Here is a 72,089-nt window from a genome sequence, read left to right as displayed (position 1 = left end):
ACATTGACTCTGTACCGGTACCCCTGTATATAGCCTCCACATTGACTCTGTACCGGTACCCCCTGTATATAGTCTCCACATTGACTCTGTACCGGTACCCCCTGTATATAGCCTCCACATTGACTCTGTACTGGTACCCCCTGTATATACTAGCCAGAGTAGTGATACTATCCAGAGCAGTGACACCTGTTGTATTCAGCATTTCACTGTAAGGTCTACTACACCTGTTTTATTCAGCATTTCACTGTGAGGTCTACTACACCTGTTGTATTCAGCATTTCACTGTAAGGTCTACTACACCTGTTGTATTCAGCATTTCACTGTAAGGTCTACTACACCTGTTGTCCCCCCTTCCACCCCAGTCGACTACTTCCTCCCCCTTAAACCCCAGTCTACTACTTCCTCCCCCTTCCACCCCAGTCAACTACTTCCTCCCCCTTCCACCCCAGTCGACTACTTCCTCCCCCTTCCACCCCAGTCGACTACTTCCTCCCCCTTCCACCCCAGTCGACTACTTCCTCCCCCTTCCACCCCAGTCTACTACTTCCTCCCCCTTCCACCCCAGTCTACTACTTCCTCCCCACTTCCACCCCAGTCGACTACTTCCTCCCCCTTCCACCCCAGTCGACTACTTTCTCCCCATTCCACCCCAGTCGACTACTTCCTCCCCTTCCATCCCAGTCGACTACTTCCTCGCCCCTTCCATCCCAGTCGACTACTTCCTCCCCCTTCCACCCCAGTCGACTACTTCCTCCCCCTTCCACCCCAGTCGACTACTTCCTCCCCCTTCCACCCCAGTCGACTACTTCCTCCCACCTTCCACCCCAGTCGACTACTTCCTCCCCCTTCCACTCCAGTCGACTACTTCCTCCCCACTTCCACCCCAGTCGACTACTTCCTCCCCCCCTTCCACCCCAGTCGACTACTTCCTCCCCCTTCCACCCCAGTCGACTACTTCCTCCCCCTTCCACCCCAGTCGACTACTTCCTCCCCCTTCCATCCCAGTCGACTACTTCCTCCCCCTTCCACCCCAGTCGACTACTTCCTCCCCCTTCCACCCCAGTCTACTACTTCCTCCCCTTCCACCCCAGTCGACTACTCCCTCCCCCTTCCACCCCAGTCGACTACTTCCTCCCCCTTCCACCCCAGTCGACTACTTCCTCCCTCCTTCCACCCCAGTCGACTACTTCCTCCCACCTTCCACCCCAGTCGACTACTTCCTCTCCCTTTCCACCCCAGTCGACATGGACAATTTCCTCCCAAATACTGAGTATTACGACTCAATTAAATATGAATCCAGAGATCTTTGGGGAAATAAAAGGGATAGATGTCATAAAATCCTTAACATTACATAATGAAATGTCTTTGTCATCTTCCAAAATTATACCCTATTCCCTACATAGTAATGACCTACTTTTGTCCCGAGCCCTACGGGTAGTGCACTATGTAGGGAATAGGGTGCTATTTGGAAGGCAGAGTCGGAGTCTCTCTCTGACCTGGCTGAAGTTCCAGAGCTCTCTGATCCCTGTGTGACACTTAGTTGTTCTAGAATACAGCAGCTTCCAGGAATAGGATCAGCTGTAGAGCTGGGGCGTCTGATAGTCCGACATCTAAACACAGCATATTGAGAGATAGAGACAAAGAGAGAGAGAGAGAAAGAGAGAGAGAGAGACAGAGAGAGAGATAGAGAAGAGAAGAGAGAGAGAGAGACAAAGTGAGAGAGAAGAGAGATAGAAATAGAGAGAGAGATACAAAGTGAGAAAGAGAGAAGAGAGAGAGAAAGAGAGCGAGAGAAGAGAGACAAAGTGAGAGAGATAGACAGATAGCGAGAGAGAGAGAAATCAAATCAAATCAAATCAAATCAAATTTTATTTGTCACATACACATGGTTAGCAGATGTTAATGCGAGTGTAGCGAAATGCTTGTGCTTCTAGTTCCGACAATGCAGTAATAACGAGCAAGTAATCTAACTAACAATTCCAAAAAAACTACTGTCTTATACACAGTGTAAGGGGATAAAGAATATGTACATAAGGATATATGAATGAGTGATGGTACAGAGCAGCATAGGCAAGATACAGTAGATGATATCGAGTACAGTATATACATATGAGATGAGTATGTAAACCAAGTGGCATAGTTAAAGTGGCTAGTGATACATGTATTACATAAGGATGCAGTCGATGATATAGAGTACAGTATCAACGTATGCATATGAGATGAACAATGTAGGGTAAGTAACATTATATAAGGTAGCATTGTTTAAAGTGGCTAGTGATATATTTACATCATTTCCCATAAATTCCCATGATTAAAGTGGCTGGAGTAGAGTCAGTGTCATTGACAGTGTGTTGGCAGTAGCCACTCAATGTTAGTGGTGGCTGTTTAACAGTCTGATGGCCTTGAGATAGAAGCTGTTTTTCAGTCTCTCGGTCCCAGCTTTGATGCACCTGTACTGACCTCGCCTTCTGGATGACAGCGGGGTGAACAGGCAGTGGCTCGGGTGGTTGATGTCCTTGATGATCTTTATGGCCTCCCTGTAGCATCGGGTGGTGTAGGTGTCCTGGAGGGCAGGTAGTTTGCCCCGGTGATGCGTTGTGCAGACCTCACTACCCTCTGGAGAGCCTTACGGTTGAGGGCGGTGCAGTTGCCATACCAGGCGGTGATACAGCCCGCCAGGATGCTCTCGATTGTGCATCTGTAGAAGTTTGTGAGTGCTTTTGGTGACAAGCCGAATTTCTTCAGCCTCCTGAGGTTGAAGAGGCGCTGCTGCGCCTTCCTCACGATGCTGTCTGTGTGAGTGGACCAATTCAGTTTGTCTGTGATGTGTATGCCGAGGAACTTAAAACTTGCTACCCTCTCCACTACTGTTCCATCGATGTGGATGGGGGTGTTCCCTCTGCTGTTTCCTGAAGTCCACAATCATCTCCTTAGTTTTGTTGACGTTGAGTGTGAGGTTATTTTCCTGACACCACACTCCGAGGGCCCTCACCTCCTCCCTGTAGGCCGTCTCGTCGTTGTTGGTAATCAAGCCTACCACTGTTGTGTCGTCCGCAAACTTGATGATTGAGTTGGAGGCGTGCATGGCCACGCAGTCGTGGGTGAACAGGGAGTACAGGAGGGGGCTCAGAACGCACCCTTGTGGGGCCCCAGTGTTGAGGATCAGCGGGGAGGAGATGTTGTTGCCTACCCTCACCACCTGGGGGCGGCCCGTCAGGAAGTCCAGTACCCAGTTGCACAGGGCGGGGTCGAGACCCAGGGTCTCGAGCTTGATGACGAGCTTGGAGGGTACTATGGTGTTGAATGCCGAGCTGTAGTCGATGAACAGCATTCTCACATAGGTATTCCTCTTGTCCAGATGGGTTAGGGCAGTGTGCAGTGTGGTTGAGATTGCATCGTCTGTGGACTTATTTGGGCGGTAAGCAAATTGGAGTGGGTCAAGGGTGTCAGGTAGGGTGGAGGTGATATGGTCCTTGACTAGTCTCTCAAAGCACTTCATGATGACGGATGTGAGTGCTACGGGGCGGTAGTCGTTTAGCTCAGTTACCTTAGCTTTCTTGGGAACAGGAACAATGGTGGCCCTCTTGAAGCATGTGGGAACAGCAGACTGGTATAGGGATTGGTTGAATATGTCCGTAAACACACCGGCCAGCTGGTCTGCGCATGCTCTGAGGGCGCGGCTGGGGATGCCGTCTGGGCCTGCAGCCTTGCGAGGGTTAACACGTTTAAATGTCTTACTCACTTCGGCTGCAGTGAAGGAGAGACCGCATGATTCCGTTGCAGGCCGTGTCAGTGGCACTGTATTGTCCTCAAAGCGGGCAAAAAGTTATTTAGTCTGCCTGGGAGCAAGACATCCTGGTCCGTGACTGGGCTGGGTTTCTTCCTGTAGTCCGTGATTGACTGTAGACCCTGCCACATACCTCTTGTGTCTGAGCCGTTGAATTGAGATTCTACTTTGTCTCTGTACTGGCGCTTAGCTTGTTTGATAGCCTTGCGGAGGGAATAGCTGCACTGTTTGTATTCAGTCATGTTACCAGACACCTTGCCCTGATTAAAAGCAGTGGTTCGTGCCTTCAGTTTCACACGAATGCTGCCATCAATCCACGGTTTCTGGTTAGGGAATGTTTTAATCGTTGCTATGGGAACGACATCTTCAACGCACGTTCTAATGAACTCGCACACCGTATCAGCGTATTCGTCAATGTTGTTGTCTGACGCAATACGAAACATCTCCCAGTCCACGTGATGGAAGCGAGAGAGAGAGAGAGACAAAGTGAGAGAGAAAGCGAGAGAGAGAGAAGATTGAGAGAGAGACAGTGTGTGTGAGAGAGAGAGAGAGAGAGAGAGAACGAGAGAGAGAAAGTGTGTGTGTGTGTGAGAGAGAGAGAGAGAGAGAGATATTATTAACAAAGATTATACTGTTAAAAAAACATTTCTTCCAAAAATTGTGGTTTTATATTTATATTTGAGTTCAGCCAAAATATTTGTGGTAATATTTGTGGTAATAGTTGTTGTGTCTTTTCTGGTGGATTAAACAGAAATTGCAACCAACATTCTATGTTTTAAAAATAGGAGTTTAAATAACCGAAGGTAAGAGGTTGTAATCTGAACGAAGGGAGAAAGGACATCCTTGAACATGAGACATTCTTACTAATCTGCTAATGTATGTTATGTTGTGAATTTGAACATGAATTATGTGCCTATTTAAGATTACGCTGATGTTTTTCGTACGATGTACCCGATGATTAGTGAAAACTTGCTATGTCCTCATTGTGGTTTTCCAGAAATATTTAATACGTCTCATTTACACACTTTATTCTAATATTTATGAAACGCTTATTGTTATATTTGGTAACACTTATGTGTTTTTCCTTGGACTCCAACCCCATGTGTAGAACGGATGTGGGCGGGGCCAGGTCTACATAAGGGTGCACTTTTATATTATCACAAGAGCTCTGATGAAGGCCGTGAGGCAGATACGTAAAGCTTATTAAAGATCAGATACTATCAAGAGCAGTGATACTATCAAGAGCAGTGATACTAGCCAGAGTAGTGATACTAGCCAGAGTAGTGATACTATCAGAGTAGTGATACTATCCAGAGCAGTGATACTATCCAGAGTAGTGATACTATCAGAGCAGTGATACTATCAGAGCAGTCATACTAGCCAGAGTAGTGATACTATCAGAGTAGTGATACTATCCAGAGCAGTGATACTATCCAGAGTAGTGATACTATCCAGAGTAGTGATACTATCCAGAGTAGTGATACTATCCAGAGCAGTGATACTATCAGAGCAGTGATACTATCAGAGCAGTGATACTAGTAGTGATACTATCAGAGTAGTGATACTATCCAGGGCAGTGATACTATCAGAGCAGTGATACTATCAGAGCAGTGATACTATCAGAGCAGTGATACTAGTAGTGATACTATCCAGAGTAGTGATACTATCCAGAGCAGTGATACTATCAGAGCAGTGATACTATCCAGAGTAGTGATACTATCAGAGCAGTGATACTAGCCAGAGTAGTGATACTATCCAGGGCAGTGATACTATCAGAGCAGTGATACTATCAGAGCAGTGATACTATCAGAGTAGTGATACTAGTAGTGATACTATCTAGAGTAGTGATACTATCAAGAGCAGTGATACTATCCAGAGCACTGATACTATCCAGAGTAGTGATACTATCCAGAGCAGTGATACTATCCAGAGCAGTGATACTATCCAGAGCAGTGATACTAGTAGTGATACTATCAAGAGCAGTGATACTAGCCAGAGTAGTGATACTATCCAGAGCAGTGATACTATCAGAGCAGTGATACTATCCAGAGCAGTGATACTAGTAGTGATACTATCAAGAGCAGTGATACTAGCCAGAGTAGTGATACTATCCAGAGCAGTGATACTATCAGAGCAGTGATACTATCCAGAGCAGTGATACTAGTAGTGATACTATCAAGAGCAGTGATACTAGCCAGAGTAGTGATACTAGCCAGAGTAGTGATACTAGCCAGAGCAGTGATACTAGTAGTGATACTATCAAGAGCAGTGATACTAGCCAGAGTAGTGATACTAGCCAGAGTAGTGATACTATCCAGAGCAGTGATACTAGTAGTGATACTAGCCAGAGCAGTGATACTATCAGAGCAGTGATACTATCCAGAGCAGTGATACTATCAGAGCAGTGATACTATCCAGAGCAGTGATACTATCCAGAGTAGTGATACTATCCAGATCAGTGATACTAGTAGTGATACTAGCCAGAGCAGTGATACTATCAGAGCAGTGATACTAGCCAGAGTAGTGATACTATCCAGAGCAGTGATACTATCAAGAGTAGTGATACTATCAGAGCAGTGATACTATCAGAGCAGTGATACTATCCAGAGCAGTGATACTATCCAGAGCAGTGATACTATCCAGAGCAGTGATACTATCCAGAGTAGTGATACTATCCAGATCAGTGATACTAGTCAGAGCAGTGATACTATCAGATCAGTGATACTATCCAGAGCAGTGATACTAGCAGTGATACTAGCCAGAGCAGTGATACTATCCAGAGCAGTGATACTATCCAGAGTAGTGATACTAGCAGTGATACTATCCAGAGTAGTGATACTATCCAGAACAGTGATACTATCAGTGATACTATCCAGAGTAGTGATACTATCAGAGCAGTGATACTATCCAGAGCAGTGATACTATCAAGAGTAGTGATACTATCCAGAGCAGTGATACTATCAAGAGTAGTGATACTATCCAGAGCAGTGATACTATCCAGAGCAGTGATACTATCCAGAGTAGTGATACTAGTAGTGATACTATCCAGAGCAGTGATACTATCCAGAGCAGTGATACTATCCAGAGCAGTGATACTAGTAGTGATACTATCCAGAGTAGTGATACTAGTAGTGATACTATCCAGAGTAGTGATACTATCCAGAGCAGTGATACTATCCAGAGCAGTGATACTATCCAGAGTAGTGATACTAGTAGTGATACTATCCAGAGCAGTGATACTATCCAGAGTAGTGATACTATCAGAGCAGTGATACTATCCAGAGTAGTGATACTATCAGAGCAGTGATACTATCCAGAGCAGTGATACTATCAGAGCAGTGATACTATCCAGAGCAGTGATACTATCCAGAGCAGTGATACTAGTAGTGATACTATCCAGAGCAGTGATACTATCCAGAGCAGTGATACTATCCAGAGCAGTGATACTAGTAGTGATACTATCCAGAGTAGTGATACTAGTAGTGATACTATCCAGAGCAGTGATACTATCCAGAGCAGTGATACTAGTAGTGATACTATCCAGAGTAGTGATACTAGTAGTGATACTATCCAGAGCAGTGATACTATCAGAGCAGTGATACTATCCAGAGCAGTGATACTATCAAGAGTAGTGATACTATCCAGAGCAGTGATACTATCAAGAGTAGTGATACTAGTAGTGATACTATCCAGAGTAGTGATACTAGTAGTGATACTATCCAGAGTAGTGATACTATCAGAGCAGTGATACTATCCAGAGCAGTGATACTATCAAGAGTAGTGATACTATCCAGAGCAGTGATACTATCAAGAGTAGTGATACTATCCAGAGCAGTGATACTAGTAGTGATACTATCCAGAGCAGTGATACTATCAGAGCAGTGATACTATCCAGAGCAGTGATACTATCCAGAGTAGTGATACTAGTAGTGATACTATCCAGAGCAGTGATACTATCAGAGCAGTGATACTATCAAGAGTAGTGATACTATCCAGAGCAGTGATACTATCCAGAGCAGTGACCTCGACTAACCCCTGTATATTGACTCTGTACCAGTACCTCCTGTATATAGCCTCCACATTGACTCTGTACCAGTACCCCCTGTATATAGCCTCCACATTGACTCTGTACTGGTACCCCCTGTATATAGCCTCCACATTGACTCTGTACCGGTACCCCCTGTATATAGCCTCCACATTGACTCTGTACCGGTACCCCCTGTCTGTAGCCTCCACATTGACTCTGTACCGGTACCCCCTGTATATAGCCTCCACATTGACTCTGTACCGGTAGCCCCTGTATATAGCCTCCACATTAACTCTGTACCGGTACCCCCTATATATAGCCTCCACATTAACTCTGTACCAGTACCCCCTGTATATAGTCTCCACATTGACTCTGTACCAGTACCCCCTGTATATAGTCTCCACATTGACTCTGTACCAGTACCCCCTGTATATAGTCTCCACATTGACTCTGTACCGGTACGCCCTGTATATAGCCTCCACATTAACTCTGTACCAGTACCCCCTGTATATAGTCTCCACATTGACTCTGTACCAGTACCCCCTGTATATAGTCTCCACATTGACTCTGTACCAGTACCCCCTGTATATAGTCTCCACATTGACTCTGTACCAGTACCCCCTGTATATAGTCTCCACATTGACTCTGTACCGGTACGCCCTGTATATAGCCTCCACATTAACTCTGTACCAGTACCCCTGTATATAGTCTCCACATTGACTCTGTACCAGTACCCCCTGTATATAGTCTCCACATTGACTCTGTACCAGTACCCCCTGTATATAGTCTCCACATTGACTCTGTACCAGTACCCCCTGTATATAGTCTCCACATTGACTCTGTACCAGTACCCCCTGTATATAGTCTCCACATTGACTCTGTACCGGTACCCCCTGTATATAGCCTCCACATTGACTCTGTACCGGTACCCCCTGTATATAGCCTCCACATTGACTCTGTACCAGTACCCCTGTATATAGCCTCCACATTGACTCTGTACCGGTACCCCCTGTATATAGCCTCCACATTGACTCTGTACCGTAATACCCTGTATATAGCCTCCACATTGACTCTGTACCGTAATACCCTGTATATAGTCTCCACATTGACTCTGTACCGGTACCCCCTGTATATAGTCTCCACATTGACTCTGTACCGGTACCCCTGTATATAGCCTCCACATTGACTCTGTACCGGTACCCCTGTATATAGCCTCCACATTGACTCTGTACCGGTACCCCCTGTATATAGCCTCCACATTGACTCTGTACCGGTACCCCCTGTATATAGCCTCCACATTGACTCTGTACTGGTACCCCTGTATATAGTCTCCACATTGACTCTGTACCGGTACCCCCTATATATAGCCTCCACATTGACTCTGTACCGGTACCCCCTGTATATAGCCTCCACATTGACTCTGTACCGGTACCCCCTGTATATAGCCTCCACATTGACTCTGTACCGGTACCCCCTGTATATAGCCTCCACATTGACTCTGTACCGGTACCCCCTGTATATAGTCTCCACATTGACTCTGTACCGGTACCCCCTGTATATAGCCTCCACATTGACTCTGTACCGGTACCCCCTGTATATAGCCTCCACATTGACTCTGTACCGGTACCCCCTGTATATAGCCTCCACATTGACTCTGTACCGGTACCCCCTGTATATAGCCTCCACATTGACTCTGTACCGGTACCCCCTGTATATAGCCTCCACATTGACTCTGTACCGGTACCCCCTGTATATAGCCTCCACATTGACTCTGTACCGGTACCCCCTGTATATAGCCTCCACATTGACTCTGTACCGGTACCCCCTGTATATAGCCTCCACATTGACTCTGTACCGGTACCCCCTGTATATAGCCTCCACATTGACTCTGTACCGGTACCCCCTGTATATAGCCTCCACATTGACTCTGTACCGGTACCCCCTGTATATAGCCTCCACATTGACTCTGTACCGGTACCCCCTGTATATAGCCTCCACATTGACTCTGTACCGGTACCCCTGTATATAGTCTCCACATTGACTCTGTACCGGTACCCCTGTATATAGCCTCCACATTGACTCTGTACTGGTACCCCCTGTATATACTAGCCAGAGTAGTGATACTATCCAGAGCAGTGACACCTGTTGTATTCAGCATTTCACTGTAAGGTCTACTACACCTGTTTTATTCAGCATTTCACTGTGAGGTCTACTACACCTGTTGTATTCAGCATTTCACTGTAAGGTCTACTACACCTGTTGTATTCAGCATTTCACTGTAAGGTCTACTACACCTGTTGTCCCCCCTTCCACCCCAGTCGACTACTTCCTCCCCCTTAAACCCCAGTCTACTACTTCCTCCCCCTTCCACCCCAGTCAACTACTTCCTCCCCCCTTCCACCCCAGTCGACTACTTCCTCCCCCTTCCACCCCAGTCGACTACTTCCTCCCCCTTCCACCCCAGTCGACTACTTCCTCCCCCTTCCACCCCAGTCTACTACTTCCTCCCCCTTCCACCCCAGTCTACTACTTCCTCCCCACTTCCACCCCAGTCGACTACTTCCTCCCCCTTCCACCCCAGTCGACTACTTTCTCCCCATTCCACCCCAGTCGACTACTTCCTCCCCCTTCCATCCCAGTCGACTACTTCCTCGCCCCTTCCATCCCAGTCGACTACTTCCTCCCCCCTTCCACCCCAGTCGACTACTTCCTCCCCCTTCCACCCCAGTCGACTACTTCCTCCCCCTTCCACCCCAGTCGACTACTTCCTCCCACCTTCCACCCCAGTCGACTACTTCCTCCCCCTTCCACTCCAGTCGACTACTTCCTCCCCACTTCCACCCCAGTCGACTACTTCCTCCCCCTTCCACCTAGTCGACTACTTCCTCCCCCCTTCCACCCCAGTCGACTACTTCCTCCCCCTTCCACCCCAGTCGACTACTTCCTCCCCCTTCCATCCCAGTCGACTACTTCCTCCCCCTTCCACCCCAGTCGACTACTTCCTCCCCCTTCCACCCCAGTCTACTACTTCCTCCCCTTCCACCCCAGTCGACTACTCCCTCCCCCTTCCACCCCAGTCGACTACTTCCTCCCCCTTCCACCCCAGTCGACTACTTCCTCCCTCCTTCCACCCCAGTCGACTACTTCCTCCCACCTTCCACCCCAGTCGACTACTTCCTCTCCTTTCCACCCCAGTCGACATGGACAATTTCCTCCCAAATACTGAGTATTACGACTCAATTAAATATGAATCCAGAGATCTTTGGGGAAATAAAAGGGATAGATGTCATAAAATCCTTAACATTACATAATGAAATGTCTTTGTCATCTTCCAAAATTATACCCTATTCCCTACATAGTAATGACCTACTTTTGTCCCGAGCCCTACGGGTAGTGCACTATGTAGGGAATAGGGTGCTATTTGGAAGGCAGAGTCGGAGTCTCTCTCTGACCTGGCTGAAGTTCCAGAGCTCTCTGATCCCTGTGTGACACTTAGTTGTTCTAGAATACAGCAGCTTCCAGGAATAGGATCAGCTGTAGAGCTGGGGCGTCTGATAGTCCGACATCTAAACACAGCATATTGAGAGATAGAGACAAAGAGAGAGAGAGAAAAGAGAGAGAGAGACAGAGAGAGAGATAGAGAAGAGAAGAGAGAGAGAGACAAAGTGAGAGAGAAGAGAGATAGAAATAGAGAGAGAGATACAAAGTGAGAAAGAGAGAAGAGAGAGAGAAAGAGAGCGAGAGAAGAGAGACAAAGTGAGAGAGATAGACAGATAGCGAGAGAGAGAGAAATCAAATCAAATCAAATCAAATCAAATTTTATTTGTCACATACACATGGTTAGCAGATGTTAATGCGAGTGTAGCGAAATGCTTGTGCTTCTAGTTCCGACAATGCAGTAATAACGAGCAAGTAATCTAACTAACAATTCCAAAAAAAACTACTGTCTTATACACAGTGTAAGGGGATAAAGAATATGTACATAAGGATATATGAATGAGTGATGGTACAGAGCAGCATAGGCAAGATACAGTAGATGATATCCAGAGTGATATATACATATGAGATGAGTATGTAAACCAAGTGGCATAGTTAAAGTGGCTAGTGATACATGTATTACATAAGGATGCAGTCGATGATATAGAGTACAGTATCAACGTATGCATATGAGATGAACAATGTAGGGTAAGTAACATTATATAAGGTAGCATTGTTTAAAGTGGCTAGTGATATATTTACATCATTTCCCATAAATTCCCATGATTAAAGTGGCTGGAGTAGAGTCAGTGTCATTGACAGTGTGTTGGCAGTAGCCACTCAATGTTAGTGGTGGCTGTTTAACAGTCTGATGGCCTTGAGATAGAAGCTGTTTTTCAGTCTCTCGGTCCCAGCTTTGATGCACCTGTACTGACCTCGCCTTCTGGATGACAGCGGGGTGAACAGGCAGTGGCTCGGGTGGTTGATGTCCTTGATGATCTTTATGGCCTCCCTGTAGCATCGGGTGGTGTAGGTGTCCTGGAGGGCAGGTAGTTTGCCCCCGGTGATGCTTTGATACTGCAGACCTCACTACCCTCTGGAGAGCCTTGACGGTTGAGAGCGGTGAGTTGCCATACCAGGCGGTGATACAGCCCGCCAGGATGCTATCGATTGTGCATCTGTAGAAGTTTGTGAGTGCTTTTGGTGACAAGCCGATACTTCAGCCTCCTGAGGTTGAAGAGGCGCTGCTGCGCCTTCCTCACGATGCTGTCTGTGTGAGTGGACCAATTCAGTTTGTCTGTGATGTGTATGCCAGGAACTGAAAACTTGCTACCCTCTCCACTACTGTTCCATCGATGTGGATGGGGGGTAGTGTTCCCTCTGCTGTTTACTAAGTCCACAATCATCTCCTTAGTTTTGTTGACGTTGAGTGTGAGGTTATTTTCCTGACACCACACTCCGAGGGCCCTCATACTCCCTGTAGGCCGTCTACTATCGTTGTTGGTAATCAAGCCTACCACTGTTGTGTCGTCCGAAACTTGATGATTGAGTTGGAGGCGTGCATGGCCACGCAGTGATACTAACAGGGAGTACAGGAGGGGGCTCAGAACGCACTTGTGGGGCCCCAGTGTTGAGGATCAGCGGGGAGTGAGATGTTGTTGCCTACCCTCACCACCTGGGGGCGGCCCGTCAGGAAGTCCTACCCAGTTGACAGGGCGGGGTCGAGACCCAGGGTCTCGAGCTTGATGACTATCTTGGAGGGATACTATGGTGTTGAATGCCAGAGCTGTAGTCTATGAACAGCATTCTCACATAGGTATTCCTCTTGTCCAGATGGGTTAGGGCAGTGTGCAGTGTGGTTGAGATTGCATCGTCTGTGGACTTATTTGGGCGGTAAGCAAATTGGAGTGGGTCATAGGGTGTCAGGTAGGGTGGAGGTGATATGGTCCTGACTAGTCTCTCAAAGCACTTCATGATGACGGATGTGAGTGCTACCAGGGCGGTAGTCGTTTAGCTCAGTTACCTTAGCTTTCTTGGGAACAGGAACAATGGTGGCCCTCTTGAAGCATGTGGGAACAGCAGACTGGTATAGGGATTGGTTGAATATGTCCGTAAACACACCGGCCAGCTGGTCTGCGCATGCTCTGAGGGCGCGGCTGGGGATGCTATCCAGTCTGGGCCTGCAGCCTTGCGAGGGTTAACACGTTTAAATGTCTTACTCACTTCGGCTGCAGTGATAGGATCCAGACCGCATGATTCCGTTGCAGGCCGTGTCAGTGGCACTGTATTGTCCTCAAAGCGGGCAAAAAGTTATTTAGTCTGCCTGGGAGCAAGACATCCTGGTCCGTGACTGGGCTGGGTTTCTTCCTGTAGTCCGTGATTGACTGTAGACCCTGCCACATACCTCTTGTGTCTGAGCCGTTGAATTGAGATTCTACTTTGTCTCTGTACTGGCGCTTAGCTTGTTTGATAGCCTTGCGGAGGAATAGCTGCACTGTTTGTATTCAGTCATGTTACCAGACACCTTGCCCTGATTAAAAGCAGTGGTTCGTGCCTTCAGTTTCACAGAATGCTGCCATCAATCCACGGTTTCTGGTTAGGGAATGTTTTAATCGTTGCTATGGGAACGACATCTTCAACGCACGTTCTAATGAACTCGCACACCGTATCAGCGTATTCGTCAATGTTGTTGTCTGACGCTATACGAAACATCTCCCAGTCCACGTGATGGATACTAGAGAGAGAGAGAGACAAAGTGAGAGAGAAAGCGAGAGAGAGAGAAGATTGAGAGAGAGACAGTGTGTGTGAGAGAGAGAGAGAGAGAGAGAACGAGAGAGAGAAAGTGTGTGTGTGTGTGAGAGAGAGAGAGAGAGAGAGATATTATTAACAAAGATTATACTGTTAAAAAAACATTTCTTCCAAAAATTGTGGTTTTATATTTATATTTGAGTTCAGCCAAAATATTTGTGGTAATATTTGTGGTAATAGTTGTTGTGTCTTTTCTGGTGGATTAAACAGAAATTGCAACCAACATTCTATGTTTTAAAAATAGGAGTTTAAATAACCGAAGGTAAGAGGTTGTAATCTGAACGAAGGGAGAAAGGACATCCTTGAACATGAGACATTCTTACTAATCTGCTAATGTATGTTATGTTGTGAATTTGAACATGAATTATGTGCCTATTTAAGATTACGCTGATGTTTTTCGTACGATGTACCCGATGATTAGTGAAAACTTGCTATGTCCTCATTGTGGTTTTCCAGAAATATTTAATACGTCTCATTTACACACTTTATTCTAATATTTATGAAACGCTTATTGTTATATTTGGTAACACTTATGTGTTTTCCTTGGACTCCAACCCCATGTGTAGAACGGATGTGGGCGGGGCCAGGTCTACATAAGGGTGCACTTTTATATTATCACAAGAGCTCTGATGAAGGCCGTGAGGCAGATACGTAAAGCTTATTAAAGATCAGATACTATCAAGAGCAGTGATACTATCCAGAGTAGTGATACTAGCAGTGATGCTATCTAGAGTAGTGATACTATCTAGAGTCGTGATACTATCTAGAGTAGTGATACTATCTAGAGTAGTGATACTATCTAGAGTAGTGATACTATCAGAGCAGTGATACTATCCAGAGCAGTGATACTATCCAGAGTAGTGATACTAGCAGTGATACTATCCAGAGTAGTGATACTATCCAGAGTAGTGACACTAGTAGTGATACTATCAAGAGCAGTGATAGTAGCAGTGATACTATCTAGAGTAGTGATACTATCCAGAGTAGTAATACTATCCAGAGTAGTGATACTAGTAGGGATACTATCCAGAGTAGTGATACTAGTAGGGATACTATCCAGAGTAGTGATACTATCAGAGCAGTGATACTAGCAGTGATACTATCCAGAGCAGTGATACTATCCAGAGCAGTGATACTATCCAGAGCAGTGATACTATCCAGAGCAGTGATACTATCCAGAGCAGTGATACTATCAGAGCAGTGATACTATCCAGAGTAGTGATACTATCCAGAGCAGTGATACTATCAGTGATACTATCCAGAGTAGTGATACTAGTCAGAGTAGTGATACTAGTCAGAGTAGTGATACTATCAAGAGCAGTGATACTATCAGAGCAGTGATACTATCCGAGTAGTGATACTATTCAGCAGTGATACTATCCAGAGTAGTGATACTAGCAGTGATACTATCCAGGGTAGTGATACTATCCAGAGTAGTGATACTAGTCAGAGTAGTGATACTATCAAGAGCAGTGATACTATCAGAGCAGTGATACTATCAGAGTAGTGATACTATTCAGCAGTGATACTATCCAGAGTAGTGATTCTAGCAGTGATACTATCCAGAGTAGTGATACTATCCCGAGTAGTGTTACTATCAGAGCAGTGATACTATCCAGAGTAGTGATACTATCAGAGTAGTGATACTATCAGAGCAGTGATACTATCCAGAGTAGTGATACTAGAGCAGTGATACTATCAGAGTAGTGATACTATCCAGAGTAGTGATACTATCCAGAGTAGTGATACTATCCAGAGCAGTGATACTATCCAGAGCAGTGATACTATCCAGAGTAGTGATACTATCCAGAGTAGTGATACTATCCAGAGCAGTGATACTATCCAGAGCAGTGATACTATGATACTATCCAGAGTAGTGATACTATCCAGAGTAGTGATACTATCCAGAGCAGTGATACTATCCAGTAGTGATACTAGTGATACTAGAGCATACTATCCAGAGTAGTGATACTATCCAGAGTAGTGATACTATCCAGAGTAGTGATACTATCAGAGCAGTGATACTATCCAGAGCAGTGATACTATCAGAGCAGTGATACTATCAGAGTAGTGATACTATCCAGATACTATCCAGTAGTGATACTATAGTGATACTATCCAGAGCAGTGATACTATCAGAGTAGTGATACTATCCAGAGTAGTGATACTATCCAGAGTAGTGATACTAGCAGTGATACTATCCAGAGTAGTGATACTATCCAGAGCAGTGATACTATCCAGAGCAGTGATACTATCCAGAGTAGTGATACTATCCAGAGTAGTGATACTATCCAGAGTAGTGATACTATCCAGAGCAGTGATACTATCCAGAGCAGTGATACTATCCAGAGTAGTGATACTATCCAGAGTAGTGATACTATCCAGAGCAGTGATACTATCCAGAGTAGTGATACTATCCAGAGCAGTGATACTATCCAGAGTAGTGATACTATCCAGAGTAGTGATACTAGTAGTGATACTATCAAGAGCAGTGATACTATCCAGAGTAGTGATACTATCCAGAGCAGTGATACTATCCAGAGTAGTGATACTATCCAGAGTAGTGATACTATCCAGAGCAGTGATACTATCCAGAGTAGTGATACTATCCAGAGCAGTGATACTATCCAGAGTAGTGATACTATCCAGTGATACTAGTGATACTATCCAGAGTAGTGATACTATCCAGAGCAGTGATACTATCCAGAGCAGTGATACTATCAGAGCAGTGATACTATCCAGAGTAGTGATACTATCCAGAGCAGTGATACTATCCAGAGCAGTGATACTATCCAGAGCAGTGATACTATCCAGAGCAGTGATACTATCCAGAGTAGTGATACTATCCAGAGCAGTGATACTATCCAGAGTGATACTATCCAGAGCAGTGATACTATCCAGAGTAGTGATACTATCCAGAGCAGTGATACTATCCAGAGTAGTGATACTATCCAGAGCAGTGATACTATCCAGTAGTGATACTATCTATCAAGAGCAGTGATACTATCCAGAGTAGTGATACTATCCAGAGTAGTGATACTATCCAGAGCAGTGATACTATCTATCAGAGCAGTGATACTATCCAGAGTAGTGATACTATCCAGAGTAGTGATACTATCCAGAGCAGTGATACTATCCAGAGCAGTGATACTATCCAGAGCAGTGATACTATCCAGAGCAGTGATACTATCCAGAGCAGTGATACTATCCAGAGCAGTGATACTATCCAGAGCAGTACTATCCAGATACTATCCAGAGTAGTGATACTATCCAGAGTGATACTATCCAGTAGTGATACTATCCAGTAGTGATACTATCCAGAGCAGTGATACTATCCAGAGTAGTGATACTATCCAGAGCAGTGATACTATCCAGAGCAGTGATACTATCCAGTAGTGATACTATCCAGAGTAGTGATACTATCCAGAGCAGTGATACTATCCAGAGCAGTGATACTATCCAGAGCAGTGATACTATCCAGAGCAGTGATACTATCCAGAGTAGTGATACTATATCCAGAGTAGTGATACTATCCAGAGTAGTGATACTATCCAGAGCAGTGATACTATCTATCCAGAGCAGTGATACTATCCAGAGCAGTGATACTATCCAGAGCAGTGATACTATAGTAGTGATACTATCCAGAGCAGTGATACTATCCAGAGTAGTGATACTATCCAGAGCAGTGATACTATCCAGAGCAGTGATACTATCCAGAGCAGTGATACTATGATACTATCCAGAGCAGTGATACTATCCAGAGCAGTGATACTATCCAGAGCAGTGATACTATCCAGAGCAGTGATACTATCCAGAGTAGTGATACTATCCAGAGCAGTGATACTATCCAGAGTAGTGATACTATCCAGAGCAGTGATACTATCCAGAGCAGTGATACTATCCAGTGATACTATCCAGAGCAGTGATACTATCCAGAGCAGTGATACTATCCAGAGCAGTGATACTATCCAGAGCAGTGATACTATCCAGAGTGATACTAGTGATACTATCCAGAGCAGTGATACTATCCAGAGTAGTGATACTATCCAGAGTAGTGATACTATCCAGAGCAGTGATACTATCCAGAGTAGTGATACTATCCAGAGTGATACTATCCAGAGTAGTGATACTATCCAGAGCAGTGATACTATCAGAGCAGTGATACTAGTAGTGTGATACTATCCAGAGCAGTGATACTATCCAGAGTAGTGATACTATCCAGAGCAGTGATACTATCCAGAGCAGTGATACTATCCAGAGTAGTGATACTATCCAGAGCAGTGATACTATCCAGAGTAGTGATACTATCCAGAGTAGTGATACTATCCAGAGTAGTGATACTAGTAGTGATACTATCAGAGCAGTGATACTATCCAGAGTAGTGATACTATCCAGAGTAGTGATACGAGTAGTGATACTATCCAGAGTAGTGATACTAGCAGTGATACTATCCAGAGCAGTGATACTATCCAGAGTAGTGATACTATCCAGAGTAGTGATACTATCCAGAGTAGTGATACTATCCAGAGCAGTGATACTATCCAGAGCAGTGATACTATCCAGTGATACTATCCAGAGCAGTGATACTATCCAGAGTAGTGATACTATCCAGTGATACTATCAGTGAGTGATAATCCAGAGTAGTGATACTATCCAGAGTAGTGATACTATCCAGAGTAGTGATGCTATCCAGAGCAGTGATACTATCCAGAGTAGTGATGCTATCCAGAGCAGTGATACTATCCAGAGTAGTGATACTATCCAGAGTAGTGATACTAGCAGTGATGCTATCTAGAGTAGTGATACTATCCAGAGCAGTGATACTATCCAGAGCAGTGATACTATCCAGAGTAGTGATACTATCCAGAGTAGTGATACTATCCAGAGCAGTGATACTATCCAGAGTAGTGATACTATCCAGAGCAGTGATACTATCCAGAGCAGTGATACTATCCAGAGTAGTGATACTATCCACTACTATCCAGAGCAGTGATACTATCCAGAGTGATACTATCCAGTAGTGATACTATCCAGAGCAGTGATACTATCAGAGTAGTGATACTATCCAGAGCAGTGATACTATCCAGAGTGTGATACTATCCAGAGCAGTGATACTATCAGAGCAGTGATACTATCCAGAGCAGTGATACTATCCAGAGTAGTGATACTATCCAGAGTAGTGATACTAGAGCAGTGATACTATCCAGAGCAGTGATACTATCCAGAGTAGTGATACTATCCAGAGTAGTGATACTATCCAGAGTAGTGATACTATCCAGAGTAGTGATACTAGTAGTGACACTATCGAGAGCGGTGATACTATCCAGAGTGGTGATACTATCCAGAGTAGTGATACTATCCAGAGTAGTGATACTATCCAGAGTAGTGATACTATCCAGAGCAGTGATACTATCCAGAGTAGTGATACTATCCAGAGTAGTGATACTATCCAGAGTAGTGATACTAGTAGTGATACTATCCAGAGCAGTGATACTATCCAGAGCAGTGATACTATCCAGAGCAGTGATACTATCCAGAGTAGTGATACTAGCAGTGATACTATCCAGAGTAGTGATACTATCCAGAGTAGTGATACTAGTAGTGATACTATCCAGAGCAGTGATACTAGTAGTGATACTATCCAGAGCAGTGATACTATCCAGAGTAGTGATACTATCAGAGCAGTGATACTATCCAGAGCAGTGATACTATCCAGAGCAGTGATACTATCCAGAGCAGTGATACTATCCAGAGCAGTGATACTATCCAGAGCAGTGATACTATCCAGAGTAGTGATACTATCCAGAGTAGTGATACTATCCAGAGTAGTGATACTATCAGAGCAGTGATACTATCCAGAGTAGTGATACTATCCAGAGCAGTGATACTATCCAGAGTAGTGATACTATCCAGAGCAGTGATACTAGTAGTGATACTATCCAGAGCAGTGATACTATCCAGAGTAGTGATACTATCCAGAGCAGTGATACTATCCAGAGCAGTGATACTATCCAGAGTGATACAGTGATACTATCCAGTGATACTATCCAGAGTAGTGATACTATCCAGAGTAGTGATACTATCCAGAGCAGTGATACTATCCAGAGTAGTCTATCAGAGCAGTGATACTATCCAGAGTAGTGATACTATCCAGAGCAGTGATACTATCAGAGTAGTGATACTATCCAGAGCAGTGATACTATCCAGAGTAGTGATACTATCCAGAGCAGTGATACTATCCAGAGCAGTGATACTATCAGAGCAGTGATACTATCCAGAGCAGTGATACTATCCAGAGCAGTGATACTATCCAGTAGTGATACTATCCAGAGCAGTGATACTATCCAGAGTAGTGATACTATCCAGAGTAGTGATACTATCCAGAGCTAGTGATACTATCCAGAGCAGTGATACTATCCAGAGTAGTGATACTATCCAGAGCAGTGATACTATCCAGAGAGTGATACTAGTGATACTATCCAGAGCAGTGATACTATCCAGAGCAGTGATACTATCAAGAGCAGTGATACTATCCAGAACAGTGATACTATCAGAGCAGTGATACCATCAGAGTAGTGATACTATCCAGAGCAGTGATACTAGTAGTGATACTATCCAGAGTAGTGATACTATCCAGAGTAGTGATACTAGTAGTGATACTATCCAGAGTAGTGATACTATCCAGAGCAGTGATACTATCCAGAGTAGTGATACTATCCAGAGCAGTGATACTATCCAGAGTAGTGATACTATCCAGAGTAGTGATACTATCCAGAGCAGTGATACTATCCAGAGCAGTGATACTATCCAGAGTAGTGATACTATCCAGAGCAGTGATACTATCCAGAGTAGTGATACTATCCAGAGTAGTGATACTATCCAGAGTAGTGATACTATCCAGAGCAGTGATACTATCCAGAGTAGTGATACTATCCAGAGTAGTGATACTATCCAGAGTAGTGATACTATCCAGAGTAGTGATACTATCCAGAGTAGTGATACTATCCAGAGTAGTGATACTATCCAGAGCAGTGATACTATCCAGAGCAGTGATACTATCCAGAGCAGTGATACTATCCAGAGTAGTGATACTATCCAGAGTAGTGATACTATCCAGAGCAGTGATACTATCCAGAGTGATACTATCAAGAGCAGTGATACTATCAGAGCAGTGATACTATCAGAGTAGTGATACTATCCAGAGCAGTGATACTATCCAGAGTAGTGATACTAGCAGTGATACTATCCAGAGCAGTGATACTATCCAGAGCAGTGATACTATCCAGAGTAGTGATACTATCCAGAGCAGTGATACTATCCAGAGCAGTGATACTATCCAGAGCAGTGACACTATCGAGAGCGGTGATACTATCCAGAGTAGTGATACTATCCAGAGTGATACTATGATACTATCCAGAGCAGTGATACTATCCAGAGCAGTGATACTATCCAGAGCAGTGATACTATCCAGAGTAGTGATACTATCCAGAGCAGTGATACTATCCAGAGTAGTGATACTATCCAGAGCAGTGATACTATCCAGAGCAGTGATACTATCCAGAGCAGTGATACTATCAGATAGTGATACTATCCAGAGCAGTGATACTATAGTGATACTATCAGAGCAGTGATACTATCCAGAGTAGTGATACTATCCAGAGTAGTGATACTATCCAGAGCAGTGATACTAGTAGTGATACTATCCAGAGCAGTGATACTATCCAGAGTAGTGATACTATCCAGAGTAGTGATACTATCCAGAGCAGTGATACTATCCAGAGCAGTGATACTATCCAGAGCAGTGATACTATCCAGAGCAGTGATACTATCCAGAGCAGTGATACTATCAGAGCAGTGATACTATCCAGAGCAGTGATACTATCCAGAGTAGTGATACTATCCAGAGTAGTGATACTATCCAGAGTGAGTAGTGATACTATCCAGAGCAGTGATACTATCCAGTGATACTATCCAGAGCAGTGATACTAGAGCAGTGATACTATCCAGAGCAGTGATACTATCCAGAGCAGTGATACTATCCAGAGCAGTGATACTATCAGAGTAGTGATACTATCCAGAGTAGTGATACTATCCAGAGCAGTGATACTATCAGAGCAGTGATACTATCCAGAGTAGTGATACTATCCAGAGTAGTGATACTATCCAGAGCAGTGATACTATCCAGAGTAGTGATACTATCCAGAGCAGTGATACTATCCAGAGCAGTGATACTATCCAGAGCAGTGATACTAGTAGTGATACTATCCAGAGTATACTATCCAGAGTAGTGATACTATCCAGAGCAGTGATACTATCCAGAGATACTAGAGCAGTGATACTATCCAGAGCAGTGATACTATCCAGAGCAGTGATACTATCCAGAGTAGTGATACTATCCAGAGCAGTGATACTATCCAGAGTGTGATACTATCCAGAGCAGTGATACTAGTAGTGATACTATCCAGAGCAGTGATACTATCCAGAGTAGTGATACTATCCAGAGTAGTGATACTATCCAGAGCAGTGATACTATCCAGAGCAGTGATACTATCCAGAGCAGTGATACTATCCAGAGTAGTGATACTATCCAGAGTAGTGATACTATCCAGAGCAGTGATACTAGATGATACTATCCAGAGCAGTGATACTATCCAGAGCAGTGATACTATCCAGAGCAGTGATACTATCAGAGCAGTGATACTATCCAGAGCAGTGATACTATCCAGAGTAGTGATACTATCCAGAGCAGTGATACTAGTGATACTATCCAGTAGTGATACTATCCAGAGTGATAGTGATACTATCCAGAGCAGTGATACTATCCAGAGTAGTGATACTATCAGAGCAGTGATACTATCCAGAGCAGTGATACTATCCAGAGTAGTGATACTATCAGAGCAGTGATACTATCCAGAGCAGTGATACTATCCAGAGCAGTGATACTATCCAGAGCAGTGATACTATCCAGAGTAGTGATACTATCCAGAGCAGTGATACTATCCAGAGCAGTGATACTATCCAGAGTAGTGATACTATCCAGAGCAGTGATACTATCCAGAGCAGTGATACTATCCAGAGCAGTGATACTAGTCCAGAGTAGTGATACTATCCAGAGCAGTGATACTATCCAGAGTAGTGATACTATCCAGTGATACTATCCAGAGCAGTGATACTATCCAGAGCAGTGATACTATCAGAGTAGTGATACTATCCAGATCCAGAGTAGTGATACTATCCAGAGCAGTGATACTATCCAGAGCAGTGATACTATCCAGAGCAGTGATACTATCCAGAGTAGTGATACTATCCAGAGTAGTGATACTATCCAGAGTAGTGATACTATCCAGAGTAGTGATACTATCCAGAGCAGTGATACTATCCAGAGCAGTGATACTATCCAGAGCAGTGATACTATCCAGAGTAGTGATACTATCCAGATACTATCCAGAGTGATACTATCCAGAGTAGTGATACTATCCAGAGCAGTGATACTATCCAGAGTAGTGATACTATCCAGAGTAGTGATACTATCCAGAGTAGTGATACTATCAGAGTAGTGATACTATCCAGAGCAGTGATACTATCCAGAGTAGTGATACTATCCAGAGCAGTGATACTATCAGAGCAGTGATACTAGTAGTGATACTATCCAGATACTATCCAGAGTGATACTATCCAGAGTAGTGATACTATCCAGAGTAGTGATACTATCCAGAGCAGTGATACTATCCAGAGCAGTGATACTATCCAGAGCAGTGATACTATCCAGAGCAGTGATACTATCCAGAGTAGTGATACTATCCAGAGTAGTGATACTATCCAGAGTAGTGATACTATCCAGAGTAGTGATACTAGCAGTGATACTATCCAGAGTAGTGATACTATCCAGAGTAGTGATACTAGTAGTGATACTATCCAGAGTAGTGATACTATCCAGAGTAGTGATACTATCCAGAGCAGTGATACTATCCAGAGCAGTGATACTATCCAGAGTAGTGATACTATCCAGAGCAGTGATACTATCCAGAGCAGTGATACTATCAGAGCAGTGATACTATCCAGAGCAGTGATACTATCCAGAGTAGTGATACTATCCAGAGCAGTGATACTATCCAGAGTAGTGATACTATCCAGAGCAGTGATACTATCCAGAGTAGTGATACTATCAGAGCAGTGATACTATCCAGAGTAGTGATACTATCCAGAGTAGTGATACTATCCAGATTGATACTATCCAGAGTAGTGATACTATCCAGAGTAGTGATACTATCAGAGCAGTGATACTATCCAGAGTAGTGATACTATCCAGAGTAGTGATACTAGTAGTGATACTATCCAGAGGAGTGATACTATCCAGAGTAGTGATACTATCCAGATTAGTGATACTATCCAGAGCAGTGATACTAGTAGTGATACTATCCAGAATAGTGATACTATCCAGAGTAGTGATACTATCCAGAGAAGATATACTATCCAGAGTAGTGATACTAGTAGTGATACTATCCAGAGCAGTGATACTATCCAGAGTAGTGATACTATCCAGAACAGTGATACTATCCAGAACAGTGATACTATCAGAGCAGTGATACTATCCAGAGCAGTGATACTATCCAGAGCAGTGATACTATCAGAGTAGTGATACTATCCAGAGTAGTGATACTATCCAGAGCAGTGATACTATCCAGAGTAGTGATACTATCAGTGATACTAGCAGTGATACTATCCAGAGTAGTGATACTATCCAGAGCAGTGATACTAGTGATACTATCCAGAGCAGTGATACTATCCAGAGTAGTGATACTATCCAGAGTAGTGATACTATCCAGAGCAGTGATACTAGTAGTGATACTATCAGAGCAGTGATACTATCCAGAGTAGTGATACTAGTAGTGATACTATCCAGAGCAGTGATACTATCCAGAGTAGTGATACTATCCAGAGTAGTGATACTAGTAGTGATACTATCAAGAGCAGTGATACTATCCAGAGTAGTGATACTAGCAGTGATACTATCCAGAGTAGTGATACTATCCAGAGCAGTGCTACTATCCAGAGTAGTGATACTAGCAGTGATACTATCCAGAGTAGTGCTACTATCCAGAGTAGTGATAATAGCACTGATACTATCCAGAGCAGTGATACCATCCAGAGCAGTGATACTATCCAGAGTAGTGATACTATCCAGAGTAGTGATACTATCCAGAGTAGTGATATACTATCCAGAGTGATACTGATACTACTATCCAGAGCAGTGATACTATCAGAGCAGTGATACTATCCAGAGTAGTGATACTATCCAGAGCAGTGATACTATCCAGAGTAGTGATACTATCCAGAGTAGTGATACTATCCAGAGTAGTGATACTATCCAGAGCAGTGATACTATCCAGAGTGTGATACTATCCAGAGCAGTGATACTATCCAGAGCAGTGATACTAGTAGTGATACTATCCAGAGTAGTGATACTATCCAGAGTAGTGATACTATCCAGAGCAGTGATACTATCCAGAGCAGTGATACTATCCAGAGCAGTGATACTATCAGTAGTGATACTATCCAGAGTAGTGATACTATCCAGAGCAGTGATACTATCAGAGCAGTGATACTATCCAGAGCAGTGATACTATCCAGAGTAGTGATACTATCCAGAGCAGTGATACTATCCAGAGTAGTGATACTATCCAGAGCAGTGATACTATCCAGTAGTGATACTATCCAGAGCAGTGATACTATCCAGAGTAGTGATACTATCCAGAGTAGTGATACTATCCAGAGCAGTGATACTATCAGAGTAGTGATACTATCCAGAGCAGTGATACTATCCAGAGTAGTGATACTATCCAGAGCAGTGATACTATCCAGTAGTGATACTATCCAGAGTAGTGATACTATCCAGAGCAGTGATACTATCCAGAGCAGTGATACTATCAGAGCAGTGATACTATCCAGAGCAGTGATACTATCCAGAGTAGTGATACTATCCAGAGTGATACTATCCAGATACTATAGTGATACTATCCAGTGATACTATCCAGAGCAGTGATACTATCCAGAGCAGTGATACTATCAGAGCAGTGATACTATCCAGAGTAGTGATACTATCCAGAGCAGTGATACTATCCAGAGCAGTGATACTATCCAGAGTACTATCCAGTGATACTATCCAGAGCAGTGATACTATCCAGAGTAGTGATACTATCCAGAGTAGTGATACTATCCAGAACAGTGATACTTGTAGTGATACTATCCAGAGCAGTGATACTAGTAGTGATACTATCCAGAGTAGTGATACTATCCAGAGCAGTGATACTATCCAGATTAGTGATACTAGTATTGATACTATCCAGAGCAGTGATACTATCCAGAGCAGTGATACTATCCAGAGCAGTGATACTATCCAGAATAGTGATACTAGTAGTGATACTATCCAGAGCAGTGATACTATCCAGAGTAGTGATACTATCAGAGCAGTGATACTATCCAGAGTAGTGATACTATCCAGAGCAGTGATACTATACTAGAGCAGTGATACTATCCAGAGCAGTGATAGTGATACTATCCAGAGCAGTGATACTATCCAGAGTAGTGATACTATCCAGTAGTGATACTATCCAGAGCAGTGATACTATCAGAGCAGTGATACTATCCAGAGTAGTGATACTATCCAGAGCAGTGATACTATCAGAGTAGTGATACTATCCAGAGCAGTGATACTATCAGAGTAGTGATACTAGTAGTGATACTATCCAGAGTAGTGATACTAGTAGTGATACTATCCAGAGTAGTGATACTATCAGAGTGATACAGTGATACTATCCAGAGCAGTGATACTATCCAGAGTAGTGATACTATCCAGAGCAGTGATACTATCAGAGTAGTGATACTATCCAGAGTAGTGATACTATCCAGAGTAGTGATACTATCCAGAGCAGTGATACTATCCAGAGCAGTGATACTATCCAGAGCAGTGATACTATCCAGAGCAGTGATACTATCCAGAGTAGTGATACTATCCAGAGCAGTGATACTATCCAGAGCAGTGATACTATCCAGAGTAGTGATACTATCCAGAGTAGTGATACTATCAAGAGTAGTGATACTATCTAGAGTAGTGATACTATCAGAGCAGTGATACTATCCAGAGCAGTGATACTATCCAGAGTAGTGATACTACCAGTGATACTATCTAGAGTAGTGATCCTATCAGAGTAGTGATACTATCTAGAGCAGTGATACTATCCAGAGTAGTGATACTATCCAGAGCAGTGATACTATCCAGAGTAGTGATACTATCCAGAGTAGTGATACTATCCAGAGCAGTGATACTGTCCAGAGTAGTGATACTGTCCAGAGTAGTGATACTATCAGAGTAGTGCTACTGTCCAGAGTAGTGCTACTGTCCAGAGTAGTGCTACTAATCAGAGTAGTGATACTATCCAGAGTAGTGATACTATTAGTGATACTATCCAGAGTAGTGATACTATCCAGAGTAGTGATACTATCCAGAGCAGTGATACTATCCAGAGTAGTGATACTATCCAGAGTAGTGATACTATCCAGAGCAGTGATACTATCCAGAGCAGTGATACTATCCAGAGTAGTGATACTAGTAGTGATACTATCCAGAGTAGTGATACTATCCAGAGTAGTGATACTATCCAGAGCAGTGATACTATCCAGAGTAGTGATACTATCAGAGTAGTGATACTATCCAGAGTAGTGATACTATCCAGAGTAGTGATACTATCCAGAGCAGTGATACTATCTAGAGTAGTGATACTATCCAGAGTAGTGATACTATCTAGAGTAGTGATACTATCTAGAGCAGTGATACTATCCAGAGTAGTGATACTATCAGAGCAGTGATACTATCCAGAGCAGTGATACTATCCAGAGTAGTGATACTATCCAGAGCAGTGATACTATCTAGAGTAGTGATACTATCCGAGTAGTGATACTATCAGAGTAGTGATACTATCCAGAGCAGTGATACTATCAGAGTAGTGATACTATCCAGAGCAGTGATACTATCAGAGAGTAGTGATACTATCCAGAGTAGTGATACTATCCAGAGTAGTGATACTATCAGAGTAGTGATACTAGTAGTGATACTATCCAGAGTAGTGATACTATCCAGAGTAGTGATACTATCCAGAGTAGTGATACTAGAGTAGTGATACTATCCAGAGTAGTGCTACTATCCAGAGCAGTGATACTATCCAGAGTAGTGATACTATCCAGAGCAGTGATACTATCCTAGAGCAGTGATACTATCCAGAGTAGTGATACTAGTCAGAGTGATACTATCCAGAGTAGTGATACTATCCAGAGTAGTGATACTATCCAGAGTAGTGATACTATCAGAGTAGTGATACTATCCAGAGCAGTGATACTATCCAGAGCAGTGATACTATCCAGAGTAGTGATACTATCCAGAGTAGTGATACTATCCAGAGCAGTGATACTATCCAGAGCAGTGATACTATCAGAGCAGTGACTACTAGTAGTGATACTATCCAGAGCAGTGATACTATCCAGAGTGAGTGATACTAGTAGTGATACTATCAGAGTAGTGATACTATCCAGAGCAGTGATACTATCCAGAGCAGTGATACTATCCAGAGTAGTGATACTATCCAGAGCAGTGATACTATCAGAGCAGTGATACTATCCAGAGCAGTGATACTATCAGAGTAGTGATACTATCCAGAGCAGTGATACTATCAGAGCAGTGATACTATCAGAGCAGTGATACTATCCAGAGCAGTGATACTATCAGAGCAGTGATACTAGTAGTGATACTATCCAGAGTAGTGATACTATCCAGAGCAGTGATACTATCCAGTAGTGATACTATCAAGAGTAGTGATACTAGTAGTGATACTATCAGAGCAGTGATACTATCAAGAGCAGTGTGCGTTTTCCTTTTCCATTCCATCCACTGGTATGACATCCAGCCCTGGAGTTTGGTATACCTCCACTGGTATACCTCCACTGGTATACCTCCACTGGTATACCTCCACTGGTATACCTCCACTGGTATACCTCCACTGGTATACCTCCACTGGTATACCTCCACTGGTATATCTCCACTGGTATACCTCCACTGGTATACCTCCACTGGTATGTCATCCAGCCCTGGAGTTTGGTATACCGCCACTGGTATACCTCCACTGGTATGTCATCCACTGGTATACCTCCTCTGGTATACCTCCACTGGTATGTCATCCACTGGTATATCCATCCCTGAGTATACCTCCACTGGTATACCTCCACTGGTATACCTCCACTGGTATACCTCCACTGGTATATCATCCACTGGTATACCTCCACTGGTATACCTCCACTGGTATGTCATCCAGCCCTGGAGTTTGGTATACCTCCACTGGTATACCTCCACTGGTATGTCATCCACTGGTATACCTCCTCTGGTATACCTCCACTGGTATGTCATCCACTGGTATGTCATCCATCCCTGGTAGTGATACTACCTCCACTGGTATACCTCCACTGGTATGTCACCTCCTCTGGTATACCTCCACTGGTATGTCATCCACTGGTATGTCATCCATCCCTGGAGTTTGGTATACCTCCACTGGTATACCTCCACTGGTATGTCATCCATCCCTGGAGTTTGGTATACCTCCACTGGTATACCTCCACTGGTATGTCATCCATCCCTGGAGTTTGGTATACCTCCACTGGTATACCTCCACTGGTATGTCATCCATCCCTGGAGTTTGGTATACCTCCACTGGTATACCTCCACTGGTATGTCATCCATCCCTGGAGTATACCTCCACTGGTATGTCATCCACTGGTATACCTCCACTGGTATGTCATCCACTGGTATACCTCCACTGGTATACCTCCACTGGTATGTCATCCACTGGTATACCTCCACTGGTATGTCATCCATCCCTGGAGTTTGGTATACCTCCACTGGTATACCTCCACTGGTATGTCATCCATCCCTGGAGTTTGGTATACCTCCACTGGTATACCTCCACTGGTATGTCATCCATCCCTGGAGTTTGGTATACCTCCTCTGGTATACCTCCACTGGTATGTCATCCATCCCTGGAGTTTGGTATACCTCCTCTGGTATACCTCCACTGGTATGTCATCCATCCCTGGAGTTTGATACTACCTCCAGAGTGGTATACTAGTCCACTGGTATACCTCCACTGGTATGTCATACCTCCCTGGACTGGTATACCTCCACTGGTATACCTCATACTACCCTGGTAGTGATACTAGTAGTGTACTAAGTCAGAGCAGTGTGCCGGTTTCTTATTTTTTCACATGTTATTCAACTGTTACAATGCACCTGCAACAAAGGTAGCTCAGATTTGCAAGTGCCTTTTGAATTTTTAAGGTATCTGTGACCAACAGGTGCATATTTGTATTCCCAATCCATATATTAGGGCCAAATTTATTTATTTCAATTGACTGAATTCCTTATATGAACTGTAGCTCAGTAGTCTTTGAAATTGTTTAGTAATTTTGTTCCGTATAGATTCATGCATTGTCTGAGCTGTGAAGTGAGTGTTATGGTGTCTCTGTGGTTGCAGCACGTGTCGGTCCCTCTGTGCTTCGTCAGGCGAGGCCGGCCAGAGAAGGAGCGCGAGTGGCGTCCATAGAGACAGGACTGGCGGCTGCTGCAGCCAAACTCACACACCAGGTTAGTAGGGAATAGTGTTGACGGGGGGGCACCAGGTTAGTAGGGAATAGTGTTGACGGGGACACACACACACACCAGGTTAGTAGGGAATAGTGTTGACGGGGACACACACACACCAGGTTAGTAGGCAATCGTGTTGACGGGGGGACACACCCACCAGGTTAGTAGGGAATAGTGTTGACGGGGACACACACACACACCAGGTTAGTAGGGAATAGTGTTGACAGGGACACACACACACACCAGGTTAGTAGGCAATCGTGTTGACGGGGGGACACACCCACCAGGTTAGTAGGGAATAGTGTTGACGGGGACACACACACACACCAGGTTAGTAGGGAATAGTGTTGACGGGGACACACACACACCAGGTTAGTAGGGAATAGTGTTGACGGGGACGGACACACACACCAGGTTAGTAGGCAATCGTGTTGACGGGGGGACACACCCACCAGGTTAGTAGGGAATAGTGTTGACGGGGTGGGACACACACACCAGGTTAGTAGGGAATAGTGTTGACGGGGTGGGACACACACACCAGGTTAGTAGGGAATAGTGTTGACGGGGGGCACCAGGTTAGTAGGGAATAGTGTTGACGGGGACACACACACACACCAGGTTAGTAGGCAATCGTGTTGACGGGGGGGGACACACCCACCAGGTTAGTAGGGAATAGTGTTGACGGGGGGACACACACACCAGGTTAGTAGGGAATAGTGTTGACGGGGGGACACACACACCAGGTTAGTAGGGAATAGTGTTGACGGGGGGACACACACACCAGGTTAGTAGGGAATAGTGTTGACGGGGGGGACACACACACCAGGTTAGTAGGGAATAGTGTTGACGGGGGGACACACACACCAGGTTAGTAGGGAATAGTGTTGACGGGGGGGACACACACACCAGGTTAGTAGGGAATAGTGTTGACGGGGAGACACACACACCGGGTTAGTAGGGAATAGTGTTGACGGGGACGGACACACACACCAGGTTAGTAGGCAATCGTGTTAACGGGGTGGGGGGACACACCAGGTTAGTAGGGAAAAGTGTTGTTGAGGGGGAACTCACCAGGTTAGCTGGGAAGTGTGTTGACGGGGGGGGCACCAGGTTAGTAGGGAATAGTGTTGACGGGGTGGGACACACACACCAGGTTAGTAGGGAATAGTGTTGACGGGGTGGGACACACACACCAGGTTAGTAGGGAATAGTGTTGACGGGGTGGGACACACACACCAGGTTAGTAGGGAATAGTGTTGACGGGGGGGCACCAGGTTAGTAGGGAATAGTGTTGACGGGGTGGGACACACACACCAGGTTAGTAGGGAATAGTGTTAACGGGGGCACCAGGTTAGTAGGGAATAGTGTTGACGGGGACACACACACACAGCAGGTTAGTAGGCAATCGTGTTGACGGGGGGACACACACACACCAGGTTAGTAGGGAATAGTGTTGACGGGGGGGGACACACACACCAGGTTAGTAGGGAATAGTGTTGACGGGGGGACACCAGGTTAGTAGGGAATAGTGTTGACGGACACACACACACACACCAGGTTAGTAGGGAATAGTGTTGACGGGGGGACACACACACACACCAGGTTAGTAGGGAATAGTGTTGACGAGGGGGGACACCAGGTTAGTAGGGAATAGTGTTGACGGGGACACACACACACACCAGGTTAGTAGGGAATAGTGTTGACGGGGGGCGGGGGGACACCAGGTTAGTAGGGAATAGTGTTAACGGGGCGGGGGGACACACCAGGTTAGTAGGGAAAAGTGTTGTTGAGGGGGGAACTCACCAGGTTAGCTGGGAAGTGTGCTGTTGAGTGGGGGAACTCACCAGGTTAGCTGGGAAGTGTGCTGTTGAGGGGGGAACTCACCAGGTTAGCTGGGAAGAGTGTTATTGAGGGGGAACTCACCAGGTTAGCTGGGAAGTGTGCTGTTGAGGGGGGAACTCACCAGGTTAGCTGGGAAGTGTGCTGTTGAGGGGGAACTCACCAGGTTAGCTGGGAAGTGTGCTGTTGAGGGGGAACTCACCAGGTTAGCTGGCAAGTGTGCTGTTGAGGGGGAACTCACCAGGTTTGCTGGGAAGAGTGCTGTTGAGGGGGAACTCACCAGGTTAGCTGGGAAGTGTGCTGTTGAGGGGGAACTCACCAGGTTAGCTGGGAAGTGTGCTGTTGAGGGGGAACTCACCAGGTTAGCTGGGAAGAGTGTTATTGAGGGGGGAACTCACCAGGTTAGCTGGGAAGAGTGCTGTTGAGGGGTGGAACTCACCAGGTTAGCTGGGAAGTGTGCTGTTGAGGGGGGAACTCACCAGGTTAGCTGGGAAGAGTGTTATTGAGGGGGGAACTCACCAGGTTAGCTGGGAAGTGTGCTGTTGAGGGGGAACTCACCAGGTTAGCTGGGAAGTGTGCTGTTGAGTGGGGGAACTCACCAGGTTAGCTGGGAAGAGTGTTATTGAGGGGGAACTCACCAGGTTAGCTGGGAAGTGTGCTGTTGAGTGGGGGAACTCACCAGGTTAGCTGGGAAGAGTGATGTTGAGGGGGAACTCACCAGTGGTGGAGCAGCATCACCTCAGGGTTATGTTCCTCTAGTCATCACCTCAGGGTTATGTCCCTCTAGTCATCACCTCAGGGTTATGTTCCTCTAGTCATCACCTCAGGGTTATGTCCCTCTAGTCATCACCTCAGGGTTATGTCCCTCTAGTCATCACCTCAGGGTTATGTTCCTCTAGTCATCACCTCAGGGTTATGTTCCTCTAGTCATCACCTCAGGGTTATATTCCTCTAGTCATCACCTCAGGGTTATATTCCTCTAGTCATCACCTCAGGGTTATATTCCTCTAGTCATCACCTCAGGGTTATGTTCCTCTAGTCATCACCTCAGGGTTATATTCCTCTAGTCATCACCTCAGGGTTATGTTCCTCTAGTCATCACCTCAGGGTTATGTTCCTCTAGTCATCACCTCAGGGTTATATTCCTCTAGTCATCACCTCAGGGTTATATTCCTCTAGTCATCACCTCAGGGTTATATTCCTCTAGTCATCACCTCAGGGTTATATTCCTCTAGTCATCACCTCAGGGTTATATTCCTCTAGTCATCACCTCAGGGTTATGTTCCTCTAGTCATCACCTCAGGGTTATATTCCTCTAGTCATCACCTCAGGGTTATGTTCCTCTAGTCATCACCTCAGGGTTATGTTCCTCTAGTCATCACCTCAGGGTTATATTCCTCTAGTCATCACCTCAGGGTTATATTCCTCTAGTCATCACCTCAGGGTTATATTCCTCTAGTCATCACCTCAGGGTTATATTCCTCTAGTCATCACCTCAGGGTTATGTTCCTCTAGTCATCACCTCAGGTTATATTCCTCTAGTCATCACCTCAGGGTTATGTTCCTCTAGTCATCACCTCAGGGTTATGTTCCTCTAGTCATCACCTCAGGGTTATGTTCCTCTAGTCATCACCTCAGGGTTATGTCCCTCTAGTCATCACCTCAGGGTTATATTCCTCTAGTCATCACCTCAGGGTTATATTCCTCTAGTCATCACCTCAGGGTTATGTTCCTCTAGTCATCACCTCAGGGTTATATTCCTCTAGTCATCACCTCAGGGTTATGTTCCTCTAGTCATCACCTCAGGGTTATGTTCCTCTAGTCATCACCTCAGGGTTATGTCCCTCTAGTCATCACCTCAGGGTTATGTCCCTCTAGTCATCACCTCAGGGTTATGTCCTCTAGTCATCACCTCAGGGTTATGTCCCTCTAGTCATCACCTCAGGGTTATGTCCCTCTAGTCATCACCTCAGGGTTATGTTCCTCTAGTCATCACCTCAGGGTTATATTCCTCTAGTCATCACCTCAGGGTTATGTTCCTCTAGTCATCACCTCAGGGTTATATTCCTCTAGTCATCACCTCAGGGTTATGTCCCTCTAGTCATCACCTCAGGGTTATGTTCCTCTAGTCATCACCTCAGGGTTATGTCCCTCTAGTCATCACCTCAGGGTTATGTCCTCTAGTCATCACCTCAGGGTTATGTCCCTCTAGTCATCACCTCAGGGTTATATTCCTCTAGTCATCACCTCAGGGTTATGTTCCTCTAGTCATCACCTCAGGGTTATATTCCTCTAGTCATCACCTCAGGGTTATGTCCCTCTAGTCATCACCTCAGGGTTATGTCCCTCTAGTCATCACCTCAGGGTTATGTCCCTCTAGTCATCACCTCAGGGTTATATTCCTCTAGTCATCACCTCAGGGTTATGTCCCTCTAGTCATCACCTCAGGGTTATATTCCTCTAGTCATCACCTCAGGGTTATGTCCCTCTAGTCATCACCTCAAGGTTATGTTCCTCTAGTCATCACCTCAGGGTTATGTCCCTCTAGTCATCACCTCAGGGTTATGTTCCTCTAGTCATCACCTCAGGGTTATGTCCCTCTAGTCATCACCTCAGGGTTATGTCCCTCTAGTCATCACCTCAGGGTTATGTCCCTCTAGTCATCACCTCAGGGTTATGTTCCTCTAGTCATCACCTCAGGGTTATGTCCCTCTAGTCATCACCTCAGGGTTATATTCCTCTAGTCATCACCTCAGGGTTATGTCCCTCTAGTCATCACCTCAGGGTTATGTTCCTCTAGTCATCACCTCAGGGTTATGTTCCTCTAGTCATCACCTCAGGGTTATGTCCCTCTAGTCATCACCTCAGGGTTATGTCCTCTAGTCATCACCTCAGGGTTATGTTCCTCTAGTCATCACCTCAGGGTTATGTCCCTCTAGTCATCACCTCAGGGTTATATTCCTCTAGTCATCACCTCAGGGTTATGTCCCTCTAGTCATCACCTCAGGGTTATGTTCCTCTAGTCATCACCTCAGGGTTATGTCCCTCTAGTCATCACCTCAGGGTTATGTTCCTCTAGTCATCACCTCAGGGTTATGTTCCTCTAGTCATCACCTCAGGGTTATGTCCCTCTAGTCATCACCTCAGGGTTATGTCCCTCTAGTCATCACCTCAGGGTTATGTCCCTCTAGTCATCACCTCAGGGTTATGTTCCTCTAGTCATCACCTCAGGGTTATGTCCCTCTAGTCATCACCTCAGGGTCATGTTCCTCTAGTCATCACCTCAGGGTTATATTCCTCTAGTCATCACCTCAGGGTTATGTTCCTCTAGTCATCACCTCAGGGTTATGTCCCTCTAGTCATCACCTCAGGGTTATATTCCTCTAGTCATCACCTCAGGGTTATGTCCCTCTAGTCATCACCTCAGGGTTATGTTCCTCTAGTCATCACCTCAGGGTTATGTCCCTCTAGTCATCACCTCAGGGTTATGTTCCTCTAGTCATCACCTCAGGGTTATGTTCCTCTAGTCATCACCTCAGGGTTATGTCCCTCTAGTCATCACCTCAGGGTTATGTCCCTCTAGTCATCACCTCAGGGTTATGTCCCTCTAGTCATCACCTCAGGGTTATGTTCCTCTAGTCATCACCTCAGGGTTATGTCCCTCTAGTCATCACCTCAGGGTCATGTTCCTCTAGTCATCACCTCAGGGTTATATTCCTCTAGTCATCACCTCAGGGTTATATTCCTCTAGTCATCACCTCAGGGTTATATTCCTCTAGTCATCACCTCAGGGTTATGTCCCTCTAGTCATCACCTCAGGGTTATATTCCTCTAGTCATCACCTCAGGGTTATGTCCCTCTAGTCATCACCTCAGGGTTATATTCCTCTAGTCATCACCTCAGGGTTATATTCCTCTAGTCATCACCTCAGGGTTATATTCCTCTAGTCATCACCTCAGGGTTATATTCCTCTAGTCATCACCTCAGGGTTATATTCCTCTAGTCATCACCTCAGGGTTATATTCCTCTAGTCATCACCTCAGGGTTATGTTCCTCTAGTCATCACCTCAGGGTTATGTCCCTCTAGTCATCACCTCAGGGTTATGTTCCTCTAGTCATCACCTCAGGGTTATGTCTCTCTAGTCATCACCTCAGGGTTATATTCCTCTAGTCATCACCTCAGGGTTATATTCCTCTAGTCATCACCTCAGGGTTATATTCCTCTAGTCATCACCTCAGGGTCAGGGCTCGGGGGTTCTGTGTTAATATTTGTTTCTTCCAGAAGGAGCAGCAGAAGACCAAGAAAAAGCAGAAGAGCACAAAAAAGAAGCCCCCTGCTGTTTTGAGAGAGGAGGAGGAAGAGGAGGAGCCAGTGAGGAAGTTGAGTAGGGACAGCAGTTCTCCAGAACCAGACGCGGGCCGGGACTCCGAGCCTGGTCAGACCGACCATGAATACTCCTCTGGGGCAGGAGGGAAGCAGGCTGGGGGGCCCCAACCCATGGCCCCTGGAGTCTTCCTTACACAGAGACGACCCTCCACATTTTCATCATCTCACAACAATAACAACAACAACACAGCCAAGGGGGAGCGAGGAGCCGCAGGAGGAGCAGGTGGAGCAGGAAAGGGTGACGCAAAGGGCGAAGGTAAGTGATTTCATCGACAGGGAAATACCAGACATTCTATACTGTTGGTTGCTGTGGTGTATCGTTCAGTAAAGAGCCTCACCACTAACAAGATTAACTGTTGCTTTCCATTGATACTAAATGGTCCGTCTAGCTGGATAGACCGGGGACGATTCACATATATACACTGGTGCCCCTGTTATATACACTGGTGCCCCTATTATATACACTGGTGCCCCTATTATATACACTGGTGCCCCTATTATATACACTGGTGCCCCTATTATATACACTGGTGCCCCTATTATATACACTGGTGCCCCTATTATATACACTGGTGCCCCTGTTATATACACTGGTGCCCCTGTTATATACACTGGTGCCCCTGTTATATACACTGGTGCCCCTATTATATACACTGGTGCCCCTATTATATACACTGGTGCCCCTGTTATATACACTGGTGCCCCTATTATATACACTGGTGCCCCTATTATATACACTGGTGCCCCTATTATATACACTGGTGCCCCTGTTATATACACTGGTGCCCCTGTTATATACACTGGTGCCCCTATTATATACACTGGTGCCCCTATTATATACACTGGTGCCCCTATTATATACACTGGTGCCCCTATTATATACACTGGTGCCCCTATTATATACACTGGTGCCCCTATTATATACACTGGTGCCCCTATTATATACACTGGTGCCCCTATTATATACACTGGTGCCCCTATTATATACACTGGTGCCCCTGTTATATACACTGGTGCCCCTGTTATATACACTGGTGCCCCTATTATATACACTGGTGCCCCTGTTATATACACTGGTGCCCCTATTATATACACTGGTGCCCCTGTTATATACACTGGTGCCCCTATTATATGCACTGGTGCCCCTGTTATATATCCTGGTGCCCCTGTTATATACACCGGTGCCCCTATTATATATCCTGGTGCCCCTATTATATGCACTGGTGCCCCTGTTATATATCCTGGTGCCCCTATTATATATCCTGGTGCCCCTATTATATATCCTGGTTGCCCAATAATATACCCTGGTGTCCCTGTTATATATCCTGGTACCCCTATTATATATACTTCTAATCATATTATATACACTGGTTTCCTTACTATATTTATACTTGTGCCCTCATTTTCACATCCACATTGTACTAAATAATCTTAGAGATAGTCACTGTTGAATTCCTCTTTCTGCTTTCTGCCTCTATGTGCCCCTCAGCGAAGCGGCTAAAGAAAGGCATGGCAACGGCCAAACAGAGACTAGGAAAGATCCTCAAGATCCACCGCAACGGGAAGCTCCTCCTGTAACAGGAAGTGACTCGCTACGGAGCATTGCCATTGGCTCCTGCAGTACTCTTAGCATATGAACTGGCTCCATCTCCTTTCCTTTGATTGGTGCTGGGCTAACAGACAGACTGAAACAGTCAACATTGGTTTTGCCTATACTTAAAAGTGTACAGAATAATTGCTAGAAATATTTTTTTAAGAAAAATGTGTCATTTTACTACAGTCAGTTTATCAGGGGGTCGCTATGCTATGCGTTAAACTAGGGCTGCAGCCTATTCCCTCTATAGTGCCCTGGTCAAAAGTAGTGCGCTACAAAGGGAATAGGCTGCCGTTTGGGACGCGACCAAGAAGTTCATCCAGGACCCTGAAAGTATCCCTTCCGTGTATTCAGTTGGATGGGTTAAAGATAGTTTATAGAGAATTCATTCCTACCATTTCGATGGGGTTTATCATTAACCTTGCAATATTTGTTTTAGAATTTAAGAAATAATTGTTGCTTTCTATCCTCCCCAGACCAGACTTAGCCTGAAATACGGTCTGTTTGTGCTAACATTCCACCCCCAGACATGTTAGGCGACGAGGAGTGGAATGTTAGCACAGACTGGGTTTCTCCACGCTAAACCCAGACCTTCACTAGATACACTCACCTCCACGCTAAACCCAGACCTTCACTAGATACACTCACCTCCACGCTAAACCCAGACCTTCACTAGATACACTCACCTCCACGCTAAACCCAGACCTTCACTAGATACACTCACCTCCACGCTAAACCCAGACCTTCACTAGATACACTCACCTCCACGCTAAACCCAGACCTTCACTAGATACACTCACCTCCACGCTAAACCCAGACCTTCACTAGATACACTCACCTCCACGCTAAACCCAGACCTTCACTAGATACACTCACCTCCACGCTAAAGCCAGACCTTCACTAGATACACTCACCTCCACGCTAAACCCAGACCTTCACTAGATACACTCACCTCCACGCTAAACCCAGACCTTCACTAGATACACTCACCTCCACGCTAAACCCAGACCTTCACTAGATACACTCACCTCCACGCTAAACCCAGACCTTCACTAGATACACTCACCTCCACGCTAAACCCAGACCTTCACTAGATACACTCACCTCCACGCTAAACCCAGACCTTCACTAGATACACTCACCTCCACGCTAAACCCAGACCTTCACTAGATACACTCACCTCCACGCTAAACCCAGACCTTCACTAGATACACTCACCTCCACGCTAAACCCAGACCTTCACTAGATACACTCACCTCCACGCTAAACCCAGACCTTCACTAGATACACTCACCTCCACGCTAAACCCAGACCTTCACTAGATACACTCACCTCCACGCTAAACCCAGACCTTCACTAGATACACTCACCTCCACGCTAAACCCAGACCTTCACTAGATACACTCACCTCCACGCTAAACCCAGACCTTCACTAGATACACTCACCTCCACGCTATTCCTTTGTTTGCTAAGCACTATCAGTTACGATATATTTATTGTCCTAATATACTGTTTCATGTCATAGACGTGGAAAGGAAAGCCAACAAGGCACTTAATAAAACAACTTGCGAAGGGAATTTCAGATGTCAGATATGTCAATATGATGATGGTTCCAGTGTTCAACCTGATTTCTCTGGTCGTTCTCTGAACGGTTAAAGAAACACAATAAGGAATGGTGTCCATCTTTGAACTAATATTTTCACACCCAAACAAACATCTCAACGTTATTTCACAATGTGCCATTACTTCCGTTTCAAGACTTTCTTAAGACAGATATTGTGATTATAGACCGTATGAATTAGCTACTTTAAAGACTGTAAAACAAATAACCAAATGTGTAATATATTGTTCTAAATTAGTACAAACAGTATATTACCACAGCTGACAGTCACAGTAAATGATCCTTAAAGGGATATAATGTGGTATTATTGTCATGCATTATTTAATAAGGATTTATTTGGTATTTCCATATCAATATTCCATAATCTAACATTGACTGTATTGCCAGTCAATTGAAACTCTCTATCCCAAATGGCACCCTATTCCCTATATAGTGCACTACTTTAGACCAGGGCCCTATTCCCTATGTGGTGGCCAACTTTAGACCAGGGCCCATATCTAACTCTCTAAAGGAGGATCCTTATTGAAACACTAATCATGGGCTCCTGAAGATGCTGTAAATCCCATGTGTTCTATGATGATAGGCCTCATCCAGCTCTCTCACTGTGGCTACATGGGGATACTTTCACTCCTCTGTAGGCTTTAAGGCAGCAACATAGCCTTCATCACTGAAATATGCATCATTTCTATGGCTTGTTATTCACAGTACAGTATGTAGAATGTAGCTTGTACATAGCCTTTTACAGGAATACTTTTTGTATCCTTTTTTTTCTCCCTTAATATTTCATTATTATACATTTCTACTAGTTTTTTATTATAAACAAAATATATGTGAATATATAGACATTAGTCTTTTTGATTTGATTAGACCAATGTTTGTTTTATGTTTGTTTTTAACATTGTTTATTTGTTATTAGACTAAGGTGTTGCCTGGAAAACAACTGAAGAACAAAATAACATGAATTGTTGTATGGCCTTAAATTACTACATACACACAGCTACATTACATTACTACATACACACAGCTACATTACATTACTACATACACACAGCTACATTACATTACTACATACACACAGCTACATTACATTACTACATACACACAGCTACATTACATTACTACATACACACAGCTACATTATATTACTACATACACACAGCTACATTACATTACTACATACACACAGCTACATTATATTACTACATACACACAGCTACATTACATTACTACATACACACAGCTACATTACATTACTACATACACACAGCTACATTACACACAGCTACATTACACACAGCTACATTATATTACTACATACACAGCTACATTACATTACTACATACACACAGCTACATTACTACATACACACAGCTACATTACTACATACACACAGCTACATTACTACATACACACAGCTACATTATATTACTACATACACACAGCTACATTATATTACTACATACACACAGCTACATTATATTACTACATACACACAGCTACATTACTACATACACACAGCTACATTACTACATACACACAGCTACATTACTACATACACACTGCTACATTACTACATACACACAGCTACATTACATTACTACATACACACAGCTACATTATATTACTACATACACACAGCTACATTACTACATACACACAGCTACATTACTACATACACACAGCTACATTACTACATACACACCGCTACATTACTACATACACACAGCTACATTACATTACTACATACACACAGCTACATTATATTACTACATACACACCGCTACATTACTACATACACACAGCTACATTACATTACTACATACACACAGCTACATTATATTACTACATACACACAGCTACATTACTACATACACACAGCTACATTATATTACTACATACACACAGCTACATTACTACATACACACAGCTACATTACATTACTACATACACACAGCTACATTGCATTACCACATAAACACAGCTATATTACATTACTACATACACACAGCTAAATTACATTACCACATAAACACAGCTAAATTACATTACTTCATACACACAGCTACATTACCACATACACACAGCTATATTACATTACTACATACACACAGCTACATTACATTACCACATACACACAGTTACATTACATTACTACATACACACAGCTACATTACATTACTACATACACACAGCTACATTACATTACTACATACACACAGCTACATTACTACATACACACAGCTACATTACTACATACACACAGCTACATTACATTACTACATACACACAGCTACATTACATTACTACATACACACAGCTACATTACTACATACACACAGCTACATTACATTACTACATACACACAGCTACATTACATTACTACATACACACAGCTACATTACTACATACACACAGCTACATTACATTACTACATACACACAGCTACATTACATTACTACATACACACAGATACAGTACCTATCAAAAATTTGGACACCTACTCATTCTGGGGTTTTTCTTTATTTTTACTATTTTCTACATTTTAGATTAATAGTGAAGATGTCAAAACTATGAAATAACACATACGGAAACATAAAGGTGTTAAACAAATCAATATACATTTTTTTATTTGAGATTCTTCAAAGCAGCATTTGCCTTGATGACTACTTTTCACACTCTTGGCATTCTCTCAACCAGCTTCAAGAGGTAGCTACCTGGAATGCGTTTCAGTTAACAGGTGTGCCTTGTTTAAAGTTAATTTGTGGAATTTCTTACCTTTTTAGTTATTACATGATTCCATATGTGTTATTTCCTGATTTTGATGTCTTCACTATTATTCTACAATGTAAAAATAAAGGAAAACCATTGAATGAGTAAGTGTGTCCAAACTTTTGACTGGTACTGTACATTACATTACATTACTACATACACACAGCTACATTACATTACTACATACACACAGCTACATTACTACATACACACCGCTACATTACTACATACACACCGCTACATTACTACATACACACCGCTACATTACTACATACACACAGCTACATTACATTACTACATACACACAGCTACATTATATTACTACATACACACAGCTACATTACTACATACACACAGCTACATTACTACATACACACCGCTACATTACTACATACACACCGCTACATTACTACATACACACAGCTACATTACTACATACACACAGCTACATTACTACATACACACAGCTACATTACTACATACACACAGCTACATTACTACATACACACAGCTACATTACATTACTACATACACACAGCTACATTACTACATACACACAGCTACATTACATTACTACATACACACAGCTACATTACTACATACACACAGCTACATTACTACATACAAACAGCTACATTACTACATACACACAGCTACATTACTACATACACACAGCTACATTACTACATACACACAGCTACATTACTACATACACACAGCTACATTACTACATACACACAGATAACTTATTATGATTGTGTTCAAGACAAGAGAGAACGCTTTGAGAAGAAAAAACCCCACAAAAATATTAAACTAAGTTTCAAGGACCAATCTCTTGTTTTATGTTCTAATACCGGTTCCAAACGGTTCCAGATTATTTTAGTAGCACCTTGTAAAGGGTTCTCCGTGTCCGTAATGTAATTTATTCATGTTGTTCGCTATTTTATACTTGTACAATTCATAAGAGTTTTGTTTTTTGATATTTTGTCAGCCTGTGAATTAAATACCCCCTACTTAGTCCCACCACGTTGTCCATGTCGTCACTGTGCCTTCAGTTAAATAATGTTTTGTTTGTTTGTTTTTGTCATTATGTTTTCACAACTCACTCTGTCATCACGGTCGTCATCAGTCAAGACGTTACATATATGATTATAATTATTATGAATTATCATCCATGTTGAAAAACCATCATGCAATCGATTTGATTTTGATATAAAACGTCATTATTAAAAACATTTTTCCGTAAGGTTTGTTAATGTACTGTTTGATAGCAGTGTATCAGATAATGAGAACAACGGAACTCTTTCAGGTTTTATTTGAACATGAATACAGTACATGTATTGCTTTGTCGTGGTTTATTTTTGTATGTCCAACCTATTAAATGGATACACTGGTATACCTGTTGTACTGTCTGTCTTCCCTCACAGAGTACATATTACACAATACACTACACACTGTAGTAATGTATCCTGTTGGGATGGTTCACCTCTATAGAACATACTGTAGTAATGTATCCTGTTGGGATGGTTCACCTCTATAGAACATACTGTAGTAATGTATCCTGTTGGGATGGTTCACCTCTATAGAACATACTGTAGTAATGTAGTAATGTATCCTGTTGGGATGGTTCACCTCTATAGAACATACTGTAGTAATGTAGTAATGTATCCTGTTGGGATGGTTCACCTCTATAGAACATACTGTAGTAATGTAGTAATGTATCCTGTTGGGATGGTTCACCTCTATAGAACATACTGTAGTAATGTATCCTGTTGGGATGGTTCACCTCTATAGAACATACTGTAGTAATGTATCCTGTTGGGAAGGTTCACCTCTATAGAACATACTGTAGTAATGTGTCCTGTTGGGATGGTTCACCTCTATAGAACATACTGTAGTAATGTATCCTGTTAGGATGGTTCACCTCTATAGAACATACTGTAGTAATGTATCCTGTTGGGATGGTTCACCTCTATAGAACATACTGTAGTAATGTATCCTGTTGGGATGGTTCACCTCTATAGAACATACTGTAGTAATGTATCCTGTTGGGATGGTTCACCTCTATAGAACATACTGTAGTAATGTATCCTGTTGGGATGGTTCACCTCTATAGAACATACTGTAGTAATGTATCATGTTGGGATGGTTCACCTCTATAGAACATACTGTAGTAATGTAGTAATGTATCCTGTTGGGATGGTTCACCTCTATAGAACATACTGTAGTAATGTAGTAATGTATCCTGTTGGGATGGTTCACCTCTATAGAACATACTGTAGTAATGTATCCTGTTGGGATGGTTCACCTCTATAGAACATACTGTAGTAATGTATCCTGTTGGGAAGGTTCACCTCTATAGAACATACTGTAGTAATGTAGTAATGTATCCTGTTGGGATGGTTCACCTCTATAGAACATACTGTAGTAATGTATCCTGTTAGGATGGTTCACCTCTATAGAACATACTGTAGTAATGTAGTAATGTATCCTGTTGGGATGGTTCACCTCTATAGAACATACTGTAGTAATGTATCCTGTTGGGATGGTTCACCTCTATAGAACATACTGTAGTAATGTGTCCTGTTGGGATGGTTCACCTCTATAGAACATACTGTAGTAATGTGTCCTGTTAGGATGGTTCACCTCTATAGAACATACTGTAGTAATGTATCCTGTTGGGATGGTTCACCTCTATAGAACATACTGTAGTAATGTATCCTGTTGGGAAGGTTCACCTCTATAGAACATACTGTAGTAATGTAGTAATGTATCCTGTTGGGATGGTTCACCTCTATAGAACATACTGTAGTAATGTAGTAATGTATCCTGTTGGGATGGTTCACCTCTATAGAACATACTGTAGTAATGTATCCTGTTGGGATGGTTCACCTCTATAGAACATACTGTAGTAATGTATCCTGTTGGGATGGTTCACCTCTATAGAACATACTGTAGTAATGTAGTAATGTATCCTGTTGGGATGGTTCACCTCTATAGAACATACTGTAGTAATGTATCCTGTTGGGATGGTTCACCTCTATAGAACATACTGTAGTAATGTATCCTGTTAGGATGGTTCACCTCTATAGAACATACTGTAGTAATGTAGTAATGTATCCTGTTGGGATGGTTCACCTCTATAGAACATACTGTAGTAATGTATCCTGTTGGGATGGTTCACCTCTATAGAACATACTGTAGTAATGTAGTAATGTATCATGTTGGGATGGTTCACCTCTATAGAACACACTGTAGTAATGTAGTAATGTATCCTGTTGGGATGGTTCACCTCTATAGAACATACTGTAGTAATGTAGTAATGTATCCTGTTGGGATGGTTCACCTCTATAGAACATACTGTAGTAATGTATCCTGTTGGGATGGTTCACCTCTATAGAACATACTGTAGTAATGTAGTAATGTATCCTGTTGGGATGGTTCACCTCTATAGAACATACTGTAGTAATGTATCCTGTTGGGATGGTTCACCTCTATAGAACATACTGTAGTAATGTATCCTGTTGGGATGGTTCACCTCTATAGAACATACTGTAGTAATGTAGTAATGTATCCTGTTGGGATGGTTCACCTCTATAGAACATACTGTAGTAATGTAGTAATGTATCCTGTTGGGATGGTTCACCTCTATAGAACATACTGTAGTAATGTATCATGTTGGGATGGTTCACCTCTATAGAACATACTGTAGTAATGTATCATGTTGGGATGGTTCACCTCTATAGAACACACTGTAGTAATGTATCCTGTTGGGATGGTTCACCTCTATAGAACATACTGTAGTAATGTATCCTGTTGGGATGGTTCACCTCTATAGAACATACTGTAGTAATGTATCCTGTTGGGATGGTTCACCTCTATAGAACATACTGTAGTAATGTATCCTGTTGGGATGGTTCACCTCTATAGAACATACTGTAGTAATGTATCCTGTTGGGTTGGTTCACCTCTATAGAACACACTGTAGTAATGTATCCTGTTGGGATGGTTCACCTCTATAGAACATACTGTAGTAATGTATCATGTTGGGATGGTTCACCTCTATAGAACATACTGTAGTAATGTAGTAATGTATCCTGTTGGGATGGTTCACCTCTATAGAACATACTGTAGTAATGTAGTAATGTATCCTGTTGGGATGGTTCACCTCTATAGAACATACTGTAGTAATGTATCCTGTTGGGATGGTTCACCTCTATAGAACATACTGTAGTAATGTATCATGTTGGGATGGTTCACCTCTATAGAACATACTGTAGTAATGTAGTAATGTATCCTGTTGGGATGGTTCACCTCTATAGAACATACTGTAGTAATGTAGTAATGTATCCTGTTGGGATGGTTCACCTCAATAGAACATACTGTAGTAATGTATCCTGTTAGGATGGTTCACCTCTATAGAACATACTGTAGTAATGTATCCTGTTGGGATGGTTCACCTCTAGAACATACTGTAGTAATGTATCATGTTGGGATGGTTCACCTCTATAGAACATACTGTAGTAATGTAGTAATGTATCCTGTTGGGATGGTTCACCTCTATAGAACATACTGTAGTAATGTAGTAATGTATCCTGTTGGGATGGTTCACCTCTATAGAACATACTGTAGTAATGTATCCTGTTAGGATGGTTCACCTCTATAGAACATACTGTAGTAATGTAGTAATGTGTCCTGTTGGGATGGTTCACCTCTATAGAACATACTGTAGTAATGTATCCTGTTAGGATGGTTCACCTCTATAGAACATACTGTAGTAATGTATCCTGTTGGGATGGTTCACCTCTATAGAACATACTGTAGTAATGTGTCCTGTTGGGATGGTTCACCTCTATAGAACATACTGTAGTAATGTATCCTGTTAGGATGGTTCACCTCTATAGAACATACTGTAGTAATGTATCCTGTTGGGATGGTTCACCTCTATAGAACATACTGTAGTAATGTATCATGTTGGGATGGTTCACCTCTATAGAACACACTGTAGTAATGTAGTAATGTATCCTGTTGGGATGGTTCACCTCTATAGAACATACTGTAGTAATGTATCCTGTTGGGATGGTTCACCTCTATAGAACATACTGTAGTAATGTATCCTGTTGGGATGGTTCACCTCTATAGAACACACTGTAGTAATGTAGTAATGTATCCTGTTGGGATGGTTCACCTCTATAGAACATACTGTAGTAATGTATCCTGTTGGGATGGTTCATCCTTGGAAGTGGGCTTACTGTCATGGTTCCTCCTGGAAGGGGAGTACTGTCATGGGGGGTACTGTCATGGTTCCTCCTGGAAGGGGGTTACTGTCATGGTTCACCCCTGGAAGTGGGCTTACTGTCATGGTTCCTCCTGGAAGGGGGTTACTGCCATGGTTCACCCCTGGAAGTGGGCTTACTGTCATGGTTCCTCCTGGAAGGGGGTTACTGTCATGGTTCCTCCTGGAAGGGGGTACTGTCATGGTTCCTCCTGGAAGGGGGTACTGTCATGGTTCCTCCTGGAAGGGGGTACTGTCATGGTTCCCACTGTCATGGTTCCTCCTGGAAGGGGGTACTGTCATGGTTCCTCCTGGAAGGGGGTATTGTCATGGTTCCTCCTGGAAGGGGGTACTGTCATGGGGGAACTGTCATGGTTCCTACTGTCATGGTTCCTCCTGGGGGTACTGTCATGGGGGGGTACTGTCATGGTTCCTCCTGGTGGGGGTACTGTCATGGGGGGTACTTTCATGGTTCCTCCACCAGAGGGCGGCAGAGACTTTTATTGGACTCAGGTGGGCCTGATTATTTCCGCTCTCCTTCCTGAATTCTTCAACCTCCAGGAGGCCTTCACCCTTCCTCCTCATCGTCCTTATGACTGTGCCATAGAACTCCCTTCCCCGGGGTCATCTGTACTCCCTTTCGACCCCTGAAGCAGCAGTCATGGACAATTACATCCGGGAGTCGCTGGAGACGGGCTTCATTCGCCCCTCTACATCCCCTGCTGGTGGAGGCTGCTTCTTCGTGGGTAAGAAGGATGGAGGCCTGCATCGACTACAGAGGGCTGAACCAGATTACAATCAAGAATCATTTCCCCCCTACCCCTGATGCCCTCTGCATTTCACCAAACTGGACCTCCGCAATGCTTAAAATCTGGTGAGAATCGAGAGGGAGATGAGTGGAATACTGCCTTTAACACCCCTAGTGGCCACTATGAGTATTTAGTCATGCCTTTCGGATTATCAAACACACCGGCAGTCTTTCAAGCATTGGTCATTGACACTGAGGGATATGTTGAATCGGTTCGTCTTTGTTACCTTGCCGACATCTTGGATCTTCCGGAACACATACTGCACATCCGCCAAGTGTGAGTTCCATGTATCCCAGGTCTCCTTCCTGGGTCACATTATCTCTACCAAAGGCATTCAAATGGACCACGTAAAGATTGAGGCGGTTGCCGACTGGCCCAGTCCCACCTCACTCAAGCAGATCCAGCGGATCCTCATGTTGTTTTATACGCTACTTGGGTGCGGTGGCAGCGGTGACCCCGAGGCTGACAGGGCATTCATGGAGCCCATGTTTCACCTCTGGAACCATCCTCTTTCATCCTGATCCGACTTGTCCCTTTGTGGTGGAGGTGGACGCCTCGGACATTGGAGCAGGGGTGGTCCTTTCACAGCAGGATGACCAGGACAAGAAACTGCACCCATGTGCCTTTCTCTCCAAGCGGTTCTCGACAGCGGAACACAACTATGATGTAAGCAACCGGGAGCTCTTGGCAGTTAAGTGGGCCCTTGAGGGGTGTAGACACTGGTTAGAGGGGGCACCTCATCCTTTCGTGATCTGGATGGACCAGAAGAACTTGGTCTCCATTCAAGAAGCCAAGAGGTTGGACGCTCGCCAGGCTCTGTTTTTTAACAGGTTCGATTTCACACTAGCCTATTGCCCGGGATCCAAGAATCAGAAAGCAGACGCCCTGTCTCGCCAACACGATGTCTCTAACAAGGAGAGGGACCCCGAGCCCATCATCCCCAGCTCACGCATTGTGGCCCTTTTGATATGGCGTATTGAAACCGCAGTCTGACAAGCTCAGACACAAGAACCTGACACTGGAGGGGGACCCACTAACAGACTTTATGTTCCGCGATCAGCCCGGCCCCGAGGTCTACAATGGGGACACTCCTCTAAATGAACTGGGCATCCAGGGGTTAATCGGACACTGGAGTTCCTGAGGCGGAAATTCTGGTGCCCAACATGATGGAGGATGTGAGATCCTTTTTTTGCGGCCTGTTCCATCTGTGCCCAAAGCAGGTCTTTGCGTCAGCGACTGGCCGGGTTGCTCCAACCTCTGCCCATCCCCAGCTGGCCTGGGTCTCATCTGTCTGTAGACTTTATCACAGGGTTACATCCATCCCAAGAGCTTACCATTGTCCTGGTGGTCGTCGATCGGTTCTCCAAGGCAGCAAATTTCATTGCATTAACCAAGTTGCCTTCAGCGAAGGAGACCGCCGATCTCATGATTATCCATGTATTTCGACTACATGGACCTCCCCAGGACATTGTCACAGATCATGGGCCCCAGTTCGTCGCACGGCATTGGAAGGCCTTCTGTTCCCTGTTGGGGGCATCGGTGAGTCTCCTCGGGGTTCCACCCTCAGTCGAATGGGCAAACTGAGCGGGTCAAGTAGGAGCTGGAGAAGTTCCTCATCTGGGTGGAGTATGGTCATAACACACTGCTAAACTTGTCCACTGTTTGTCACCGTTTGAGTGTCAGTTCGGGTTCACCATCAGACGCAGAACAAGAGGCAGAAGCAGCTGAGATGTTCATTCGATGATGTTGCCGCACCTGGATCAGAGCGTGATCCTCTTTGCTCCGCTCCTCTGCCCGACACAAACATCAGGCAAACTGGCACAGAAGACCTCTTCGGGTCTGCCAACTGGGTCAACGGTTGTGGCTGTCCACCCGTGATCTTCCCTGAAAGGTGGACTCGCGGAAGCTCGCTCCTTGCTACATAGGACCATTCAAGATCCTGAGTCGCATCAACCCGGTCACCTATCATCTCCAGCTACTAAGGTCCATGAGGGTCTGTCTGTCCTTTCATGTCTCCTGTCTCAAGCTGATAAGGACCAGTCCATTCCCTCCCCCGCACCTGCTCCTCCACTCCCTCGACTTGTGGATGGCCGCCCGGCCTACACGATCCGGCGTCTGTTGGAGTCTTGTAGGGTCCGAGGGACCCCTGCAGTACCTGGTGGACTGGGAGGGCTACAGTCCCGAGTAGCATGTGTGGGTGCCTGCCCAGTACATCCTGGATTAGGGTCTTGTTAGAGACTTCAAAAACTACGTGGTGGTCGTCATAGCTTCGCGGCTGGAGCCACTCCTGGAAGGGGGGGGTGATTACTGTCATGGTTCCTCCTGGCACCAGAGGGCGGCAGAAACCGCCCTAGAGACTTTTATTGGACTCAGGTGTGTCTTATTATTTCATGATTGTGTCCCTGTTAAAAGAGGTGTGTTTTCTGTGGTCCTCTGCAGAAGCTGGAATTGTTAACCGTGTGCGGTCGTTTCCTGAGTGAGTTTTCGAGACTTAGTGTTTGTTGTTTTTCAAGTGTACTGTGATCCTGCGGCTAACGTTTCACAGTTATATATTATGTTTATCCTTAACCACTGATTCTTCCTCTGGTCTCTTCTCTACACTTGGGTCCAAACTTACCACATCACAGTGTGTGTGACCCGGGGCCAGAAGACATGGGAGGGACGTAACTACTGATACAACCATTTTTAAAGAAAACAAGAGTTTGTATTGGACAAATGCATTCCCAAATTGTTCAGTTTGTTCTGGTTCTTTTTCTAGTGAATCCTGTTGGAAGATACTGTATATCAGTTGCTACAGTGGGGAGAACAAGTATTTGATACACTGACGATTTTGCAGGTTTTCCGACTGTATCACAACTGGCCATGATCAGAAGTCCTATAGGGAGGTGCATAATTGGCCCAGCGTGGTCCGGGTTAGGGCAGGGTTTGGCCTGGGTAGGCCGTCATTGTATAATATGAATTTGTTCTTAACTGACTTGCCTAGTTAATAAAGGTTAAATCAAAAATACAATATAAAATCTGTTGGAGACCTGATGGGCAGTAGCATGGGTCCACCACTAGGTGGTGATAACACCAGAGCCAGTCTCGCCACAGTGTAGTGAGTGCCTTCAGAAAGTATTCATACTCGTTGACTTTTTCCCCAGTTTTTGTCGCTGGCCTACACATAATAATAATGTCAAAGTGGAATTATGTTTGTAGAAATGTTTACAAATTAATTAAAAATGAAAGGCTGAAATGTCTTGCGTCAATAAGTATTCAACCCCTTTGTTATGGCACGCCTGAATAAGTTCAGGAGTAAAAATGTGCTTAACAAGTCACATAATAAGTTGTATGGACTCACTCTGTGTGCAATAATAGTGTTTAACAGGATTTTTTTATGACTACCTCATCTATGTACCCCACAATTATCTGTAAGGTCCCTCAGTCGAGAAGTGGATTTAAAACACAGATTCAACCACAAAGACCAGGGAGGTTTTTTCAATGCCTCTTAAAGGTAAACAAAAAAAGAGGAATGAATTATCCATTTGAGCATGGTGCAGTTATTAATTACACTTTGGATGGTGTATCAATACACCCAGTCACTACAAAGATAAGATTTCTCTCAGTTGCTGGAGAGGAAGAAAAACGCTCGGATTTCGCCATGCCAATGGTGACTTTAAAACAGTTACAGAGTTTAATGGCTGAGATAACTGGATGGATCAAGTTATTGTAGTTGCTCCACAATACTAACATAAACGACAGAGTGAAAAGAAGGAAGCTTTTACAGAATACAAATATTCAAAAACATGCATCTTGTTTCAAATCAAAATCAAATCAAATGTATTTGTCACATGCAGATGTTAATGCGAGTGTAGCGAAATGCTTGTGCTTCTAGTTCCGACAATTCAGTAATAACAAACAAGTAATCTAGCTAACAATTCCAAAACTACTACCTTATAGACACAAGTGTAAGGGGATAAAGAATATGTACATAAAGATATATGAATGAGTGATGGTACAGAGCGGCATAGTCAAGATACAGTAGATGGTATCGAGTACAGTATATATTAAAGTGGCTGGAGTTGAGTCATTGTGTTGGCAGCAGCCACTCAATGTTAGTGGTGGCTGTTTAACAGTCTGATGGCCTTGAGATAGAAGCTGTTGGGTGGTTGTCTCGGTGGTTGTTGTCCTTGATGATCTTTATGGCCTTCCTGTAACATCGGGTGGTGTAGGTGTCCTGGAGGGCAGGTAGTTTGCCCCCGGTGATGCGTTGTGCAGACCTCACTACCCTCTGGAGAGCCTTACGGTTGTGGGTGGAGCAGTTGCCGTACCAGGCGGTGATACAGCCCGCCAGGATGCTCTCGATTGTGCATCTGAAGAAATTTGTGTGTGCTTTTGGTGACAAGCCGAATTTCTTCAGCCTCCTGAGGTTGAAGAGGCATTAGCATTAGCATTAGCATTAGCATTAGCTAGGTTTCCAGAAACTGTAGCTGTATTTTGCTATGTTCTTTACAAGAGAGGATGAGGTAATGTTATCTACACTGCAGTGATGGTGGAAATTAGCTAGCAACCTTTTCCCCAGCAGTTTCAATTTAGCTAAAGTTAATGGCATTTATATAAACTATCAATCAGATGGTTAACTAGTGAACATATTTGTTTTAGCTGGGACAAGAAGACTGTATTCACATTATAAACTACTTAAGGTTGTTTCATGTGAAATGATTTTGAATGTTAGTCATCATACAACATGCTGGGAAACACAAAACACGCATGACATATTTCCTGTCATTATTATCTCATGTTCATCTGTAAATCATGTGGATAGCTACTGTACTTCCTGATATTTGATTGATGGAACAATCAAGCCAATGGTTTGGCGGCTGTGGTTTTGGTAGAGGGAACTGATTGGTCAGGAGTAAAAGGTCCTGCCCCCAGAGCGCAAATCAAGATTTTACTTGTAAATCTCTTCCTACAAATGTAGGAAGTGACAGAACTGAGCCAGCGCATATTCAAAATCTGCAAGTGTTTTTGATTCACAGCAGAATATTCATACTCTTAAATGGACTTGCAATAACTCTGAAAATCAATTACGCTTGCGAATCTTATTGTATGTATTCAAATGTCAAGTTACAAGTTTGCGACTGTTGTTAAATCTTTCACAAGTCATTTCATTGCGAAATGAAATGACACATTTTGCGAATCGTCCTTGCAACTACGAATCTGGATGTGCGACCACGACATTCTAAATGCAAATTGACGTAGTTCTGTCATCATTATAATCCAATCAGAAGTACTTAGCTGTTTATTACTGATGTTTATCCGTGGAGGCTTTTCCCCGAGAGGGGTTTCACAAGAAGCCTATAGATCAGATGGGAGTTGTTTTAGCATGGCTCGTTTGCCTCCGCAGAACACTGTTTAATAAACATTGTTTTAGCACTTAGTTAAATGTCACAAATTATCCTCTGTTTTACTTAGGAAAATTGAGAATGATGGATCTGGAGGAGAAACAGGAAGCCTTCTGAATGTATGTGTTCTGTTGATCAGGTTTTGTGTTTCTTAATCAAGAGTGTATTATATATTTTTACTCAGTGGTTGTAAAAGCCGGTTTCCTTAAGAATGGAATAACACCAGCCCTAAGAGTTGAATAACACCAGCCCTAAGAGTTGAATAACACCAGCCCTAAGAGTTGAATAGCACCAGCCCTAAGAGTTGAATAGCACCCGCCCTAAGAGTTGAATAACACCAGCCCTAAGAGTTGAATAACACCAGCTCTAAGAGTTGAATAACACCAGCCCTAAGAGTTGAATAACACCAGCCCTAAGAGTTGAATAACACCAGCCCTAAGAGTTGAATAACACCAGCCCTAAGAGCTGGGTGTCGACCCCCAGCCTTGTGCAACCGACTTCCTGACAGGCCGCCCCCAGGTGGTGAGGGTAGGTAACAACATCTCCACCCCGCTGATTCCTCAACACTGGGGCCCCACAAGGGTGCGTTCTGAGCCCTCTCCTGTACTCCCTGTTCACCCACGACTGCGTGGCCATGCACGCCTCCAACTCAATCATCAAGTTGAGGAACTAGAAGCACAAGCATTTCGCTACACTCACATTAACATCTGCTAACCATGCGTATGTGACAAATAAAATGTGATTTGATTTAAGTATCTTCATTACAGTATCCTCATTACAGTATCCTCATTACGGTATCCTCATTACGGTATCCTCATTACGGTATCCTCATTACAGTATCCTCATTACGGTATCCTCATTACGGTATCCTCATTACGGTATCCTCATTACAGTATCCTCATTACGGTATCCTCATTACAGTATCCTCATTACAGTATTGTTATTACAGTATCCTCATTACAGTATCCTCATTACGGTATCCTCATTACAGTATCCTCATTACAGTATCCTCATTACAGTATCCTCATTACGGTATCCTCATTACAGTATCCTCATTACGGTATCCTCATTACAGTATCCTCATTACGGTATCCTCATTACAGTATCCTCATTACAGTATCGTTATTACGGTATCCTCATTACAGTATCCTCATTACGGTATCCTCATTACAGTATTGTTATTACAGTATCCTCATTACAGTATCCTCATTACGGTATCCTCATTACAGTATCCTCATTACGGTATCCTCATTACAGTATCCTCATTACGGTATCCTCATTACAGTATCCTCATTACGGTATCCTCATTACGGTATCCTCATTACAGTATCCTCATTACAGTATCGTTATTACGGTATCCTCATTACAGTATCCTCATTACAGTATCGTTATTACAGTATCCTCATTACGGTATCCTCATTACAGTATCCTCATTACAGTATCCTCATTACGGTATCGTTATTACAATATCCTCTTTTTTTGTATTATAAGATTACACTGAGTTTTTAGGGTGAAATCTAAATGAAATGCATCCTCATGATTATTTTGAGAATACCGTTTTTGAAAAAACACCTGATTTCTGTGATTAACAATCCCCATTTAATCCCCGATCCCCATTTAATCTCCGATCCCCATTTAAGACCAGAAGATGATTCCTTTTTAGTGCCGTCATTTAGTTTGTTTCCTCAGCTCTATAATGTCTCCATTTCTCTTCTCTGTCAGTTGTTGTGGCTCCAAATATTGGTTCCCTTGAAAGGGCAAGTGGGATCACAATTTAACCATCACTGTTCTGAACACTGTGTCTGCTGAGTGTTAGACTTAAACGGCCTTCATGGTCATTGTGTGTTGAATAGTGATTACAGATGTGAGTGGCCAACAGCAGGCCTCTATAGCTGTGGCCCAAATGGAACACTATTCCCTACATAGTGCACTACTATTGACCTGAGCCCGCTGGGCACTGAATACTACCCTGTAGGGCCCCGGTCAAAAGTAGTGCACTACATAGGGAATAGCGTTGAATTTGGGAGGCGGTCTCTAGCAGTGATCTGTTGGCCTGCTGGTGCTCCTGGCTGGTCCCTGATCTGGAGGAGAGATATCTGACCTGTGTGGTTGACCTGCTGTGTGTGTGTGTGTGTGTGTGTGCGTGTGCTCTGGCCTGCACTGCCTGTTATTTCTTCCATTCTACAGGTTCAAGGCTGATAGTACCGTCTGATTCCACTGAAGAGTGATTGGTAAAGAGTTAGTCCATTCATGTTTTAGTTACCCGTTTCTGTTGGTGACGAAAACATTCCCACTCAGTCTTGTGTTCCTACAGAGGATCAGGGCTCTTCCACTCTTTTCTCTTCTTTACCCTCTACCCCCTCTTTCCTTTCTTCCCTCTTTTTCTCCTCGGTCTCTTCCAAATCAAATCAAAATCAAATCACATGTATTTATATAGCCCTTCGTACATCAGCTTCGTACATACATCTCAAAGTGTTGTACAGAAACCCAGCCTAAACCCCCAAACAGCAAGCAATGCAGGTGTAGAAGCACGGTGGCTAGGAAAAACTCCCTAGAAAGGCCAAAACTTAGGAAGAAACCTAGAGAGGAACCAGGCTATGTGGGGTGGCCAGTCCTCTTCTGGCTGTGCCGGGTGGAGATTATAACAGAACATGGCCAAGATGTTCAAATGTTCATAAATGACCAGCATGGTCTAATAATAATAAGGCAGAACAGTTTAAACTGGAGCAGCAGCATTGCCAGGTGGACTGGGGACAGCAAGGAGTCATCATGTCAGGTAGTCCTGGGGCATGGTCCTAGGGCTCAGGTCAGTTGAAACTGGAGCAGCAGCATGGCCAGGTGGACTGGGGACAGCAAGGAGTCATCATGTCAGGTAGTCCTGGGGCATGGTCCTTGGGCTCAGGTCCTCCGAGAGAGAGAAAGAAAGAGAGAAGGAGAGAATTAGAGAATGCACACTTAGATTCACACAGGACACCGAATAGGACAGAAGAAGTACTCTAGATATAACAAACTGACCCTAGCCCCCGACACATTCCACACAGATTAGGAACCCTGTCAGCCCGAATGAATCCAGTCAGCATTAAGGAACCCTGTCAGCATTAAGGAACCCTGTCAGCCCAAAGGAACCCTGTCAGCCCGAATGAATCCAGTCAGCATTAAGGAACCCTGTCAGCATTAAGGAACCCTGTCAGCCCAAAGGAACCCTGTCAGCCCGAATGAACCCTGTCAGCCCGAAGGAACCCTGTCAGCCCGAAGGAACCCTGTCAGCCCGAAGGAACCCTGTCATCCCGAAGGAACCCTGTCATCCCGAAGGAACCCTGTCAGCATTAAGGAACCCTGTCAGCCCAAAGGAACCCTGTCAGTCCGAAGGAACCCTGTCAGCATTAAGGAACCCTCTCAGCCCGAAGGAACCCTGTCAGCCTGAAGGAACATGGTCAGCCCGAAGGAACCCTGTCAGCCGGTAAAATGGTAAAATTCTCAGAACATTAGCTACTATTCACATTAAGTTCTAGTTAGGGTTTTAATCTAACATTAGGATGAAAACAGAAAATTACGATGCATTACATAGCAGCTGTTTTACAGGCTCCTGACCAATTCTGATATTATTATTTTTTGTGCAGATCGTAACTTGTTTTGTACATAATGTTTACGCCATCATTTTCTTTGAACGAAAAGAGCTTCCGAACAGCAATCACTAACCTCCATTTGGATGAAGATTTCTACTTCAACGAGTCGGAGGCGCAGGACGTACCCTAATCCCAGAGACCCGAAATGTAAGCGAGAGGCTGACGTGAGGGCATCCTGACGAAACTACGTCGGCAAGTACATAAACCGCCTCTGCCCTCCGTTCTATTGGCAAACATACAATCACTGGAGAATAAACTGGACGGGCTCCGTTCGAGACTATCCTATCAACAGGACCCAAAGAACGGTAATATCCTGTGTTTCACATAGTCGTGGCTAGACAAGGACATGGATAAAATACATCTAGCAGCGTCGGCTGTAGTATCTCTTTGTCAACAACAGTTGGTGAATGATCTCTAATATTAAGGAAGTCTCGAGTTAGAATACCTCAGCTGTCTACTTACCACCACAAACCAATGCTGGCATTAAGACAGCACTCAACAAGCTGTATAAGGCCACTCAACCAGCTGTATTCCGCTATAAGCAAACAGGAACATGCTCACCCAGAAGCGGTGCTCCTAGTGGCCGGGGACTTAAATGCAGGGAAACTTAAATACATTTTCCCTCATTTCTACCAGCATCTCACATGTGCAACCAGAGGAAAACAAACTCTAGACCACCTTTACTCCACACACAGAGAATCATACAAAGCTCACCCTCCATTTGGCAAATCTGACCATAATTCTAACCCCTGATTCCTGCTTACAAGCAAAACCTAAAGCAGGAAGTACCATACACTCGCTCAATACGGAAGTGGCCAGATGAAGCGGATGCTACACTACAGGACTGTTTTGCTAGCACAGACTGGAATATGTTCCGGGATTCATTCAATGGCATTGAGGGGTATACCACCTCAGTCATCGGCTTCATCAATAAGTGCATTGACGACGTCGTCCCCACAGTGACCGTACGTACATATCCTAACCAGAAGCCATGGATTACAGGCACCATCTGCATCGAGCTAAAGGCTAGAGCTGCCGTTCAAGGAGCAGGACACTAATCAGGATGCTTATAAGAAATCCTACTATGCCCTCAGAAGAACCATCAAACAGGCAAAGCATCAATACAGGACTAAGATTGAATCCTACTACACCGGCTCCAGTGCTCGTCGGATGTAGCAGGTCTTAAAACTATTACAGACTACAAAGGGAAACCCACGAGCTGCCCAGTGACACCTACCGGACGGGCTAAATACCTTTAGCAAGCAACATTGAGGCATGCATGAGATGACCAGTTGTTCCGGACGACTGTGCTCTCGGTAGCCGATGTGAGCAAGACCTTTAAACAGCTCAACATTCACAAAGCCGCGGGGGCCAGATGGATTACCAGGACGTGTACTCAAAGCATGCGCGGACCAACTGGCAAGTGTATTCACTGACATTTTCAACCTTTCTCTGGTCGAGTCTGTAATACCTACATGCTTCAAACAGACCACCATAGACCCTGTGCCCAAGGAAGCGAAGGTAACCTGCCTAAATGACTACCGACCTGTAGCACTCACGTTGGTAGCCATGAAGTGCTTTGAAAGGCTGGTCATGTGTCCCATCCATCAACACCTTATTCCCAAAAACTATAGGACAACTTTAATGTGCATACCGCCCAAACAGATGATGCAATCTCAATCACACTCCACACTGCCCTTTCCCACCTGGACAAAACGAACACCTATATGAGAATGCTGTTCATTGCCTGCAGCTCAGTGTTCAACACCATAGTGCCCTCAAAGCTCATCACTAAGCTAAGGACCCTGGGACTAAACACCCCCGTCAGCAACTGGATCCTGGACTTCCAGATGGGCTGCCCCCAGGTGGTGAAGGTAGGTAACAACACATCTGCCATGCTGATCATTACATCAGTCACCTGCTTCAGGGGTGCGGGCTCAGTCTCCTCCTGCACTCCCTGTTCACCCACGACTGAGGGGCCAAACACGACTCCAACACCATCATTAAGTTTGCTGACGACACAACAGTAGGAGGTTTGATTACTGACAACAATGAAACAACCTTTAGGGAGGAGGTCAGAGACCTAGCCGTGTTGTGCCAGGTCAACAACCTCTCCTCAATGCGAGCAAGACAAAGTAGATTATTTGTGGACTACAGGAAAAGGCGGGCCGAACAGGCCCCCATTAACATCGATGAGGCTGTAGGGTAGCGAATTTCAAGTTCCTTGGTGTCCACATTACCACAAAACTGTCATCGTCCAAACACACCAAGACAGTTGTGAAGAGGGACAACACCATTTCCCACCCAGAAAGATTCGGCATGGGTCTCCAGATCCCCAAGAAATGTCTACAGCTGCACCATCGAGAGCACTGGTTGCATCACCGCCTGGTATGGCAACTGCTCGGGCATCTGACCGCAAGGCACTACAGAGGGTAGTGTGTACGGCCCAGTACATCACTGGGGCCAAGCTTCCTGCCACCCAGGATCTATTTACTAGGCGGTGTCAGAGGAAGGACCAGAAAATGGTCAAAGACTCCAGTCACCCAATATCATAGACTGTTCTCTCTGCTACCCCACGGCAAGCAGTACCGGAGCGCCAAGTTTAGGACCAAAAGGCTCATTAACAGCTTCTACCCCCAAGCCATAAGACAGATGAATAACTAATCAAATGCCCACCCGGACTGTTTACATTGACCCCCCCCTCCTTTGTTTTTACACCTCTGCTACACACTATCAATGCACAGTCACTTTACCCCTACCTTCATGTAGAAATGACCTTGACTAACCTGTACCCTTGCACATTGACTCTGTACCAGTACCCCCTGTATGCCTCGTTGTTGTTATTTTGTGTTGTTAATCATTTTATTTTATTTAATAAATATTTTCTTATCACTTTTTGAACTGCATTGTTGTCTAAGTGCTTCTAAGTAAGGTAAGTAAAGGTGTTGTATTCGGCGCAGGTGACAAATAACATTTGATTTGATTTGAGTCGGGTCTAGTGTGATTGAGGTAAAAATAATAGCTACAGTTAGTGAGCTAGTTAGCTCGCTAACGTTAGGCAACTTTTGGCTAGCTCTAATGATACATCAATTGAATTTACTTCTGTTGAAACAGGACAAACAGGCAAAGTCTACAAAACATTTCTATAAACGCAACAGATGTTATATACTGTTAGATACTGATACCTGACAGATTGCAAGCTGAACTGGCTGTGGTAGCTATTAGCTAACTAGCTAGTTCATTCACTGTAGACAGAACATCAGTCTAGAGGGGATGAAACATGTAATGCATTAGCTAATGTTGCATGTCAGTTACACTACACTACACTGAGCACTGGGAATAAAACCTTTTTCTGTTAAGTCAAACAGCAGCCAGACAAAGAGGAAAAAGCACAACACACAGACAACAGCTGCCTCTGTTTGTGGTGTCTAATACAGATGGTTTACCTCCAAGCATCCACATGGTCCTAAAGCACAACACACAGACAACAGCTGCCTCTGTTTGTGGTGTCTAATACAGATGGTTTACCTCCAAGCATCCACATGGTCCTAAAGCACAACACACAGACAACAGCTGCCTCTGTTTGTGGTGTCTAATACAGATGGTTTACCTCCAAGCATCCACATGGTCCTAAAGCACAACACACAGACAACAGCTGCCTCTGTTTGTGGTGTCTAATACAGATGGTTTACCTCCAAGCATCCACATGGTCCTAAAGCACAACACACAGACAACAGCTGCCTCTGTTTGTGGTGTCTAATACAGATGGTTTACCTCCAAGCATCCACATGGTCCTAAAGCACAACACACAGACAACAGCTGCCTCTGTTTGTGGTGTCTAATACAGATGGTTTACCTCCAAGCATCCACATGGTCCTAAAGCACAACACACAGACAACAGCTGCCTCTGTTTGTGGTGTCTAATACAGATGGTTTACCTCCAAGCATCCACATGGTCCTAAAGCACAACACACAGACAACAGCTGCCTCTGTTTGTGGTGTCTAATACAGATGGTTTACCTCCAAGCATCCACATGGTCCTAAAGCACAACACACAGACAACAGCTGCCTCTGTTTGTGGTGTCTAATACAGATGGTTTACCTCCAAGCATCCACATGGTCCTAAAGCACAACACACAGACAACAGCTGCCTCTGTTTGTGGTGTCTAATACAGATGGTTTACCTCCAAGCATCCACATGGTCCTAAAGCACAACACACAGACAACAGCTGCCTCTGTTTGTGGTGTCTAATACAGATGGTTTACCTCCAAGCATCCACATGGTCCTAAAGCACAACACACAGACAACAGCTGCCTCTGTTTGTGGTGTCTAATACAGATGGTTTACCTCCAAGCATCCACATGGTCCTAAAGCACAACACACAGACAACAGCTGCCTCTGTTTGTGGTGTCTAATACAGATGGTTTACCTCCAAGCATCCACATGGTCCTAAAGCACAACACACAGACAACAGCTGCCTCTGTTTGTGGTGTCTAATACAGATGGTTTACCTCCAAGCATCCACATGGTCCTAAAGCACAACACACAGACAACAGCTGCCTCTGTTTGTGGTGTCTAATACAGATGGTTTACCTCCAAGCATCCACATGGTCCTAAAGCACAACACACAGACAACAGCTGCCTCTGTTTGTGGTGTCTAATACAGATGGTTTACCTCCAAGCATCCACATGGTCCTAAAGCACAACACACAGACAACAGCTGCCTCTGTTTGTGGTGTCTAATACAGATGGTTTACCTCCAAGCATCCACATGGTCCTAAAGCACAACACACAGACAACAGCTGCCTCTGTTTGTGGTGTCTAATACAGATGGTTTACCTCCAAGCATCCACATGGTCCTAAAGCACAACACACAGACAACAGCTGCCTCTGTTTGTGGTGTCTAATACAGATGGTTTACCTCCAAGCATCCACATGGTCCTAAAGCACAACACACAGACAACAGCTGCCTCTGTTTGTGGTGTCTAATACAGATGGTTTACCTCCAAGCATCCACATGGTCCTAAAGCACAACACACAGACAACAGCTGCCTCTGTTTGTGGTGTCTAATACAGATGGTTTACCTCCAAGCATCCACATGGTCCTAAAGCACAACACACAGACAACAGCTGCCTCTGTTTGTGGTGTCTAATACAGATGGTTTACCTCCAAGCATCCACATGGTCCTAAAGCACAACACACAGACAACAGCTGCCTCTGTTTGTGGTGTCTAATACAGATGGTTTACCTCCAAGCATCCACATGGTCCTAAAGCACAACACACAGACAACAGCTGCCTCTGTTTGTGGTGTCTAATACAGATGGTTTACCTCCAAGCATCCACATGGTCCTAAAGCACAACACACAGACAACAGCTGCCTCTGTTTGTGGTGTCTAATACAGATGGTTTACCTCCAAGCATCCACATGGTCCTAAAGCACAACACACAGACAACAGCTGCCTCTGTTTGTGGTGTCTAATACAGATGGTTTACCTCCAAGCATCCACATGGTCCTAAAGCACAACACACAGACAACAGCTGCCTCTGTTTGTGGTGTCTAATACAGATGGTTTACCTCCAAGCATCCACATGGTCCTAAAGCACAACACACAGACAACAGCTGCCTCTGTTTGTGGTGTCTAATACAGATGGTTTACCTCCAAGCATCCACATGGTCCTAAAGCACAACACACAGACAACAGCTGCCTCTGTTTGTGGTGTCTAATACAGATGGTTTACCTCCAAGCATCCACATGGTCCTAAAGCACAACACACAGACAACAGCTGCCTCTGTTTGTGGTGTCTAATACAGATGGTTTACCTCCAAGCATCCACATGGTCCTAAAGCACAACACACAGACAACAGCTGCCTCTGTTTGTGGTGTCTAATACAGATGGTTTACCTCCAAGCATCCACATGGTCCTAAAGCACAACACACAGACAACAGCTGCCTCTGTTTGTGGTGTCTAATACAGATGGTTTACCTCCAAGCATCCACATGGTCCTAAAGCACAACACACAGACAACAGCTGCCTCTGTTTGTGGTGTCTAATACAGATGGTTTACCTCCAAGCATCCACATGGTCCTAAAGCACAACACACAGACAACAGCTGCCTCTGTTTGTGGTGTCTAATACAGATGGTTTACCTCCAAGCATCCACATGGTCCTAAAGCACAACACACAGACAACAGCTGCCTCTGTTTGTGGTGTCTAATACAGATGGTTTACCTCCAAGCATCCACATGGTCCTAAAGCACAACACACAGACAACAGCTGCCTCTGTTTGTGGTGTCTAATACAGATGGTTTACCTCCAAGCATCCACATGGTCCTAAAGCACAACACACAGACAACAGCTGCCTCTGTTTGTGGTGTCTAATACAGATGGTTTACCTCCAAGCATCCACATGGTCCTAAAGCACAACACACAGACAACAGCTGCCTCTGTTTGTGGTGTCTAATACAGATGGTTTACCTCCAAGCATCCACATGGTCCTAAAGCACAACACACAGACAACAGCTGCCTCTGTTTGTGGTGTCTAATACAGATGGTTTACCTCCAAGCATCCACATGGTCCTAAAGCACAACACACAGACAACAGCTGCCTCTGTTTGTGGTGTCTAATACAGATGGTTTACCTCCAAGCATCCACATGGTCCTAAAGCACAACACACAGACAACAGCTGCCTCTGTTTGTGGTGTCTAATACAGATGGTTTACCTCCAAGCATCCACATGGTCCTAAAGCACAACACACAGACAACAGCTGCCTCTGTTTGTGGTGTCTAATACAGATGGTTTACCTCCAAGCATCCACATGGTCCTAAAGCACAACACACAGACAACAGCTGCCTCTGTTTGTGGTGTCTAATACAGATGGTTTACCTCCAAGCATCCACATGGTCCTAAAGCACAACACACAGACAACAGCTGCCTCTGTTTGTGGTGTCTAATACAGATGGTTTACCTCCAAGCATCCACATGGTCCTAAAGCACAACACACAGACAACAGCTGCCTCTGTTTGTGGTGTCTAATACAGATGGTTTACCTCCAAGCATCCACATGGTCCTAAAGCACAACACACAGACAACAGCTGCCTCTGTTTGTGGTGTCTAATACAGATGGTTTACCTCCAAGCATCCACATGGTCCTAAAGCACAACACACAGACAACAGCTGCCTCTGTTTGTGGTGTCTAATACAGATGGTTTACCCCCAAGCATCCACATGGTCCTAAAGCACAACACACAGACAACAGCTGCCTCTGTTTGTGGTGTCTAATACAGATGGTTTACCTCCAAGCATCCACATGGTCCTAAAGCACAACACACAGACAACAGCTGCCTCTGTTTGTGGTGTCTAATACAGATGGTTTACCTCCAAGCATCCACATGGTCCTAAAGCACAACACACAGACAACAGCTGCCTCTGTTTGTGGTGTCTAATACAGATGGTTTACCTCCAAGCATCCACATGGTCCTAAAGCACAACACACAGACAACAGCTGCCTCTGTTTGTGGTGTCTAATACAGATGGTTTACCTCCAAGCATCCACATGGTCCTAAAGCACAACACACAGACAACAGCTGCCTCTGTTTGTGGTGTCTAATACAGATGGTTTACCTCCAAGCATCCACATGGTCCTAAAGCACAACACACAGACAACAGCTGCCTCTGTTTGTGGTGTCTAATACAGATGGTTTACCTCCAAGCATCCACATGGTCCTAAAGCACAACACACAGACAACAGCCTTCCGCTCTGAGGCATCCACATGGTCCTAAAGCACAACACACAGACAACAGCCTTCCGCTCTGAGGCATCCACATGGTCCTAAAGCACAACACACAGACAACAGCCTTCCGCTCTGAGGCATCCACATGGTCCTAAAGCACAACACACAGACAACAGCCTTCCGCTCTGAGTCATCCACATGGTCCTAAAGCACAACACACAGACAACAGCCTTCCGCTCTGAGGCATCCACATGGTCCTAAAGCACAACTTACAGACAACAGCTGCCTCTGTTTGTGGTGTCTAATACAGATGGTTTACCTCCAAGCATCCACATGGTCCTAAAGCACAACACACAGACAACAGCTGCCTCTGTTTGTGGTGTCTAATACAGATGGTTTACCTCCAAGCATCCACATGGTCCTAAAGCACAACACACAGACAACAGCTGCCTCTGTTTGTGGTGTCTAATACAGATGGTTTACCTCCAAGCATCCACATGGTCCTAAAGCACAACACACAGACAACAGCTGCCTCTGTTTGTGGTGTCTAATACAGATGGTTTACCTCCAAGCATCCACATGGTCCTAAAGCACAACACACAGACAACAGCTGCCTCTGTTTGTGGTGTCTAATACAGATGGTTTACCTCCAAGCATCCACATGGTCCTAAAGCACAACACACAGACAACAGCTGCCTCTGTTTGTGGTGTCTAATACAGATGGTTTACCTCCAAGCATCCACATGGTCCTAAAGCACAACACACAGACAACAGCTGCCTCTGTTTGTGGTGTCTAATACAGATGGTTTACCTCCAAGCATCCACATGGTCCTAAAGCACAACACACAGACAACAAGCTGCCTCTGTTTGTGGTGTCTAATACAGATGGTTTACCTCCAAGCATCCACATGGTCCTAAAGCACAACACACAGACAACAGCTGCCTCTGTTTGTGGTGTCTAATACAGATGGTTTACCTCCAAGCATCCACATGGTCCTAAAGCACAACACACAGACAACAGCTGCCTCTGTTTGTGGTGTCTAATACAGATGGTTTACCTCCAAGCATCCACATGGTCCTAAAGCACAACACACAGACAACAGCTGCCTCTGTTTGTGGTGTCTAATACAGATGGTTTACCTCCAAGCATCCACATGGTCCTAAAGCACAACACACAGACAACAGCCTTCCGCTCTGAGGCATCCACATGGTCCTAAAGCACAACACACAGACAACAGCCTTCCGCTCTGAGGCATCCACATGGTCCTAAAGCACAACACACAGACAACAGCCTTCCGCTCTGAGGCATCCACATGGTCCTAAAGCACAACACACAGACAACAGCCTTCCGCTCTGAGGCATCCACATGGTCCTAAAGCACAACACACAGACAACAGCCTTCCGCTCTGAGGCATCCACATGGTCCTAAAGCACAACTTACAGACAACAGCCTTCCGCTCTGAGGCATCCACATGGTCCTAAAGCACAACTTACAGACAACAGCCTTCCGCTCTGAGGCATCCACATGGTCCTAAAGCACAACTTACAGACAACAGCCTTCCGCTCTGAGGCATCCACATGGTCCTAAAGCACAACTTACAGACAACAGCCTTCCGCTCTGAGGCATCCACATGGTCCTAAAGCACAACACACAGACAACAGCCTTCCGCTCTGAGTCATCCACATGGTCCTAAAGCACAACACACAGACAACAGCCTTCCGCTCTGAGGCATCCACATGGTCCTAAAGCACAACTTACAGACAACAGCCTTCTGCTCTGAGGCATCCACATGGTCCTAAAGCACAACTTACAGACAACAGCCTTCCGCTCTGAGGCATCCACATGGTCCTAAAGCACAACTTACAGACAACAGCCTTCCGCTCTGAGGCATCCACATGGTCCTAAAGCACAACACACAGACAACAGCCTTCCGCTCTGAGGCATCCACATGGTCCTAAAGCACAACTTACAGACAACAGCCTTCCGCTCTGAGGCATCCACATGGTCCTAAAGCACAACACACAGACAACAGCCTTCCGCTCTGAGGCATCCACATGGTCCTAAAGCACAACACACAGACAACAGCCTTCCGCTCTGAGGCATCCACATGGTCCTAAAGCACAACACACAGACAACAGCCTTCCGCTCTGAGGCATCCACATGGTCCTAAAGCACAACACACAGACAACAGCCTTCCGCTCTGAGGCATCCACATGGTCCTAAAGCACAACACACAGACAACAGCCTTCCGCTCTGAGTCATCCACATGGTCCTAAAGCACAACACACAGACAACAGCCTTCCGCTCTGAGGCATCCACATGGTCCTAAAGCACAACTTACAGACAACAGCCTTCCACTCTGAGGCATTCACATGGTCCTAAAGCACAACACACAGACAACAGCCTTCCGCTCTGAGTCATCCACATGGTCCTAAAGCACAACACACAGACAACAGCCTTCCGCTCTGAGGCATCCACATGGTCCTAAAGCACAACACACAGACAACAGCCTTCCGCTCTGAGGCATCCACATGGTCCTAAAGCACAACACACAGACAACAGCCTTCCGCTCTGAGTCATCCACATGGTCCTAAAGCACAACACACAGACAACAGCCTTCCGCTCTGAGTCATCCACATGGTCCTAAAGCACAACACACAGACAACAGCCTTCCGCTCTGAGGCATCCACATGGTCCTAAAGCACACCAATATGGCTTTTTGTATCACAGTGCAATGCTAAAACTGGGGAGACAAAAAAATGCCATTTCAGAATGCTGGGGGGGTGTTATGTCAAATCAAATCAAATCAAATTTTATTTGTCACATACACATGGTTAGCAGATGTTAATGCGAGTGTAGCGAAATGCTTGTGCTTCTAGTTCCGACAATGCAGTAATAACGAGCAAGTAATCTAACTAACAATTCCAAAAAAACTACTGTCTTATACACAGTGTAAGGGGATAAAGAATATGTACATAAGGATATATGAATGAGTGATGGTACAGAGCAGCATAGGCAAGATACAGTAGATGATATCGAGTACAGTATATACATATGAGATAAGTATGTAAACCAAGTGGCATAGTTAAAGTGGCTAGTGATACATGTATTACATAAGGATGCAGTCGATGATATAGAGTACAGTATCAACGTATGCATATGAGATGAACAATGTAGGGTAAGTAACATTATATAAGGTAGCATTGTTTAAAGTGGCTAGTGATATATTTACATAATTTCCCATCAATTCCCATGATTAAAGTGGCTGGAGTAGAGTCAGTGTCATTGACAGTGTGTTGGCAGTAGCCACTCAATGTTAGTGGTGGCTGTTTAACAGTCTGATGGCCTTGAGATAGAAGCTGTTTTTCAGTCTCTCGGTCCCAGCTTTGATGCACCTGTACTGACCTCGCCTTCTGGATGACAGCGGGGTGAACAGGCAGTGGCTCGGGTGGTTGATGTCCTTGATGATCTTTATGGCCTTCCTGTAGCATCGGGTGGTGTAGGTGTCCTGGAGGGCAGGTAGTTTGCCCCGGTGATGCGTTGTGCAGACCTCACTACCCTCTGGAGAGCCTTACGGTTGAGGGCGGTGCAGTTGCCATACCAGGCGGTGATACAGCCCGCCAGGATGCTCTCGATTGTGCATCTGTAGAAGTTTGTGAGTGCTTTTGGTGACAAGCCGAATTTCTTCAGCCTCCTGAGGTTGAAGAGGCGCTGCTGCGCCTTCCTCACGATGCTGTCTGTGTGAGTGGACCAATTCAGTTTGTCTGTGATGTGTATGCCGAGGAACTTAAAACTTGCTACCCTCTCCACTACTGTTCCATCGATGTGGATGGGGGTGTTCCCTCTGCTGTTTCCTGAAGTCCACAATCATCTCCTTAGTTTTGTTGACGTTGAGTGTGAGGTTATTTTCCTGACACCACACTCCGAGGGCCCTCACCTCCTCCCTGTAGGCCGTCTCGTCGTTGTTGGTAATCAAGCCTACCACTGTTGTGTCGTCCGCAAACTTGATGATTGAGTTGGAGGCGTGCATGGCCACGCAGTCGTGGGTGAACAGGGAGTACAGGAGGGGGCTCAGAACGCACCCTTGTGGGGCCCCAGTGTTGAGGATCAGCGGGGAGGAGATGTTGTTGCCTACCCTCACCACCTGGGGGCGGCCCGTCAGGAAGTCCAGTACCCAGTTGCACAGGGCGGGTCGAGACCCAGGGTCTCGAGCTTGATGACGAGCTTGGAGGGTACTATGGTGTTGAATGCCGAGCTGTAGTCGATGAACAGCATTCTCACATAGGTATTCCTCTTGTCCAGATGGGTTAGGGCAGTGTGCAGTGTGGTTGAGATTGCATCGTCTGTGGACCTATTTGGGCGGTAAGCAAATTGGAGTGGGTCAAGGGTGTCAGGTAGGGTGGAGGTGATATGGTCCTTGACTAGTCTCTCAAAGCACTTCATGATGACGGATGTGAGTGCTACGGGGCGGTAGTCGTTTAGCTCAGTTACCTTAGCTTTCTTGGGAACAGGAACAATGGTGGCCCTCTTGAAGCATGTGGGAACAGCAGACTGGTATAGGGATTGGTTGAATATGTCCGTAAACACACCGGCCAGCTGGTCTGCGCATGCTCTGAGGGCGCGGCTGGGGATGCCGTCTGGGCCTGCAGCCTTGCGAGGGTTAACACGTTTAAATGTCTTACTCACTTCGGCTGCAGTGAAGGAGAGACCGCATGATTCCGTTGCAGGCCGTGTCAGTGGCACTGTATTGTCCTCAAAGCTGGTGTCTCACCAGTGCCCAGTGAAAGTTGAGCAGGGAAGCTCATCATTCTCACCAGGGTCTTGACCTGACTGCAATTTGACGTCGTAACCAACTTCAGTGGGCAAATTCTCACCTTCAAGTGTGCTCTTCGCTGATGAATCCCGGTTTCCACCGCATATGACAGACAGCTTTTTACGGCATTGTGAGCGGTTTGCTGATGTCAACATTGTGAACCGAGTGCCACATGGTGGGGATATGGTATGGGCAGGCATAAGCTACGGACAACGAACACAATAGCATTTTATCGATGGCAATTTGAATGCATAGAGATACCATGACGAGATCCTGAGGCCCATTGTTGTGCCATTCATCCGAATGGCACAACAATAACCACCATAAAGTCATGTTTCAGCATGACAATGCACTGCCCCATGTCGTAAGGATCTGTACACATTTCCTGGAAGCTGAAAATGTCCCAGTTCTTCCATGGCCTGCATACTCCCCAGACATGTCACCCATTGAGCATGTTTGGGATGCTCTGGATTGACGTGTACGACAGTATGTTCCAGTTCCCACCAATATCCAGCAACTTGGCACAGCTATTGAAGAGGACTGGGACAACATTCAACAGGTCACAATCAACGGCCTGATCAACTCTATGCGAAGGAGATGTTTCACGCTGCATGAGACAAATGGTGGTCACACCAGATACTGACTGGTTTTCTGATCCATACCAGATACTGGCTGGTTTTCTGATCCATACCAGATACTGGCTGGTTTTCTGATCCATACCAGATACTGACTGGTTTTCTGATCCATACCAGATACTGGCTGGTTTTCTGATCCATACCAGATACTGGCTGGTTTTTTGATCCATACCAGATACTGACTGGTTTTCTGATCCATACCAGATACTGGCTGGTTATCTGATCCATACCAGATACTGACTGGTTTTCTGATCCATACCAGATACTGGCTGGTTTTCTGATCCATACCAGATACTGGCTGGTTATCTGATCCATACCAGATACTGGCTGGTTATCTGATCCATACCAGATACTGGCTGGTTATCTGATCCATACCAGATACTGGCTGGTTATCTGATCCATACCAGATACTGACTGGTTATCTGATCCATACCAGATACTGACTCTTTTTCTGATCCACGCCAGATACTGACTCTTTTTCTGATCCACGCCAGATACTGGCTGGTTTTCTGATCCATACCAGATACTGACTGGTTTTCTGATCCATGCACCTACATTTTTATAACTGTGACCATCAGATGCATATCTGTATTCCCAGTCATGTGAAATCAATAGATTAGGGCCTAAATAATTTATTTCAATTGACTGATTTCCTTATATGAACAGTAGATATTTGAAATTCTTTCATATTGCGTTTTGTTCAGTGTATGAATCAATGAAATGTTATTTTCATGTCAAATCGCCAATTGGCAACCCATCCCTTGGATTAATTGACACATAAACAAACATTACAATAATTCACTCTGGTAATTAAG

General features: G+C 44.6%; 1 protein-coding gene across 1 annotated transcript; it reads left to right on the top strand.

Annotated features, from left to right (window-relative positions):
- The first annotated feature begins 29,546 nt into the window (after window positions 1-29,546).
- Window positions 29,547-40,516, top strand: LOC112248985 (lysine-specific demethylase phf2-like). Its single transcript, XM_042315386.1, has 4 exons — window positions 29,547-29,559; window positions 30,674-30,783; window positions 36,905-37,265; window positions 38,499-40,516. The coding sequence occupies exons 1-4, from the start codon at window positions 29,547-29,549 to the stop codon at window positions 38,585-38,587; spliced, it is 573 nt and encodes a 190-aa protein (XP_042171320.1). The 3' UTR covers window positions 38,588-40,516.
- The last annotated feature ends 31,573 nt before the right edge of the window (window positions 40,517-72,089 follow it).

The sequence above is a fragment of the Oncorhynchus tshawytscha genome, unplaced genomic scaffold (genome assembly GCF_018296145.1).
Source record: "Oncorhynchus tshawytscha isolate Ot180627B unplaced genomic scaffold, Otsh_v2.0 Un_scaffold_12398_pilon_pilon, whole genome shotgun sequence".
NCBI classification, from domain to species: domain Eukaryota; kingdom Metazoa; phylum Chordata; class Actinopteri; order Salmoniformes; family Salmonidae; genus Oncorhynchus; species Oncorhynchus tshawytscha.
Note: the sequence above shows the minus strand (reverse complement) of the source record. Positions and strands in the feature narration are given on the sequence as shown.

Bases quoted from the DNA above. Each gene is read 5' to 3' on its own strand.
- LOC112248985 (XM_042315386.1), top strand. The intron at 30,784-36,904 runs GTTAGTAGGGAA...TGTTTCTTCCAG, and splicing joins CAGCCAAACTCACACACCAG to AAGGAGCAGCAGAAGACCAA. The intron at 37,266-38,498 runs GTAAGTGATTTC...TGTGCCCCTCAG, and splicing joins GGGTGACGCAAAGGGCGAAG to CGAAGCGGCTAAAGAAAGGC.